The sequence below is a fragment of the Acartia tonsa genome, chromosome 7 (assembly GCF_053477335.1).
Source record: "Acartia tonsa isolate MP-2025a chromosome 7, ASM5347733v1, whole genome shotgun sequence".
NCBI lineage: Eukaryota > Metazoa > Arthropoda > Copepoda > Calanoida > Acartiidae > Acartia > Acartia tonsa.
Window position 1 is genome coordinate 37594243 of NC_137266.1, and position 72089 is coordinate 37666331.

The 72089-nt window shown below is 32.1% G+C and overlaps 2 protein-coding genes across 6 annotated transcripts in view; both read right to left on the reverse strand.

Moving 5' to 3' along the window:
- Positions 1–3957: 3957 nt before the first annotated feature.
- LOC145323702 (uncharacterized) lies at positions 3958–43503 on the reverse strand. 5 transcript variants are annotated; one of them, XR_013881066.1, is made up of 30 exons: positions 42974–43503; positions 42441–42562; positions 35985–36067; positions 35458–35581; positions 34779–34850; positions 30421–30478; positions 29504–29559; positions 28869–28914; positions 27231–27317; positions 26676–26728; positions 24586–24701; positions 24094–24180; positions 23348–23408; positions 22461–22571; positions 22032–22082; positions 21339–21417; positions 20649–20768; positions 19006–19087; positions 18448–18523; positions 17826–17911; positions 17154–17251; positions 13351–13452; positions 12826–12941; positions 11504–11631; positions 9136–9250; positions 8138–8223; positions 6888–6992; positions 6264–6306; positions 4808–5784; positions 3958–4409 (listed from the first exon to the last, which is right to left on the reverse strand). XR_013881066.1 is itself a non-coding variant. In XM_080166165.1 (29 exons), exons 1-29 carry the CDS (start codon positions 43020–43022, stop codon positions 5653–5655), a joined length of 2544 nt encoding a protein of 847 aa, XP_080022291.1. In that variant the 5' UTR covers positions 43023–43503; the 3' UTR covers positions 4701–5652. The 5 variants fall into 5 exon arrangements, 3 of the variants coding, with proteins under 3 accessions (XP_080022291.1, XP_080022290.1, XP_080022292.1); XR_013881067.1 differs by lacking the exon at positions 3958–4409 and having other exon boundaries at positions 4701–5025; positions 5400–5784; XM_080166165.1 differs by lacking the exon at positions 3958–4409 and having other exon boundaries at positions 4701–5784; positions 6264–6312; positions 6894–6992.
- A 10010-nt stretch (positions 43504–53513) lies between these two features.
- The window catches only part of LOC145323711 (uncharacterized), a 45231-nt gene continuing 26655 nt past the window's right edge, over positions 53514–72089 (reverse strand). The window contains exons 6-10 of the mRNA XM_080166179.1: positions 60888–61048; positions 60467–60622; positions 60025–60184; positions 55579–55758; positions 53514–55331 (exon numbers count right to left, since the gene is read on the reverse strand). Of these exons, the coding sequence (XP_080022305.1) occupies positions 54222–55331; positions 55579–55758; positions 60025–60184; positions 60467–60622; positions 60888–61048 (1767 nt within the window). The 3' untranslated portion in view covers positions 53514–54221. The remainder of the gene's footprint in view (positions 55332–55578; positions 55759–60024; positions 60185–60466; positions 60623–60887; positions 61049–72089) is intronic.

Consider the following 72089-nt stretch of genomic DNA (forward strand, 5'->3'; position numbering starts at 1 on the left):
AAATCCCCTTGTACGTATTCTTATCCTTAATTCAGCTGTGCTTCGCTACTTATGGATGTTGTCATCTTTTGTAGGTATGTTTTTAAAGAAGTGGCAATTTTACAATTAAAATCTAAAAGTTACATTGATGGGTTTTTGTATAGTTGTGAAAGAATTGTCCAATTATATTGAAACTTACTCAAATGTACACTAAGAGTTTAGTTATTTCAAAAGGTCTTTGATTATGAGTTTCTATAAAAGTTAAGAATCAAAAAATGATTAACAGTTAGATGTTTGAACAAAGGGCGTGCGGAAGGGGGGGAAAGTTATGGAAGCCTTTTTTCTCATTTTCGTCACCACCTCAAGGTTTAAAACCCTGTGCATGCACGCTGGACTATAATTTTTAGTGATGATTCTTATAAACAGTAACAAGCCCTTTCCACTCCACAGGGGGAGCATAGGCCGCTGACAATTTGTCAGTGTTTCTGTAACAATGTGGCTTTCTTATGGATATGGGATAGGGTTGTCAGCCCTAAGCCCTATGATTGCGGTGTAATGCATCCATTTGCCCATCAGACAACCAACCCTTTGATTGCACGACCTTTGTCTGAGAAGTCCTAACTGTGCATGGTAGTGAGTTGCGCCTGATTTGGGCCAAGGCATTCCCCCTACTCTTACTATTTATGTCGCGCACCTGACATAGCAGCAGTAGGAACCATTTTTAACGTCTTTACCTTTGGGGACTTTTAATGAATTTTGATAGGTTGGTTCATTAAGTTAATAGCTTAAACATTTTAATCACCTACTGTAATCTACAGAAGGGGTAATTTTGTGTATCATTATTGGGGATGTACATGATTTCATCGGCTATTGTCTTATACCTTTAAATCCCTGGGTAAAATGCATTTGAGAGGCCGGTAGTAGGGCACACAATTCCTATGGATATTTGATACAATAATATCACAGGTTAGAAACAGCATATGGTATCTACTACTGTTCTGTAACACAACGGTAACAGGTAGACTAAATGACTGCTGCTCTTCCAAGGGGCTGTTGTTACATGGATGGATAAATGGAAATACCGTACACGCACAAACTTGTAAGGTTTGGGTACTAAAAAGTTGATTGCTTACTCATTGGGTACCTGCATAAAACCTGTAATACCCATCAAACAACCTGTTCTTGTGTTGAAGGATCTGAGCAACGAATTTTTAAAAGTAGATGACTAATAAAAATTGCAGGCAGATAGAAGTCTCAAGAAGTTACTTCGATTTAAACGATCATATGTTGGATCTTCAAACATTAAGTCGTTTTTGAGTCAGATCAAATCATAGAGAGGGGACATTGGATTTTAAATACCAAATTATTAGGTCATCTTTTGATTACTTGCAAAAAAAACAGGACGTTCATTAAGTCTTGATTGGGTTGTGTTACAATTATAAACTTTTAACCTATAAATTCGATCATCATTATTGAAAGTTTAATTTTAAACTGATATGATAAATAGTCAGGTTAGAAAATTTAAGGACTCTGATGAAGCTGAAGGCATGAAATGTCACCTCAATGCATTTATCTTGAACCTAAAAATTAATATTTTAAGAGCCAGGTTTCTGTACTATGCGATTATCCAATCTTAAGGTTCTCTAATGTTTTAGATACATAATTTTAAAAAAAATAGTGCCTTATACTTCTAAGTCCAAAATAATCAACTTCTTTCTGTTAAAAATCGTCAGTCAATGATTCTACATGTGCATCAGTAAGACCAGATAGCATTGTTATATACGCAACCTCATAATATTTTATCCTTGTCCCCTCTTACATTTTCCTGTCCCAGGCCCCTTGGATTCTCCAGGCGGTTCGTTTACTCCTCAAGTTAAAGAATATAACAGTATATAAGTGAAGTATCTTAGGCTGAAATCTTAATGTGATGTTAAGGCATGGAATAACAGAGGACCTTAGTTGCTCTGGATTTTGCGTTTTTCTCTCTCATCCCTTTCTCCGGATTAATCTTGTTACAAATTTCAGGGGCTCAAGAGTTATTTTTTTTGCATTAATTATTTAAGCTTGTAAATTTAGACTTTTTATCGTTGTTTAAGCTAATTTCAGACCTATTCTACCTATTTATATCGAACAACTGACATAGCAGTAGCAAGAACCAGTTTATAAGTCTATAGTTATGACGAGGTGTCGGGAAGAGATTCGACCCCAAGCAGATGCGCTACGTGTTACGCCACAGATGGCTGGTGTCCGCCTTAGAGAAATAGAGCTAAGTAGGACTAAGCTAATTAAAGAGGAAAAAAATCGTCTAGTTAGAGGGGAATCTTCGTTATTAATATATCTAAAAATTTATTAACTAGGTACCTAAAATCGCATTTGAAAATATTGAAACTTTTCAAAAAAAACATGTTAGGTTTAAAACAATGTTTGGTCCCTGGAAGTGCATAAGTTTGAAATTTAGGGTGCAGTCGCACCACCCACCCCCTATTCTCTTGCCACCCCCTTGGCACCCTAGTTTCTCTATTTTTTAAAAGTGTGTGCACGTCTTTTAACAGATTTTTCCGGTTATAAAAATTGCAATTTGAAACATTACTGTATAAGAATAATAATTTTTTTAACTGTGAGAAATGAGAATAGAGACTATACATTTATGTATATCCCCAATGATGATATACAAAATTACACCTTCCGTATATTACAATTAGTGGATGAAACATTTGGACACTCTACCTAATGAACCAACCAATCAAAATTCAAGAAAAGTTCCCAAAGTTTATAAGCTAACGAATAAGATAAGTTTAATATAAAAACTTTGGGGACTAGTGTGATAAGCAGCCCAATGTCCGTCCCCTCCCTCCCTGGAAAATACAGAAACTGCGATCTTTAAAGCACAAAAAAAAGGAAATTTTAGCAGTTATTGGCTACTAATGTTTAAAGTAGAAAGTCTTGATTTAAAAACATGCAAATTTTGCGTATTTTCTAGCAAAAATTTTGAGCATTTTTGGGTGAACATTTTGGCAGAGTTGACCTGGTAACAGAGGATGCATTTGTGGGCCTCAAGGTCGTGCACACACACACACACACACACACTAACCAACTTTCAATCTATCTATCTATTCTCTAGGTACTTTATCTATCTATTTTCACCCTCCTCTAAAGCTGTATCTATCTATCTATCTGTTTCACCTCATGGATTTAATGAAAGGTATGTTGACAACGTCCTAAAAACCAAAGCTATTAAGTAAATGGGGGCATGAGCCATACAGGGTTGGAACCCTATCCCGATTTTGAATTGGTTCTTTAAAGTTAGCTAATAGCTTCTATAAACATATTAATTATATTAACTCTACAGCACAAATCTTAATTATAGTACAGCTTTTCATTTTTGGTAGCGAAGCTACTCTATAATTGGAAATGTCGAGTGCAGATCGCGGTAAAATGTTCCTGGTAAGGATTATCTCCAAAAAGCTGTGCATCATTGGATCTATAGGCCTACTTATCACGGTGTTCGGGCATGACATGGACAATGTACGTTCAGCAGTTTGGCAGCCTTTAAAGTACAAAAATATTTTGAGGTAATCGTTACCAGGAACATATTACCGTAAGCTGCAATAGATCCGTTTGGCTATATCTCAAGAATAAGGTATAACCAATAAGCGAAATAAATCTAAAATAATGTTTGGGGGGCAAATGGAGAGGTCGTCAATTTTACGATGTGTTGCCCCCAACTACAGCTGAAAAACAAGTATAGGTTTCGTGTTTTTTATCCGAATTAAATTCGTTATTGGTATGGGCTGGCTAGATCTCCTTTACAGATACCTACCTATTCTTTTACCTGTGTAGTTTCCTCCCCCCCCAACTGCCCACTGCACTTTTCCCCTTTCTAATAATACTTCTAACAAAAGCCCCAAACTTTTCGACAAATTTTCAGAAATTCTTCTTTGAAAATTCAAAACTAATAAGCGATCTATCCAATTAAAACTTTATTTTTTTGCGTATCAAGATGTTTGTGTGTGTACAGTAATATCTCATAAACAGCTTGACTGGTAAATCTCCAAATTTAGGATAGCTTTGTAATGATCTGTTATAATTACAATAATGTTTCAGATTGAAAAATCTTGATTTTAGAGGCACATTTTAAAAAGGCTTACCTAACTTTAAAAATACACAATTTACATAGTAATTTTATTAGGTCTTTTTGTTTTATTATACATATTACTTATTATATACAAATCATACAGTTTTAAAATATAAAATGGGAATGTTTAAAGTATTAAGAATACATTTAAAATACTGCTAAATTTAGTATATCAAAATGTCTTTTTAAAATTATAAAATTATTTAACTTTATTTAAATGTCTAATTAAAACTGGCAAAATTTGAAAGGGAGGGGTTATTTTGGTTGATATATCGTAATTAAGATATAAGATTTACTTTGAAACATTAAGAAAGCTTAACAATCCTTATAATACCTCATTGAAACGATATTATGAGGCCTTGATGAAAAAAGATAACTTAATTTTCCCCTAAAAAAACTATTTAATAATAGATTTAAAATATACGTGGGTATTATGACAGGGGGAAAATTGTAGTCAATTTAGGTTACTAACATGGAACTCAATTATTGGTCAGTTCGCTAATCCAGTAGGAGGGCAGGTGATGGAGAAAATTAGGTGGAAAATTTTAGCCCTCTGCGAGTTTGACTATATTAGAGAACATGAAAATATGATGTAAGTATTTATTAAGACCTAAGTATTAATATATACATTCATTTAAATAGATCTGTTGCATTTTTTTAGCTTTCTTTGATATTTCTAAGTGACCATCATACCTTGGTTTCATCACCCCCCTCTAAATAATGAAATCTAAGATTAATTTTAAAATACATTATAATACAAAAATTAGAGAATAAAATAAGAATCACAGTTAAAGGGATCACAAAAAAAAGCAAGCGAAAAATGACATTTTAAAAACATATGGATAGAAGCTTTTTCATTAATGACAAAAGTTAACAAATGGAATGTTAGAACTGGTTTATCTTCTAATTACCTATAGCAAGACATTTTAGGGGAGGGAGTGGTTAGCAGAATATTGTTTTTTTCCACCATTCATTAATATTTTAAAGTTTTAAACAAAGCCCTCAAAAAAAATTGAATGGGGAAGAGAGTGGCATAAAAAATATGTATTATTTTTGTTTATTTGTTAGTTGTACCAGAATCACATATAAAGTGATTTATAAAAAATTTAACAAATTATATTATATCATTACTAAAATGCATTTTAAATATAAAAAAATAGAAAATGAAAATATACGCAGTTGGAAAACAAAAAAAATGTTAAAATATTCTAAACACGTATTTTAAAGATTTTAAAAGAAAAAGATGTAATATATCTTATCTAAATAAAAAACTGTCTATAGATACCTAAAAGGGTCAAATAAAAGTTTCAAAGAATTGTCATTTACCTAACAGTTTTAAATAAGTATGATAGGTTAGTAACTATCAAATGCGCTTCTAAGGTCCAACAAACATAATTTAAAACATTTTATATGAAAGCAATTTTTTCTTCTTTTTCTGACATCAGCTAAACCAAAGCAATTATACGTCTTTTTAAATTTTTCATCAATAATATAATTATATAAAAAAATGTAACAACTTTTTCCTTCTTTTATCACTATTAAGCAAGGAAAACCGAAGAAGTTTCATACAAATAATCATTTGTTTGACTTTTTGCTGTTGAATTACCATCGCCAGTACTATTATTTTTATTCTTGCTGGTAGATTTATTTTTCTCTTGCTCTTCTGTGCCCTGCTTTCATAAATTAAAGGATAAATAAAAGTTAATATTTTGGAAGATTTTTTTAGCCTATAGTGTACCTACTGAAATTTTCAGCCTCTTATTTAAAAAAAAATTAAATACAGAGGAGATAATATATTTTCCTCTGCGTAACTCTTACCGAGTGTCCTTCAAGACCTATTGCGTGCCATGACACTACAGGATTACCCAATATAACCTAACCTAATCCGACCTAAAGCAAAAACAACGTCTTTCAACCCTAATTCTTTATTTTAGAATAAGGGGGGGGGGATAACAATTTATTAAAATATAACCATTATTTTATGGGGATTCATCGACCCAAATGCAGATTTATACCCCCTTGTAAAACCCTATGCAAGCCACATGACTATATTCGTGTGTAAACCATCATTCCGTTAGAAACAAATACATAAAAAATATGCTTTACAACTTTGCTTTCATATTATAGTTATCCGTTTTTATGATCCTGCCTCATTTTCTGTTGGAGGGTCAAACTCTAATTGGTCCAACGCGTCCTTTTTTTCATAGAATAATCAATATTAGAATGCAAATTTATAAGAGTAACGGTTATTAGCTGCTTCATTTTCTTTTTAACGCTCACATTAATTTCGAAAAAGGACATTTACATCCAATTAGTATCTAAGGAAGTACATAGAGAGATAGATAGATAGATAGAGATAGAAAGTGTTATCTATATTGCAGAAAACCCTTATATGAAAGTAACAGGATATCTGTTTGTATTGTATGTATGTACCGAAAGATCTCGCTAATCGATACGGTCCTCCTGCACAATGAAGCTTCTCATGGGTCCTGGGAAGGTTTACAACTATTTATGAGGAGGGTATAGTATCACCACCATCCAAAGAAGACAACCATAGAAAAAAAATTATCGCCCCTTCCCCCAAAAAATGTTTTTTCCTTTTTCTTTTACAGAAATTATAAATGGGGTTAGCGGTCGACTTCCCCTCCTCTAGGTGCCTCCAGGGGCTTAGCCACAAGTATAATATAAACAAAAAATGTTGAAGGTAGAGATAGAGAGAAAAAAGATAACTAATTCACAGAAAATTATGATATTCTAATAATGATTATTCTGTTCCTTAATCTCATTGACGAACAATTTTTCCAGGAGAGACTGCACATTTCTGGCTGCCTTGTGCAGGTGGAATCTTATGGCAGTTTCTTTAGAGTAGTTCTGGTACCTTAAATTAAATATGGTTTTAATTTTGTTTCAATATTAGAGTAAAACACTAGAAGGAGAAAGGGTTCAATAACTGTATCTACCCATCGCAAATGCCTTGTGCAACCTTTCTATGGGGTCATTGAAAATCAACCAATGGTGTCGCTTATTTTAACACAACCATGTAACAGAAAATAATTTCAAAGCAGACGAAAGAGGTCTTAGAAAAGGGAAGGAAGGTAGTTGTCTGTTTATACATCTATACCATAGATCTGTTGTTTCAATATATTAAGAATTGGTTAAATATTTGTTGTTATTTGACTTAAAAACTTCTTCAAGACTAATTTTTACCATAAGTTACCATATTATTTTGTAATTAGACGTTTTAAATGGCTAAAAAGTCGTGCATTTTTGCTTCATCTTACATATATAGATAGATCATTGGTCTAAGGAATATTCATTTAATCAAACTGTGCTGTTAATAGATTATTACCTTAAATGGACTTTCGGACACTTTAATTCGTCTAACTTAAAAGCTATTTCTAGCAGATAAACATTTTTAATTTTTTTTTTATTTATTATTCTTTCGAATATTATTGGTGACGAAATTTTGGACGAAACTTTATCCTATGCAATTTAATAATGGATATAGAATACATAGAAAGTGGGATTGAGATTCTCACGTGTGTACACTCATGATATGCTACTTCCAGATGGCTAATATCCATCCTCTTCAACCAATCCCTTCCCCTCATCTCATAATGGAGGAATAAACTGACCAATAAATGAGGCATATGTAGCAACTAACCTAACAACAAATTTCTCCAGTTAGATTATCTATGTATGCTATCCATACATGAAAGTATCAGGAGCAGTGTCTGTGTGTACCTAAAGATCTCGCTTATTTTAAAGGAATATACTCCTACACCCCCCCTCAAAAAAATTTCACCCTAAATTTTTTTTTCTTTTTCTTTGTAAACTAAAAAAATGGAGGGTGTTGAATTCCATCCAAGTACTTCAAGTACCACCTAGAGGCCTCTAGGGGCATAGCTGCTACTATCCTTAAATTCAACTATTTCTAGAAGGTTCCTCCACTAACCGCTGCGCAAGTTCCTCCAGCTGAGTGGCTACAAACTGCAGGTTGTCAGATCTATCTATCTATCTAACCTCTGTGCTAGTTCCTCAAGCTGAGTGGCTACAAACTGAAGGTTGTCGTGGTCCGGGTCCTCGTAATCTGTGTCAAGTTCGTCATTCTGGAAAAACATAGATGACAACATCCATAAAAGCGAAGATCTAAAATCAGAAGGAAGGACAAACGAACAATAAATCTTGTAGAAGCAGAAAATTAATTTTTAAGTCTAATCAAAATTGTACATAAATTTTTAAATACAAGATACAGTAAAAGGCCATGCTTTCATTTGTAGAATAGATTATAGAGGTGTCTCGCTTATCAGATTTAACTTGTTGTCCTAAGAATCCTTATTCCAAAAATGAATAGAATGATTATATCTTACAAAAATTCTACATGTTATTTCTTTAATGGACCCCTCAGTCCAATGGAATTATATTTACGAATCAAAATAAATAGAGTTAACTTCTATTTACAATTTCAAAGATAATTTCGTTAAGACAATACATTTTATTACGGCCAAGAACCGGTTTTTATACATTGGCAGGGGCTATGATTCAGCCAATTAATTTCATTTGAAATAGCCGAAAATTAAATATATATTCTGAAATAAGATTGTGGTCCACTAAGAATGGTTTTCCTATTCCCTGATCTATTGGTCATTAACTTGCAACTATCTTATCAAAGAGGGGGGGGGGAGGAGTAGTTTGTGCTAAAATTCCGTAAAGGTGTGAGTTTAAAGGCTTAAAAACAGTAGTAGAACGATAATTTTCACTAAATATGTGTATTTCTTATTGAAAAGAACTATAGACAAATATATTTTGTTTCAAATTTTATCGTTCTACTACTGTTTTAATCCTTAAAACTCACACTCTTACGGAATTTTAGCACAACCTGCCTCCCCCTTGTTTAATAACATAGTTGCACCTATCTCCTCCTTTTTACTCTTGTTTTAAATTTTTAAATTCGGCAATTAAACAAGAAGGTACAATAAATTGTTGCAGTCTTATTGAAGCTGCTATGAAACAAATATTACCTCAATGATGGATTGTTCAGCCGAGTCGGGTTTATCTTTACCCCTGGTGGGCTTGCTGCCTAACCCAAGCCCCATCTCATTGATTTTGGCCTCTAGGGTTGTCTCCAAAGATCCTCTAAAATAAAAAGATATTATAATAATTCTAAAAATGCATTTTTCATTGGAGGATTTTTTTATCTCAATATTTTTTAAAGCATTGAATTTATTGGAAAATTTTTAATTCGAAGATTTTTTTGAAGATTAAAATAATTAAAATCTAAAAACATTGAAAATAAATTAAAAACCTAATCTTCATGGGAATCGCTATAACTTACTAGTGATTGTAAAAATGTTAGGATTGGAAACAGTATCTACTTTTTTCAAATAAAACTATTTATTCTCAAATCTGCCAAATTTACTTTTTGACTGTCAAAATGTTTACTGAGGTACAATGGGCTGTTAGTGTTCATTACAATAGTTCTCAAAATTTTATATTAACGTTTTATTATTTTTTGGCCTAAACAACTTTGGGGTATTTTGATTTGTTGGTTAATTAAGTTAAGTGTTCAAACGTTTCAACCACTATTTCTAAGCGGTAATTTTGTGTACCATCATTAGGGATGTAGATTTATATATCGACCGTTGTCTTATCCCTTTAGATCCCTTATATTTACAATTCTTAAAAAATATTTTTACTGATTGTTGCTGTGGTACTTATGGGTTTAAATATAATTAATTTGTTTAAAATTATAAAGAAATATTAATATTAATTTAATCATGTCAAATTAAAATTCCAAATAAAAACGAAATTATTAAAAATGTATTGTAACAATACACAATAGAAATTATTTCATTGTCAAAAAATATTTTTGCAGAAAAAACAAGTACGATTATGTACAAACAGTAGCATAGCTTTGTTTATGAAAGCTATAACATTCATATAATGCATATTTTTGGGTTTAGGTTTTTTTATAAAACACGTATAACATTTTCTTTAAAATTCAGTTTATCTTATTAATTGATTGTAATTATTGATTTTTCTTAATTTTTTAAGCGGCGAAGCCCCTACAGGTCTATAGGAGCACCTGCTAGAAGGGGGGAGGGAGAGATTGACCATCCAATGAGGCGGGTGGTATTTTTACAGGAGCGATTTCGTTTTATAAAGGTTATGTACACTCATAACAATAGTTATAAATAAACCTTTCCAGAAAAAGCTTCACTGAAAAGGAGAACCACAGCGGTTTTGAGGTTAACATGATATTTGTTTCTGATTCATATTTTGCAATATGATAAGTAGTTATTTGAAGAATAGCTTCACTCCTAAAAACTTTTTTTGAACAGATTTAAGGTCACTGAGAGAGAAAATAATATGATTTGATAAAAAAAATAAAAATGCATTTTTTTAGTTGTGAAGCTACTCTTGGATTCAAATATAAGTTTGTCTGCCGTACAAAGAAACGACATTTATGAAAAGTTGTTTTCTCAGGGATTTTAAGAAATTGGAAAATGAACGATGATATTAATTAAGATAAACAAAATTACCCCTTATCTAGATGAACATTATATGTGGTAAAGTTTGAACATAAGTTCTTTATCTAACAAATTATAAATCACTTTAAATCTACAAAGTTTAGGGCAAACTGAAAGTTAGTAAAATTTACAACCCAATGTCCCCTCCCACCCTGCATTAACATATCCTTGTATTATAGGGAAATCAAATATTTGGATATAGAATAAAAGAAACAGGGTCAAACATATATTGTTAATTATATAAAAGGATACTTTATTTGAGATTAGTGCCTGCACCCCTTGCATTCCAGCACACTGTATTCGAAGGTAAGGTTAGAAAAAGAGCCTAAAACCAATCCCAAGACATAAATCTAAAAATTAAAGTAGCCTTAATTTTAGGACCTATGTGAAGTTACTCTTTAATGGAGAACTCAATCGGTTCAGCCTTTATTAAATTCTTAAGAATCAGAGAATAAAAACTTTACTAATTTATAAAACAGGATTATAAAAGTTATCATGAAAATGATTGATAATTTAAGCTACAAAAAACATGAGATATTATTGTTTCAAAGACTGGTTTATAGAAATAAAATAGTCTAAAATAACTCATACACAAGCTTTATATAATTGTTATATGAACAGCCACAATCGATTTAGGGAGTATTTTCTATCAACAAGCCAAAAGGGGGGAGGGGGAGGGGTAGCTGACAGCAGGGATACTAAACCTCTTCAGTTATTAGGTATAGAACCCCCCCTCCTTATTTTAAGATATTTAGAAAATAAGGGGAGAGGGGGTTAAGGCTCGACAGGCACTTTGTAAAGCCAGATGGAATCTTTCTAAATGTAGAAAACCTACGCTCTTAGGAATAGAAATATTAACCTGTCAAAAGAATATTCTAGAATAAAAATCTCGAGGACGAAAGCAGTGAAGATGTTGAGGATAATGATGACGGCAAACAGATGGAAGCTGAGGAAATATATACGGGTCCACTTAGAATCCACTGCAAGCTGAAAAACATTATTGGTCAGAACGTGTACACATTTCAATACAAATATAAGTCATATATGTATAGACTGCAGATGGACAGTCAGGGAAACGATATATAATTACTTGGATGTTGCACCAGATTTTGATGTGCTCTAATCCTTATACTGAAGTAACAGGATGTTTGTTTGTCTGTGTGTCTGTCTGTGTGTCTGTACCGAAGGATATCGCTAACCGCTGAACCGATCGGGTTCTGCTTAACAGGGTAGATTCTCATAGGTCCCAGGAAGGTTTATAACTATTTTCTTGGGGGGTGGGATACCCCCAACCCCCCCAAAATGAAAAATACCCCCCCCACCAAAAAAAAAAATAATTTAAATTTTTTAACTAAAATTAAAAATGATTGGGGGGTGGGGGCGGCACCCCCCCCCCCACAAAAAAAAATTCTTTTAAATTCGACGTCCCCCTCCTCAAGTGGCCCTAGAGGCCTCTAGGGGCGTAGCCGCTAGTAAAGTGATAAAATAACAATACCCCCAATTCATCCACCCCTTTATATTAGCCCTTCCCCTCTTACTGGATGAAGGAACTGACCAATAATAAGGTTCATATTTTCATTCTCAATTGGCGAAAAATTTTCCCCTGACAATATATCCACATATTCTATATCCATTGAAAAAACAGACAAAGAAAAATATTCTATATCTATTGGAAAAACAGATGTTCAAGGCAGAAAAAGAAACGGACAGACAATGTGAATTATAGAGTAGCTTCACTATCATAAAACCAATTGCTGACACAAAAAAATTAAGCTTCCAGAAAATATAGTTTAAGCAAGGATGAAAACATCCATGAAAGCGAAGCTCTAAGATTAGAAGGAAGGATAAACGAACAATAATTAATGTTTAAACAAAATTGTTTTAAAAATTTTATTACAGTATTGTACCTTGTTGTCCTAGGAATCATCACTTTATATATCAGATGAAAAGAATAATTATATACCTATTACAAAAAGTTGTAGTCAAAAAGTAAAAAATCGCAATGTTTTAAATGGACGTACTTTCTGGTAACGATTATAGTGTTGCTACGCTTACAAAATAGGTTATATACTGCAAAGTTTGAAATCATAGGACAATTCTAACATTACTAAACTAACGAAAAAAGATAATCGTTACGTACCGACCCTAATTATAGGAAGCTTCGCTTTCAAAATGTTTTACCTGGAACCCTTCGGCAATAACATGCCACTGATTGACCACCAGAAGTTCAAATAACGTGACAAATGCGCGCAGAATATTGTTGAAATTGTTCGCACAATACTGCAGAGAGTAAAATTCTGAAGAAATAGCAAATATATTATTAATTACTGGCTGTTGTCCAAAAATATTACAACAGCCCAAACTAATTAAAGTAAGTAGTTTCTTTATCCACCCACCCCCCTCTCTCCGCGTGATATAAACCCTCAAATTATGGTAGGGTAATGAAATGACTAATTGAAAATCTATTAAAGTAAAAGAATAGTGGGGACATGAGCTATATGTTACTCTTCCACAAAGCTTGGACCCTGCCTTTGTTTTATAATGGGTCTTTGAAATTAGGTAATATTTTTAGAAATATAAACACAGCTGAGACCCTACAAAAGAACAGGAACAAATTTGCTTGTAGACGAAAAGGGTTCCCACCATTTGGGGCAGATGGTTGTCTGAATTAAACATATGTACTTGTATATGTATTAAAAATGTAACCTGAATCCATAAGATTAGGATTTCCACAATACAATTGTTCAACAGATAGCAAGGTCTCATTATAACCATAGAACACTATCTTCTCTTTAAATGATTCTATACCTGAAATAATTTAGCAGTGTTTTAACAAAGATGACAACATCCATAAAAGAAATCTGGACTAACGAACAATAACTACTGTAGAGTGATAGAACTTAATAAGCAGAAAAGAAAACTTAATTCTAAAAAGTTAAAATGTTTTCAGAAGTTTGAATTCCTTATTCCTTAAATCGCATTTAATTGATTATCATAAATCTAAATCTTTGTCTGTCCTACAACTTCATAGCACTATTTTCCTTTTTTTATGAAATTGCATTCTAAACTTTCCTTACTTTGGCCTTATTTTGCATCTATCAAGTTTACACAGGATAGTTTGGGGTAAGTTCAGTCAGTTTCCCTCAAAGCTTAGTCGTGCACAGTATCCCCCACTTTCTTTTTAAAGTATTTAAAATAAGGAGTGAGGAGGCATTTTTTTATATTTATTCTTAAACCCTTCGGAAAGCTCTACCACTTTGTGACATATACACGCTGTGCCTAAACCCTGTGGGGCTATATGTAGCATATACCACATAAAACCTAACATAACCTGACTAGAAAGTGATTTCTTTGCTTGATTAGGCACTCAAAGGGAAACCGCTTATATTACCTATATGAAAAAACTAACCCCATAATTCCCTACCAAAAGTTAAGAGTGATTGAAAATAATGCACAGTATTTCTAGTTTAACATTCTGTCTGTCTGTCTGTCTGTCTGTTAAATAAGAAAAGCACTCCTTTGAAAAATATTCTATTAAAAATCCAAAATAATAACTTTCAATCATCATTAAATTTCTGACTTTTTTTCAGATGATTTTTTTTACTCCTTCTCTACTAATAGATTTATTACTACTTGGTTCTTACACCGAATCATCATGAACTCTGATAAAGTTAAACTTGTAACCGGCTAAAATAACAACACCCCACCCCCCCATACCCCCTTTACCCCATCCCCTCCCCTCCTACTGGATTAACTAACTGACCAATAAATGACGTCCAGGTTATGCAACATAAAATGACGACAATTTTTCCCCTTGCCATAATATCCACGTATATTTTACATCCACTTGACATAATAATCCATATTTAAAAAAAAAATTTCTTGAATAATTTGAACCTTACCTATAATAGCAAAGAAATAGAAGAAAACAAAGAGAACACTAGCATAGGTCAACATTGATAGTATGATATTGAATCTTACCTAAGATAGCAAAGAAATAGAAGAAAACAAAGAGGACACTAGCATAGGTCAACATGGATGGTAGGATATTGAATCTTACCTATGATAGCAAAGAAATAGAAGAAAACAAAGAGAACACTAGCATAGGTCAACATTGATAGTATGATATTGAATCTTACCTAAGATAGCAAAGAAATAGAAGAAAACAAAGAGGACACTAGCATAGGTCAACATGGATGGTAGGATATTGAATCTTACCTATGATAGCAAAGAAATAGAAGAAAACAAAGAGAACACTAGCATAGGTCAACATTGATAGTATGATATTGAATCTTACCTAAGATAGCAAAGAAATAGAAGAAAACAAAGAGGACACTAGCATAGGTCAACATGGATGGTAGGATATTGAATCTTACCTAAGATAGCAAAGAAATAGAAGAAAACAAAGAGAACACTAGCATAGGTCAACATTGATAGTATGATATTGAATCTTACCTAAGATAGCAAAGAAATAGAAGAAAACAAAGAGGACACTAGCATAGGTCAACATGGATGGTAGGATATTGAATCTTACCTATGATAGCAAAGAAATAGAAGAAAACAAAGAGAACACTAGCATAGGTCAACATTGATAGTATGATATTGAATCTTACCTAAGATAGCAAAGAAATAGAAGAAAACAAAGAGGACACTAGCATAGGTCAACATGGATGGTAGGATATTGAATCTTACCTAAGATAGCAAAGAAATAGAAGAAAACAAAGAGAACACTAGCATAGGTCAACATTGATAGTATGATATTGAATCTTACCTAAGATAGCAAAGAAATAGAAGAAAACAAAGAGGACACTAGCATAGGTCAACATGGATGGTAGGATATTGAATCTTACCTATGATAGCAAAGAAATAGAAGAAAACAAAGAGAACACTAGCATAGGTCAACATTGATAGTATGATATTGAATCTTACCTAAGATAGCAAAGAAATAGAAGAAAACAAAGAGGACACTAGCATAGGTCAACATGGATGGTAGGATATTGAATCTTACCTATGATAGCAAAGAAATAGAAGAAAACAAAGAGAACACTAGCATAGGTCAGCATGGATGGTAGGATATTGAATCTTACCTATGATAGCAAAGAAATAGAAGAAAACAAAGAGAACACTAGCATAGGTCAGCATGGATGGTAGGATATTGAATCTTACCTATGATAGCAAAGAAATAGAAGAAAACAAAGAGGACACTAGCATAGGTCAACATGGATGGTAGGATATTGAATCTTACCTATGATAGCAAAGAAATAGAAGAAAACAAAGAGGACACTAGCATAGGTCAACATTGATAGTATGATATTGAATCTTACCTAAGATAGCAAAGAAATAGAAGAAAACAAAGAGGACACTAGCATAGGTCAACATGGATGGTAGGATATTGAATCTTACCTATGATAGCAAAGAAATAGAAGAAAACAAAGAGAACACTAGCATAGGTCAACATTGATAGTATGATATTGAATCTTACCTAAGATAGCAAAGAAATAGAAGAAAACAAAGAGGACACTAGCATAGGTCAACATGGATGGTAGGATATTGAATCTTACCTATGATAGCAAAGAAATAGAAGAAAACAAAGAGAACACTAGCATAGGTCAGCATGGATGGTAGGATATTGAATCTTACCTATGATAGCAAAGAAATAGAAGAAAACAAAGAGGACACTAGCATAGGTCAACATGGATGGTAGGATATTGAATCTTACCTATGATAGCAAAGAAATAGAAGAAAACAAAGAGAACACTAGCATAGGTCAACATTGATAGTATGATATTGAATCTTACCTAAGATAGCAAAGAAATAGAAGAAAACAAAGAGGACACTAGCATAGGTCAACATGGATGGTAGGATATTGAATCTTACCTATGATAGCAAAGAAATAGAAGAAAACAAAGAGAACACTAGCATAGGTCAGCATGGATGGTAGGATATTGAATCTTACCTATGATAGCAAAGAAATAGAAGAAAACAAAGAGGACACTAGCATAGGTCAACATGGATGGTAGGATATTGAATCTTACCTAAGATAGCAAAGAAATAGAAGAAAACAAAGAGGACACTAGCATAGGTCAACATTGATAGTATGATATTGAATCTTACCTAAGATAGCAAAGAAATAGAAGAAAACAAAGAGGACACTAGCATAGGTCAACATGGATGGTAGGATATTGAATCTTACCTATGATAGCAAAGAAATAGAAGAAAACAAAGAGAACACTAGCATAGGTCAGCATGGATGGTAGGATATTGAATCTTACCTATGATAGCAAAGAAATAGAAGAAAACAAAGAGGACACTAGCATAGGTCAACATGGATGGTAGGATATTGAATCTTACCTAAGATAGCAAAGAAATAGAAGAAAACAAAGAGAACACTAGCATAGGTCAACATGGATGGTAGGATATTGAATCTTACCTATGATAGCAAAGAAATAGAAGAAAACAAAAAGTACACTAGCATAGGTCAGCATGGATGGTAGGATATTGAATCTTACCTATTATAGCAAAGAAATAGAAGAAAACAAAGAGAACACTAGCATAGGTCAACATAGATGGTAGGATATGCATTATGGTATTCAATATTGTCTTGAACCTAAAACAAAATATGGATCATGGAAAGAAAACGAAGTAGCGGGTTACGTCGTTTTTCACAGTAGCTTTTGATTTAAGTTTTTGGTTAAGTTAGGTTAGGTAAATGGTAATGATTGCCCAGCAGGGGCTAGAAATAGGATAAAAATACTGTGAAAATACGACAAAAACCGCTAATTCGTTTTCTTTCCATGATCCCAGAATATTAAGATCATCATTAATATGTAATTGTATAACAAAAAAATTCTTATATGGACATACTGACATTTTAGGACTATAGGATTATAGAGATGCTTCGCTTATAACATTGTACTTGGAATCAGCATTCCAAAAATCAGATGAATAGGATAAATATATCACAAGAAAGGTTGTTGTCAAAAAAGTTAAAAATCAACGTTTTAAATTGACGTACTGACTTTTTGGGAATTATATATATAGAGTTGCTACGCTTCCAAAATCGTACCTAACTGTTATAGGAATACTGATGCAAAGTTTGAAATCGATAGGACAATTCTAACATATAAAAATATTAACGAAAACAGCTAACCGTGACGGACGTACGGACGGATTTAATTTACCTTTCAAAGCTGTGAAAAATCTTTACAATTCTTAAAACTCTGAGAACCAAAGTAATATCCAAAACAATCTCACTGTCGAATTCGTCCTAAAATAATAAAAAAGTAATCAACAAGGATAACATCAACAACATCTTAAATAAGCGAGAAAAACATCAATTTGCATCAATTGTTATGCTTATAATATCACAAAATTGGGTGTAAATAGATTTCAAATAGACAAATTGCCTTTTGTCCTATTACAGAGTGGGCTTAGTTTTCAAAAAAAAAATTATATTCAAACATAAAAAAAATTTAGAAAATTATTTGAAGAATAACTGCTTTGTTTTTACCACCAGTCAAAACAAATATTTTTGAGGCAAAATTATTAGTTTTCAGTTTGTTATCAACAAAGAAAATAATCAATGTCAAAGTCTTTTCAAGCATGGGCGACAGACATACGGAAGAAACAATATATAGACTAGATGCGAATAAGTCCTAGGAATCTTCAATGAAAATTTAGGCTGGCTTTCTTTAATAGCAGACGAGAAAATCACATTTCCCCCCACAACGTTACGTACTGACTGTCGGACGGAAAGATTTGTGAATTAAGAGTAGCTTCGCTACTTAAAAGTTTTTTTTTTACCTGTCTGATAACCTCAGCTATGGAGATAAAAAATGCAGATCCAATAACAATCACATCAAAAACATTCCACATTTTTCTGGTTAAATTGAAATGGTCAATTTTTAACCAGAGATAATTATGTCAATATTAAACGCAGAAACAAGATATAGAAAAGAGTTATGAAGTAAAATACCATTGAAATAAGTAGCATTAGCGTAAATGATAGTGTGGAGATGTCGGGTTCCAGTCTTGTTCACATGCAATGGGTCATACTAAAGATGTCAAAATTAGTACATACAAGCTGCTATGTCTGGCACGTGACGCTCATAAACATAGTAAGAGGAATGCCTTGACCAATAAACAAGCGCAGCCCATAACATTTATATTTAGGACCTTCTTACACAGGCCATGCAATCAAAGTGTTGGTTGTCTGTTGGATGTAAATAAACCTAATATCCCAGTGGGCGTTAGAGTATCGCATTACATAACAATGAGATAATTTTCTGGCTTCTCTAGATTATTACTTATAATTAAAATAATGTTAATATATTAAAAGAATTAAAAAGACCATTCCAGTTCCTTATAAACATGTAGAATCCAAAAGCATAAATTTTGAGTAAAATTTCAATAATAAAAAGGGATAAAAATCCCCATTCCACTCCCTATAGTATTTTTCATTAGATTAGTTAGAAGATTTTTTTAATAAACCGTTTTTTAAACAAGGTCGATTACATCAGAGAGTAGATACATTTTTATAGGGTGTCCCATAGTGTAGTGGTTAGCGCACTACGCTGTGGTTGGGAGAAACCGAGTTCAAGTCCCCACATAGACTTTGCACTTGGTTGACAAATGCTGTCGCAATTTGTCAGATTATGATCACGCAACCTTCCCTAAGATGCCCTAGGGTTGTAAGGGGGGAGATTTGTAGGAAGTTAGGATTCTACAAATCAAGCAGCTCTAACCATGCTTTCCCTCATCCATGCTCCTCGCATGAGAGTGCCATTAATTAGGGTGGCTTAATATGGAACACCTGCCAAAACTCTAGGCCAAGGTGATGTAATAATTGAGTAGCTTCCACGAGAATTGCGAGTCAGCTTGTAATGTAACATAGAATACAATCAGCTGTGCGCGAAGCTTACCAATCTAAGATTGGCCAAAGGATTCTCACTTCCAGTCTCCGTGTGCATCTGAGTCCTAACTTCAGAGAATCATGGCTACAACAACAACAACAACAGTAGATACATTTTGGAAAGCATCTTTCGGAAGTTTGTGTTGCAATTTTTTTTGGTCAAATGCTACACTTTTTTCGCACATCCATCTAGAACGCCAAGAAGAAAATAAAGGTTGAGATAAAATATAGATATAATCGTTCTTTTATTTCTATTAGGGAGGGAGGGGACATTGGACTGTAAATTTTACTGGTACCCAAAGTTAAATAAACATTATATTTCACTTGTTGGCTTTAAATCTTCTTTGGGTACTTTTCTTCTTGATTGGTCGGTACAAACCCACAGTGTCCCAACTTTTCTACCAATAATGTTAATCTTAAGAATGGGTAATTTATCGTCCGTTGTCTTATCCCATTAGATCCTTGATAAATATGATTTATTTCAACTAAAGGGAACTACCCACGAACGAGAGCAAGTGAAACTAAGCATCTTCCAGCATTGATCCATAGTATTTTTTTAGTGAATATACTAGGTTTATGTTTATTTGGTTAATCAACTAAAAAGTTGGGTTTTATCATGGTTTATATGAAAAAAACTTTGAAATGTAAATCGTTTTTTGATGCAATATCATCAAAAGCTTTGTTGAGTTCAAAGGACAAAATAAAATAACACGGCAGAAAAGCATCAAATGCTATAAATTGCAAAAGTACTTTAATTAAACTGTTTAATATTACAAGTTACCAACCCTTTTTCTAAAAATACATTTTTAATCAAAATAATTTACTTTTGTGTCAAAGCTTTTGAAAAAACAGTTTGAACTCATCAAAACATTTGACGATATTGCACCAAAAATTGCTTTACTTTTCAAAGTTTTTTCATATAAAACTATGGTGAAACCTAACCTCTTAGTCGATAAACCAAATATTAAACATAAACCTAGTATATTCACTAAAAAAATACTATGGATCAATGCTGGAAGGTGCTTAGTATTACTTGCTCTCGTTCATGGATAGTTCCCTTTGAAAAACAATTTTAAAACTAATCTAATGATTTCCTTGATATCAAAGAGAATAAAGAATGCATTGATGATAATGATAGCATCAAAGATATACCGGAACATTTTATTTCTAACAAACGACTTCACCAGTTTAGAAACTTTGGAGTTGTAAAAATCTGAATTTTGTGTTTATATATGTACAATACAGCTCTAATTAAGATAATTCCAGTACTTTCCTACAAATTTCCTGTTGAGCACTGAACTCCATTCCCTTATTTTCTAATTGACAACAAGGAAGATAGTTACTTATTTTCATATTACTGTAAGACAGGTTAGGTTAGATTATATAAAGCATCCTCGCAGGGTTGGGGCACCGCTGAAGATATATTGGTTAAGCAGCATTAGAAATCTTAAAATGTATAAATCAACTCATATAGACGACAACCAACTTTTTTAGTATAAAGGCCTCTGAAACCCCTGCCTGGCTCCATCTCTTTAATTTAAAATTGAATTGAAAATAAGGGGGGCGCGTGTAGTTTTCCATTTGTTTGTTTATTACTTTAGATTGGTTAGATTAGGTTATATTGGGTACTTAGCAGGGTAAGATAGGTTTTAAGTTCTCAATAGGCACTTTTGGGGTAAAGCTCCGTTTTATTTTTTAGATAAATCTCACTGACAAACTTACAAAGTTAAACACAGAGTAGCTACATAACTTATGGAAGCTGTATTGTATATTATATAAAAACCTGGAATATATTTATGGAAAATATTTGGTAAAACTTCTAGAACTGGAATGTTTAATAGATCACAGATACAGATAAACTCCTGAAGAAAAAAAAATTCATAAATATGGATGCATAATTTATTCGACTACCTGGATCCAGTGGATGGGACCTTTTTAGTCAGCTAGCAAATTGCTTTCTGCTCTTTAATATGGCTGTGTTAATATTTACGACGCTATTGGCTGATATTTAAAGACCCAATTGAAAGTCGGCCCAGGGTCAACGAGGTGGGGACATACAGTTATTTAACCCATTAACCATCTATTCTTTTACTTTAATTTGTGATGTGAATCTCATATCTAAAGAGCAAAAAAATGGTCTAATATTAATCAGATAGCAAGTAGCTCATGACATTTGCTCTACCTTTGATTGTATAATATCCCTAGATGCATCTGAATCAGTGGAGGAACTCATATATCACACTAGTTTCCAAATTGTTTAAGTAACATTTTCTTATTTATTGACTTAACAACTTTGGGGACTTTATTGAATTTTTATTGGTTGGTTCATTAAGTCAAATGTCCAAACGTTTCAATCATTAATTGTAAAACTACAAAAGGGGTAATTTTCTGTATAATCATTGGGAATGTACATCAATTTATCGACCATTGTCTTATCCCTTTAGATCTCTGGAAGCAACTACTGAATCATGTTTACCTGTTTATCAATGTATCCACTCTGATCAGCATCTAGTACACACCAAACAATCTAAAATAGAAACTCTTGTTTTTTTTCGAGAAAAAATAAGGAAATGTTTTATGGTTTAATGGATAGAAAATATGAATATTGTGAGAATACATTCTCGCAGCTGGCTAATACAACTCTACCTCCCCGTTATGACATCACCCAATCCCCTCCTCTAACGTATTGACCTATATCGGGGGACAATATTAACAACCTGAATTATCTACATAAATTCCCCTATCGCAATTTCAACAATCAACTATCTAGTACCAAATATAACCTGACCTACGTAATAAACAAACCCAACCCCATACTTATTTTTATTTTTTTTTTTAAAAAGAGTAAGAGGGGGGGGGGAGGTTCTATTCCTACAAGGCACTATGAGGGAAAGCATTAAAATACCTTATGGTACTGTTCACTTTTGGCAGGTATAGTTGCTTTTAACAGAAGGTGAAATGTTTCTTTTTTGACAACATCTTTTCCATCAACCTCGCTTCGTACCAGATCAAATACCTAAATAATAAACATTATTTTAAGTTTTACAAAAAATAAGTTTACTTAGGAAAGCATCTCTATATACAGATATTTTACTTTTTGGGTGTGCCAATTCATCCGTTTGTCTGTAACAGATAGCTTCGATTGTAAATTTTTAGTAGCGAAGCTGCTCTAAAATTCATTTTGTCTGTCTGTCAGTAAGTCAATCTGTAACGCTATTGGAGAAATGTGATTATGTCAGCTGCTATTCATAAACAAACATAAACATAAACATATTTATTTGGGCATAAAAATTAAACATAGTAATAAAATAAAAAAAAATATAAAAAACAATTCAAATTACTATAACAATAAACAACCTAAATCCTAATCAGTTCTGCCCGGGTGACCATGAATAGATCAAGATAGAAGACTATTTTTTTGTGAAGAATACATATACCAATGAGCATTCAGTATGTAATTTGCATTGTCCGTTGGTCTGTCAGTCATACTATAGTCTATGATTTTTTGTGCTTCGCTACTTATGGATGTAGTCATCCTTGTTTAAAGTAAAAATCATTCTAATAGAGATATACTGAATATATCAGTTTCAAATTTTCTACCTTAATTCACACTTCCCTTTAGTTTATTATCAAATTCATGTTCATTCTGACAATTAGCAGAATTTTTCAGTTTTAAATATAACCAAATTCATAAAGGCCCTGCCATAAACCTTTAATATTTTTACAATTCTAAAAGTTTATTTGTTTATGGATCATAAATCTAAAGACTAAATTCTGTAAAAATTTACTTACTGTATTTAATAATCTTCTTTTTCTTCTAATAGCTTCATGGACTTCATTCTTTAAATTTGTTCTAGGTTCAGAAATGAGATTATTTATAATTGTAAAACTTCTAAACAATTTACTTTGTTCTTCAAGGTGTGAATAACTAATTTAGGACCTAACATAATATAAAACTCTTTATATTCAAATTAAAATCCTTTCTGCTTGAATATTTTTTCTTAAAACTTTTAAAGTTTTTGCCAAATTATAACAGGAATTTATACTTTTTAAAAATTTAGAATTACGAAAAATATGCTTGAAAAACAACTTTTATTTCATTGCTTGGTTATAAGGTAATATTGGGAACAGGTTAGCCCCGGAGGGTTAGCCCCGGAGGGTTAGTACCCTGCAAGGGCTAGACATGGGGAAAAAAACCATAATTTCCTTGAACTATGAGGCAAGCAAGATTTGAATGATCTTTGTTAATGACATTTGTATAGGAATTACTTTTAAGATTCTTAGTTTCCATAAGAAAAAAAAGGAATAGTAGCTTACGCAATATTCCCTAAAATTGTGAGAAAACTTTCAGTCAAATGTGCTTATTAAGTCAAAGTGTTCTTAATGTTGACCAAACGCATAGTATAATTAAACGCACATTTAAAAACAGTTTGACCTAATAATTGAATTTGACTGGAATCTTACAACTTTACAGAATTTTGTGAAAGCTACAATTCCTTATCTTAATATAAAATCCACCAAATTAAAAAAATCTCTTCCTGTAATTGTTGTAAACAACAGCCAGAAAAATTGACATGAAGATGTAGAGGCAGATCACCAAGAATATTATAAAGAACAATGCAAACCTAAAATAAAATTTTCATGGAAATATTTTACTTTTGAATGATTATTGAAGCTTGTGATTTATGTACATATATCAATTTAATTCTCAAGTCTAAGCATTTTGTCATTTATAAAGGAACTAGTTTGTCACATTTAGATGTCTTGTATTTTAAATTTTGTAGAATTGTTGGAAGTCTGTATTCGAAAAGGTATAAATCGAAGAGCAGTAAAATATCTTAAACCCATTCCAAGTTCTACATCAAAAGATCAAATAGCCTATAATCAAACCAGGCCATAAGCGAAGCTTCCCTAAAACGGAGAACTCTACCGGATCAGTACAAATCTAATCTAATCTTTAATCTTTAGCTGCAGACAAAAAATCATTACTACTTTATACAATAGGATATAGGGATTAATAATGAGCTTACCAAGGTTCTTCATTATATGCAGGCATCATAATATCCGGATTATTAGCAGTTGTCACCAAAACATACAGGTCCCAGTAACTGTCACCAAAATTTCCAAAATATGGTGTTCCATGTATCTAAAAATATGATAATCATCATCATATAATAGACAGCTGTCCGCGGATATTAAAATATACAATTAAAGATTAAAACTAGTTTTGTTGGACCCGGGGTATTCAAAATGCTTTTAAGTGCTACAACTGGCGTAAGTGGTAGGAGGGATGGATTATTGCTCGACAAGCACTTTGAGGGAATGCACCCAGTAACTTTTTTTCTTTCCCACAATTCAGATTTATATTAGTTTCAAAATACTTACTAAAAGCCAAAAACATGAATTAATATTATCAACAACAATAATTTGGATAGGTTTACAAACAAAAAGACATACAGACAGACATTAAGAATTTTAAAGTAGCTTCACCACTCCAGAAATTGGGTAACAAAACCTTACAGAATTAAAAGTTGTTGAAAAATTGGCAAAATTAGCAAAGTGCAACTTTTGAAACGTTAATTTATGACACTAGAGAGGTGATATAATTTAATTATCCTATTATCCCTGAGATGGTTGAACAACATATAGGAGTTAATGTACGACACTATAGAGGTGATAGAATTTAATTATCCTATTATCCCTGAGATGGTTGTACATATAGGAGTTAATGTATGACACTAGAGAGGTGATAGAATTTAATTATCCTATTATTCCTGAGATGGTTGAACATATAGGGGTTAATGTATGACACTAGAGAGGTGATATAATTTAATTATCCTATTATCCCTGAGATGGTTTAACAACATATAGGGGTTAATGTATGACACTAGAGAGGTGATAGAATTTAATTATCCTATTATTCCTGAGATGGTTGAACATATGGGAGTTTATGTATGACACTAGAGAGGTGATAGAATTTAATTATCCTATTATCCCTGAGATGGTTGAACAACATATAGGGGTTAATGTATGACACTAGAGAGGTGATAGAATTTAATTATCCTATTATCCCTGAGATGGTTGAACATATAGGGGTTAATGTATGACACTAGAGAGGTGATAGAATTGCATCCTTTTCAACTTTCAATTTGCAATCTCTATTCTCAAACATTCTATTAAATCTGTAGTTAAGGCTGTGGCTACAAAATCACCAAAGTTTTTTTTCTTTGAGCTGCAAAGCTTTTTCGTAGGAAAGTTGATTGGTCTGTCTTGGTACTGTTATTAAAATTCCAGGATTTTGGAAAGAAAATGGGTTTTTATTGACTATTAACTTTATCTCTAGATGATCAAAAGCTAAATACTTCAGCTAATTGTGTTAAATTCATTTTTTGAAACCAATAAAGTAAAGCATAGAGGATAAAATTGCAATAGCTGAGTTTTTTCTTACTATTAAAGATTTGTTTTATTTTATATGGAATAAGCATAGCAGACTTAAAAGTTACCAGGCTTTCTATTACAATGCAAAAGTACTATCCTTCCCTGGACCTTTAAGGAGATTCTCTGTAAAAGATAACTATATCGGTTTAGCGGTTAGCAAGATCCTTCGCTACACAAAAAGAAAGACAGACATCCTGTTACTTTTTATAAGGATGTAAAAAAACATCTCATGGCTTGGTCGTTTTATTCTTTTTTGTTTAATAGAAAAATCACCAATATTTTAAACAATAGAAACATTAGAGAATCTAAATTAATTAAAATCGCTGTTAAATTATATTCTATTCTTCCTACTCCATGTTTATGTATTTCTGTGTATGTATGTGTTTGTTTTTGGATGGTACTAGAAATTGATTAAAAATCCATGAAGGAAGCTTCAAAGTGCAATTTATCCAATGTATTGCACAAAAGCACACAAACACACACACACACCCACAATCACACTCACACACATAATCACACACACGCACACACACACACACATGCTGCAAAGTGTTTCAATTTTAGGTCACCAAATTTGAATATGGGAGGGATGGCAACATCAACAAGTAGCGTAGCAAAGTCATGGCAAAAGTCATGCAATCAAAGTGTTATTTGTCAGAATTTTAAGTAAATTAGATCATACCTTTTTCCATCCTCTGGCAGAAAATATCTTGAAAGCCATCAATGCAAAGATTCCTGAGAACAAGATTGGTTTAAATGAAAACATCGACATTTAAATGAATTAGTAACATTGAAAGATTCTCTGAAAAGCATAGATAACCCAAAAAGAAAATGACTTCCTTTTTTTGACTACTTCCTTGTAAATGCAAAATATACCCCCCACCCCCCTTCCTACCCAATTTCATGAAAACAAATCAGTAGCAATATTTAATAAAATGAAGAAATAAATGAAACACTGTGTATCAATAGTCTCTAACTTACCTCTAACTTATTTCTTGACCCCTAAACATCCCCTTATTTTCAATTTAAAACAGACTCTTATTTCTAGACTCTGCGGAGTCCCCTCTCTGTAGACTATTATCCTAGCAGGGCTTTTCTAACCATTATTTCAACTAACCTTACATAAACATTGAAAATACTTTTGTTTGTAGTTCAAAACACACTATTTGGAAAATTGAAAACAAATAAATAGAAGTTTAATCTTAGAATAACTTGGCTAATAATAAAAGAAACAAACCTAATATAAGTGCAAAAAGAATAAGCACAGAACCAATTTCTGGCAAAGTACGCCGGATGTTTCGAAATGCTCTTCGCACTTGTCGACCTATAAAACACAAAACAAATTATGGGGAAAAAATTAAAATGTATTTTAGTTTTTTTCTATTTGTTCATAATAAAAGAGTTTGAAATAAAAATCTCAAACCCTTCAGTTTAATTGACCTTTTTAAACCTATGTAGGTCTCTTTGAATAACGTACCCTGTGTGTTGTTACCAGACGAACGGACAGCCCCCAGTAATTTAGATTGTCACAAAAGTACTTTCAAATTTAATTAAAGTGTGGCTACACAACAATATCCACAAATCTACTGTAGATAAAAAGAAACTACAATGTGGCTATTATAAACCTGTGGGTGCGAATGGGGCGTTTGTCCAAATTTAGGTATGGAGACCGCTCTTCTATGAGTACTACTAAAAACCTACTTTTACTGCAATACACATAGACATTCTCATCGTCGGTTCGTTTGTTTAGAATGCTTAACCCTCTATTCCCACAAGTATAATACGAATTTGGTTGAGCTGGTGGAAGCTCAACAAAAGACCCACGCGAAGTATTATGTTGCTTTAATCTAAGAATAAATGGTTGGTTTTGATATTCGATCAGAATTATATAAGTATATTAAGTATTAAGGAAGGAAAATGTTTTTATAAAGTGTATTTATATTACAAGTGCATAAGTTAAGTATGAAAATATTTACAGGATAAGTGTTAAAATCATAAGTAGAGTAGGACAGAAATGTGCCCTAAGTCCCAAGCAGTGAATTGTGCTAAGTGTTAGAATTCTAACATAGGGCCTAAGCTCAATTCATGCTAAGTACTAAGGGGCCTAAATTTAAACTACAATGCATGCCAAACAACTAAGTCATTACCTTTTAGAGCCAGAAAGAGAAGTTGATGGTAGGAGAGTCAATAAATAACTAACAAAATTTGAGAGGTACATGCTATAACATTAGCTTTGGACCAGGATCTTAGTGTTTGTCTGTGCAATTAAATGTCTGTATGTTAATATGTGACGTAAATCAGGCATGGTTGTAGGCATACATATTTGTACTGATTGTTTACATGGTTACTTTAACAATAAACATAATATCTTTAATAAACATATACTATTAGCAAATCACATACAAATTACCATGAATAGGCTAGCGTTACCCATATATGGTGTCATATAGGTAGAGATAGGCCTATGAATGCATAAAATAATACAAATAATGCCTTGGACCTAGCTAAAGTAATTGTGTCTTGCGCCTGATTGCTACTGGATAATTGCGGGGCACACATCAATCAAATATTCATAATCTGCTCTATAAAGTGTTAACTTTATATCAAGCATAGATAGATAGTTTTGGATGCGAAGCATTTCTGTAAAAGTCTTATATGTACGTTCAAAGAATTTGAAAATTGAGGATCGCATCTCCAAACCATAATCACAGGTGGACGTATAGACTCTTATATTAATATAGCTTCGCTGCTATTAATATTCTCCTTTAAAAATATTTACAATAACAAATGTTCTAATTGATTTTGGCATAAATGTAATAATAAACTGATTAAAGGACATACTGATGTATATAGCTGCGCTACTAATAAAGCTTACCCTCTGGTATATTTACAATTACAAAGGGTCTAAGTGCTCTTGTCAACCTAGAATCATTTTCAACAACTTATTATTGAGAACAAGAGGAATAATATACACGAAAGGGAAGCTGATCAAATTAGACAAATGGATAAACTGAGTTGTGATTGTAGAGAGTTTACGCTCGTATCATCAAGCTGGCCTTACTTGAATGGTCATAGAATATACGTGGATATATTGACAGGGGAAAATTTGTCGTCAATTTAGGTTGCTAATATGGACCCCAATTATTGGTCAGTTCGTTCAAACAGTGAGAGGAGAGGGACTGAGATAAAGGGGGTGGATAGGGGGAATATTTTTTTTAGCAAGCTGGGAGCATCACTTTATTATAGTACGTAAAAAATCTGGTTGATACTAACATGACAAAATTTGGCGTTAAAATAGTTAAACTGTATCTACTTTCAATTTCAATGAATTCAATATACGTTTTCTACATTATACCCTATGGTGTAAGGAACCTTGAGTCCCGTCTAACACAAGCATGTAGAATGTAGAAAATCATCGCTTATAGAAATATAATAGAATATTAATAGAATCCCATTAAATGTGTGAAGATATAAAACTAAAATATTATTAATTAAATAAATTGTTGAATTCCTAATGTAGGGAAGTTTATTTTCTTCTAAACCAGTGCATACACAAATGTCAATAACTGTAATCATTCACATTTATTCATTTTATTAACTAAGGATATGATTATCATTTACATTTGTTGCGCTACAAAAACATCCTCAAAGTTTGATTTAATTAAAAAACTCGACGTTTTTCCTCAGAGGAACATAATGAGCAATACAAATTGGAATTATTAAATAGGTTAAAATAGTTTTTTTTGTTTATTATATTTAGGTCAGTTTAGGTAATGTTACTTTGGGTACTAAGTAGACAGACAAACAGAAACACAGACAACATGTTACTTTTAAATAAGGATTTCAAAGAATTACTAAAAAAGGTTTCATTGTTAAATTGTTTTTAATTGTTAGTCAAATGCTTTATTTAGGTCTAAAGTGTAATTTACTATATTTATACTTTAGAAACGCATTTGACTTAAGCAAAGTGTATCTTTACCAGCAAAGCTTTTCTACGATTAGGGTCTGTCCGTAAGTACGTTCTTAACGGATAGCTCTTATCGTTAATTTAGGCATGTAGAACTTGCCGTGGTGATGCCTGTAGCATTTAGAAGGCCATTTTTCTCCTTCATGACAACAATTTTTATGTAATATAATTATCCTATCCACCTGATTTTTTGAATACTGATTCCTATTACAACTAGGTACATTATTATAAGCGAAGCATCTCTAAAATCAAGTCTTAAAAGGAATTTCTTTAAACAGAATGTTATATTTAAGCAGTTAGACTTGTACATGTTTTGTTTAGACTTGTACATTATATTCTGCTTGTTAATGACACTCGACCATGTTTGTTTGTCCTGCTGTTTCATAGCTTCGCTTTTATTGATGTTGTCATTCTTGTTTTTATTATAAATAGATGTCTATGACTGAATGAATAAATGTTCCTGAAAGAAAAATAATAACAAGTAGAACTATATGCTTCCCATCTTTCCAAAACAGTTCCTAGATAGATAGATAGAAAGAAAAATAATAACAAGTAGAACTGTATGCTTCCCATCTTTCCAAAACAATTCCTAGATAGATAGATAGATAGAAAGAAAAATAATAACAAGTAGAACTATATGCTTCCCATCTTTCCAAAACAGTTCCTAGATAGATAGATAGATAGAAAAATAATAACAAGTAGAACTATATGCTTCCCATCTTTCCAAAACAGTTCCTAGATAAATAGATAGATAGATAGAAAAATAATAACAAGTAGAACTATATGCTTCCCATCTTTCCAAAACAGTTCCTAGATAGATAGATAGATAGATAGAAAAATAATAACAAGTAGAACTATATGCTTCCCATCTTTCCAAAACAGTTCCTAGATAGATAGATAGAAAAATAATAACAAGTAGAACTATATGCTTCCCATCTTTCCAAAACAGTTCCTAGATAGATAGATAGATAGATAGAAAAATAATAACAAGTAGAACTATATGCTTCCCATCTTTCCAAAACAGTTCCTAGATAGATAGATAGATAGATAGATAGAAAAATAATAACAAGTAGAACTATATGCTTCCCATCTTTCCAAAACAATTCCTAGATAGATAGATAGATAGAAAGAAAAATAATAACAAGTAGAACTATATGCTTCCCATCTTTCCAAAACAGTTCCTAGATAGATAGATAGATAGAAAAATAATAACAAGTAGAACTATATGCTTCCCATCTTTCCAAAACAGTTCCTAGATAAATAGATAGATAGATAGAAAAATAATAACAAGTAGAACTATATGCTTCCCATCTTTCCAAAACAGTTCCTAGATAGATAGATAGATAGATAGAAAAATAATAACAAGTAGAACTATATGCTTCCCATCTTTCCAAAACAGTTCCTAGATAGATAGATAGAAAAATAATAACAAGTAGAACTATATGCTTCCCATCTTTCCAAAACAGTTCCTAGATAGATAGATAGATAGATAGAAAAATAATAACAAGTAGAACTATATGCTTCCCATCTTTCCAAAACAGTTCCTAGATAGATAGATAGATAGATAGATAGAAAAATAATAACAAGTAGAACTATATGCTTCCCATCTTTCCAAAACAGTTCCTAGATAGATAGATAGATAGAAAAATAATAACAAGTAGAACTATATGCTTCCCATCTTTCCAAAACAATTCCTAGATAGATAGATAGATAGAAAGAAAAATAATAACAAGTAGAACTATATGCTTCCCATCTTTCCAAAACAGTTCCTAGATAGATAGATAGATAGAAAAATAATAACAAGTAGAACTATATGCTTCCCATCTTTCCAAAACAGTTCCTAGATAAATAGATAGATAGATAGAAAAATAATAACAAGTAGAACTATATGCTTCCCATCTTTCCAAAACAGTTCCTAGATAGATAGATAGATAGATAGAAAAATAATAACAAGTAGAACTATATGCTTCCCATCTTTCCAAAACAGTTCCTAGATAGATAGATAGAAAAATAATAACAAGTAGAACTATATGCTTCCCATCTTTCCAAAACAGTTCCTAGATAGATAGATAGATAGATAGAAAAATAATAACAAGTAGAACTATATGCTTCCCATCTTTCCAAAACAGTTCCTAGATAGATAGATAGATAGATAGATAGAAAAATAATAACAAGTAGAACTATATGCTTCCCATCTTTCCAAAACAGTTCCTAGATAGATAGATAGATAGAAAAATAATAACAAGTAGAACTATATGCTTCCCATCTTTCCAAAACAGTTCCTAGATAGATAGATAGATAGATAGAAAAATAATAACAAGTAGAACTATATGCTTCCCATCTTTCCAAAACAGTTCCTAGATAGATAGATAGAAAAATAATAACAAGTAGAACTATATGCTTCCCATTTCCAAAACAATTCCTAGATAGATAGATAGAAAAATAATAACAAGTAGAACTATATGCTTCCCATTTCCAAAACAATTCCTAGATAGATAGATAGAAAAATAATAACAAGTAGAACTATATGCTTTCCATCTTTCCAAAACAGTTCCTAGATAAATAGATAGAAAGAAAAATAATAACAAGTAGAACTATATGCTTCCCATTTCCAAAACAGTTCCTAGATAGATAGATAGATAGATATAAAAATAATAACAAGTAGAACTATATGCTTCCCATCTTTCCAAAACAGTTCCTAGATAGATAGATAGATAGAAAAATAATAACAAGTAGAACTATATGCTTCCCATCTTTCCAAAACAGTTCCTAGATAGATAGATAGATATATAGAAAAATAATAACAAGTAGAACTATATGCTTCCCATTTCCAAAACAGTTCCTAGATAGATAGATAGATAGATATAAAAATAATAACAAGTAGAACTATATGCTTCCCATCTTTCCAAAACAGTTCCTAGATAGATAGATAGATATATAGAAAAATAATAACAAGTAGAACTATATGCTTCCCATTTCCAAAACAGTTCCTAGATAGATAGATAGATAGATAGAAAAATAATAACAAGTAGAACTATATGCTTCCCATCTTTCCAAAACAATTCCTAGATAGATAGATAGATAGATAGATAGAAAAATAATAACAGTTCCTAGATAGATAGATAGATAGAAAAATAATTACAAGTAGAACTATATGCTTCCCATCTTTCCAAAACAGTTCCTAGATAGATAGATAGAAAAATAATAACAAGTATAACCATATGCTTCCCATTTCCAAAACAGTTCCTAGATAGATAGATAGATAGATAGATAGATAGATAGATAGATAGATAGAAAAATAATAACAAGTAGAACTATATGCTTCTCATCTTTCCAAAACAGTTCCTAGATAGATAGATAGAAAAATAATAACAAGTAGAACTATATGCTTCCCATCTTTTCAAAACAATTCCTGAAATACAGTGTGTTTTTTTTTATGAGCCCTTTTTTGAAAGCAATTTTACCCCACTTATAGTTATCAGAATTTAATGATTAATGGCTTATTTTCTTCGTTTTTTAAGGGAAATTATGAAACAACAAAAAAAATTACAGTTTTTGTTGAAAAAGTACAGCAAAGTTGAAAATTAAAAACTTAGGTGTTAACATATAAAAATGGTTTTAGCGCATTTTTCTTTAAAAAAATGGATTTTCTGTAGTCGACTTTGGGGGGCCAGTACTCCCTCCCTGGTTGAGATATGACCTTCAAACTTTGATATGTTCTAGTACATGTCCCTAATAGTATCTGTATACATTTTTAGCTCTATATCTCAACTTTGAAGTGTTTAGCAGCCATTCTTGCAAAAGGTTGATTATTTAAGCATAAGAAAAATGCGCTAAAACCATTTTTAGATGTTGACACCTAAGTTTTTAATTTTCAACTTTACTGTACTTTTTCAACAAAAACTGTAATTTTTTTTGTTGTTTCATAATTTCCCTTAAAAAACGAAGAAAATAAGCCATTAATCATTAAATTCTGATAACTATAAGTGGGGTAAAATTGCTTTCAAAAAAGGGCTCATAAAAAAAAAACACTGTATAACATTAAAAACATGAATAAAAACATTTAAATTGATATACGGGAATATTTATTTATCTCATCGTATTATAGACAGCTTTCCGAAGATATTCAAATGAAAAATTAAAAGATTTAAACCAGTTTTATTAGACCCGAAGGCACGGACTAACAGAACTGATATAAAGGGGGGGGGGGGGGGGGCGAAAGTGACACTTTTTGAAACCAAAACTAAAAGTCAAAGGAACTCAACTAAAAAAAAGAGTTACAGGTCTGACATTTTGCATGGCAGTTGCTTTAAAGGGGTACAATATGGAACTGTGAAGAAACGGCGGCGCAACCGCCGAAAACCGCCGAGAAAAGGCAAAAACCGCCGTTTCTTCACAGTTCCATATTGTACCCCTATAAAGCAACTGCCATGCAAAATCTCAGACCTGTAACTCTTTTTTTAGTTGAGTTCCTTTGTTGACTTTTAGTTTTGGTTTCAAAAAGTGTCACTTTCGCCCCCCCTTTAATATTCGTGTAAAATTGTCTGTAATATGATGCTATTAATATTTTTCCCATGAGGCTGAGAACTGGTTCTAATCAAGCAGATATTAATCGGTTTAGAGATGTACTGGTAAAATGCGTAGAATATTTTTTAGTTCCTTTTCCCTAACCAGCATTCTGACTACCTGGTTTTAGGCTTTTTTATTTCCAGACTAAAGTCTTGGGATAGTTTAAGCCATTTGCTGTCCTTTCCTACCATTTTGAATAGCCCCTACATGCTATGGACGCAACCGCTAGTTGATAATAAAAAATGTTACCTTTTTACTAAATAAATATTCATGTCCCAGTCGAAATAGAAGAAACATAAGGCATATTAGTTCAATAATAATCTAAAATAATAAAAAAATCTATTAATGATCATATTAATTTTGAATATTTTATTTTCATAATTAAAGATATTAGTTATTTGGGATTTTATCCAAGAAGAGTGGTTAGTCTACAAAGTTAATTGAAACAAAATTACTTTTTTAATCGAAGTAATTTCTTTAGGAAAAATTAGTATAAAACCTTCAGAAGATTCTTGGAAATTTTCCAAACCCTTTGCTGTTTAAGAGATGTAGCTGGATAAAGCGACATGTACATCATTTAAAGTAATCCTGTTATAAATGTTTGTTCCGTAATATCTTGCAAATAATAAGTTCAATGGTGTAAAATGATAGTAATACTAACCAGTAACCACGGATCAACAGGGATAAGACAATGTACTAGAAATTGATGTACATCCCCAATATTGTCAAACAAAATTACCCCTTCTGTAGATTACAATTAGTGGTTGAAACGTATGGACACTCAACTAATTAAACCAAACAATGAAAATTCGATAAGATTCCCTAAGGTTGTTTTAACAACGAATAAGAAAACGTTATTATAAGATTTTGAGGACTTGTGTAATAAACAGCCCAATGTCCCCCCCCCCCCTCCTTCCTGAATACTTACGGTGGCGTACAGCGGAAGGCTAAGTCCCGGGACCGCGGGTTCCTCAAACAAGACCAGCGACAGGTAAGCGGTCAAACACAGGTACAGTGACACCTCTAGCGGCAAACTTTTGAACTTTGTATACCTAAAACATCAGGAAGGCTTATTTAACACGGATGAAAATGGATAAGACAATGGCCGATAAATTAATGTACATCCCCAATGATGATACACAAAATGACCCCTTCCATAGATTACAATTAGTCGTTTAAAGGTTTGGACAATCAACTTAATGAATCAACCAATCAAAATTTTATAGTCCCCAAAGTTGATAAGTCAACAAATAAGAAAATGTTATCATAAAACTTTGGGGACTAGTGTAATAAACCGCCAAATGTCCCTTCCACTCTGCTTATTTATTAAAATATTTCTGAGAGCCAAAAATAGTCATGCTTTACACAAAGTGAATTGATTTGACATGTTAATGCTGTTAAAACGAAAATTATTTTTTTTCTATTTTTTTTAAAACTTAAGCTATTTGTACTTACAATTTGACGGATGATTCTGTAGGTTCAAACTCCATGTGGTTTCCATGACACGCGTCTGACAAATAAGCTGCTGCCAGCAAGATCTAAAACAGTAGTAATTGTAGAGCAGTTGTGTTTCTGTCTGTAACTTGATATCTTTCAGGTTGTTATACTTTTTTTCATACAAAACTTTCCTTCTTAAAACTGTTCCTTGATTAAAATTCCAAAATGTACTTGTACTTAAATGCATGTCTGTTCTGTTCTACTAAATATTTGGGATCTTGTACAAAATGGATCTATTTTAGATCTGTTGCATTTCACGGTAAATTTCCCAGGAATCGATTATTTCCAAAATTCTAAGAACTTTAAAGGCTGTGCATACATGTTATGCCTACATATAGTTTTAAGCGTCATAAGAAATGCTCTAAAAAATCTGGAATAGTCAAGATAAAATAATGCACATGTTAAACTTAACTCAATAAAATACGAGTAAAATTAGTCATTTTGCGCATTTATGTGCGCTGCGAGGTAACTGCATTACTGATGAATAACTATTTGTAGGCCATCTTTTGTCGGTTAACATTTTGTGCGAACATTTTGGCTGCTAGCTGCCTTTTAATTAGGTTCATAGATTTTTGGAGATTATCGATCCCAGGAACATTTTACCGCGAACGCACCTGATCCAATGTTTTTTATCAGTTAACTATTCTCTGTCCAGTTAACAACCGATAACATTTGTCTGGAGAAAGTAAAAAAAATAAGAAATTAACAATTATTTGATTAACCACAATTTACTGGGTGATAACAATACTTTAACAAGGAATATATTTTTCATAAGAAGCACAACAAGGTATTGTTTTACGACAGGGAGGGAAGGGACATTGGCAAATCTATTACACCAGTCCCTCAAGTCTTATAACAACGTTTCATTATTCGTTGGTCTAACAAACTTTGAGACTTTTACTGAAATTTGATTGGTTGGTTTATCTAGTTTAGTGTCCAAACGTTTCAACCACTAATTGTAATCTACTCAACAGTAATTTTGAGCATCATCATTAGGGATGTAGAGCAATTTATCGACTATTGTCTTATTCCTTTAGATCCCTGGTTTTATGGACAATTATGTCCCATTCTAAATTGAGTCTCCTCAAGTTTTTCACCCCAGAGGAAACCCTGTACACGCCACTTTATACAGGGATCTGAAGGGATAAGACAATGGCCGATAAATTGTTGTAGATCCAAGACTCAATGACAATACCCCTTCTGTAGATTACAATTAGTGGTTGAAACGTTTGAACACTCAACTTAATGATCCTACCAATGAAAATTCAATATAGTCCCTAAAGTTGACGAGCCAACGTATAAGATTACGTTATTAGAAAACTTTGGGGACTAGTGTAATTAACAGTCCTATGTCACCTCTCTCTGTAAAAAAAGTAAGTCTCTAAAACATCTAAAATTTAGTTAACTTGCTTCTAGTTAATTTCTTCTAATGTAGCTGCGCTTCTCGAGATAATTATTTATTTGCTTTTACATAACATATTTAAGAATTAAATAACATTAAAGAAAATTAGGTAAGACTAAACATATCGTCATAAGACAACTAGAGTTGGCTCGATATAATTATCTCCCTATTGGCTAGTTTTCTATATGCATATCTATTTCTCAATAAATTTATTTTCCTCACCCGGCATTACTAAAAGAAAGTAAATATTTAATAATTTAAATGATTTTTAAAAGATTTTTTTAAATTATATTTTTTTCTTTACATTACCATCACCAAAGGGTTAATGATGATGATTACAATTTTAGTTTAATATTTGAACACACAAAATGTCGCCACAATCGAATTCTTTTAAAACATAGTTTTCTTAAATTTATCATATTATAAATTTAAATTTTCTTTTTTATGATTAGAAATTAAATACATCAATATAAGGTAAATAGCAACATGAAATGAAAAAAATGAATTTATTTTTAATAAAGTAAAATAATGGGTCTTATCGTTCTGGGCAATGAGAGTTTATTATGGATTATTGGAGCACTATGAGTTTTAATCATATATTCCTTGGAAAACTTGAGCTCGTTTATAGACATTTATTTCCTATATAGATCTAACATGGATCTTGAAGCAATTAAGCAGGCCGTTTTGTACATGTTAAAAATTGGAAGATTTCATTAAATAAAAGTAATCGCAAATATACTTAGTAAATAACACGTTAAGTTTAAAAAAAAGTATCCTCAATGATAAATTTGCTAATTCTATAATGATATATAATTAAGGGGGGAGAATTATTAAATGCAACCATCTCGTAATCAATCCTGAATCCGAATTCCGTTATGAAACTTGGCATGTGTAATAGGTCTATTTTCCTAAATTGAACAAAAAGTTGGAAAAGTGACAGAGGATTAGCTGTTTAGCCGTTTTTCGGCTATTTTCCCATAGAAATGTGACAAGCCCTATTTACACATCATACTCTTGGCCCCTCCTAGTCGCTTATAGCGGGAACAAGAAATTGAAAAAAATGGTAACTTATTATTTAACATGAAATAAAGCAAAAATATGTATGAAAAAGTTGATTCCTTTAATAATGGATTTTCCCGGAAATTTGGAAAATAGCAAAAAAAACCGGCCAAGCCGCCAGTCGTTACTTTTTGTTCAATTTAAGGAAAATAGACCTACCAAGGATTAATCATGCCATGTTTCATATTACTCAATTTGGATTCGATGTAGGTGACATTTGAGCATTGATTATGAGATGGTTGCATTAACTCCCCCCCTTCCTCCCACCCTTCATGTAAAAATTAGAAGATCTTTTGGTGTATATCCGTATGTAAGGGATATATACTATATGTACTATCAATATTTTAATTGCAATACAATAAATACAACTATATATTTTCTTTAATTAATAGGTACCCAGATTAGTTGATAGGCTAAACTCATTAACTTAATCTATATGCCATAACATTCAAATGATTAAAGGCCCTTTATCTGAAATAAATTTCTGAATGAGTTCTGTGCCTAGGAAAGTTGTTATCCTTGTTTTTAAGTCTTTAATCTTTGCAATTTAACCACAAAATTGCCATCAAGGTGAAAGCTATAAATAGACATAAAAATTTATTCCTAACAACGAAGCATTTCTACATATAGGAAAGTTCATTAGATTTTAAACGTTGTACTAGTATTCCTGTGCCAATAAGGTATAATATGCTACCAGAAAGTCCATCTTTAATGTTAAACACGTTTTACCCCACCCCCACCAGTATTTTTAAAAAAAATTTAAAAAGAGGGGGCGGTTCATCTTGCATTTTTTTAACTTTGCATATCCTCTTGCATGTCTGTCTGTACCAAATGATCTCGCTAACCGCTGAACCGATATGGTTCCTTTTTCCAGTGTAGTTTCTAATAGGCCCCAGAAAGATATCTGGTATCTTTTTTAAGGAACTGTATCACAACCCCAAAAAAAATTCTCAACCTCCCACTACCTCTAGTGACCCTAGGGGCGAATCCGCCAGTTAACAATTGATGAAGAGCTGATACTATGACGTCATATAAATGCATATAATTGTTCTTGTGAAACTATGTAAATTTTGACTAAGTACATTCAATACAAAAGAAAGAAGAAAAGGAATAATAATCTAATAAAAAATTAATGCAACAAGAACACGTAGGTACTAAAACTAGTTTGACAAAAAAAATTTTATGGTGCACTAGCGGCTGCGCCCCTATTACCCAGCTTATATGTTAATAAAGGATTGAAGAAAGTTAGACTAAAACCATACCCAGACCCTTTTTTTTTATAAAAAAGTATGTTAGCCTAAAACCATCCTAGGACCTATAAAAAAATTTACTGAAGAGGAGGACCATATCAGTTCAACTGTTAGAGAGATCCTTCGCTACAGACAAAAATAGCTTACTACTTTATAAAATCGGATAAAAACTGGTGCTTCCACTCAAAGTGCCATTCACGCAATTAATCCTGCCACTTATATAAAAAAAACTTAAGATAAGGGGGAAAGGCCTAACTATGATTGTCCTATACATTCGGTGCCTTAAAATAAGGTTTTGGTCTCTTTGCTCGACTATGCAATTTTAGGGAAAACGCAGGAAATGCTAGTGCAGTAAGGTTACGCCTTTTTCTAGGCCAAGGCATTACCCATATCATAACAATAAATATGACGCGTCTGACATAGTGGCAGTATAGAAAACCATTAAAGCTATTTCTATATAATTTGCGTGTTATTTTATTGCGAATATCTTTTGCATGTTAATGATGACATATATGTATAATAATATTATCCTCTCTCTCTCTAATTATAAAGATAATACTCTCATACTAGATTAGGATAATCTGTGTCATACATAAGGGATGGTTTTTCTTTTCATTTACATCTCATATTTCGCGCATATTTTACAAGCTGTCGCCCATATTCCAATATTTTTTTGACGCTTTCCCTCAAAATGCCTAGCGAGCACAGACCCCAGCTCCCACTATTTTTGAAATTATTCTAAAAGGTGTGGTTTCACGAAATGCATGTGAACTTAATTTAGTGACCCGCATATTTTTGGCTAATTAATGGGTTAAACTATATTTATATGGCATATATTTGAAAGAATTTCAACTTTCTACCACGTAGCTTTTAAAATATTAAGACTTGAAAATCGTTTTTTTAAATTGCATATATCACAAAAAGACGATTTTAAAGTCTTAATATTTTAAAAGCTACGTGGTAGAAAGTTGAAATTCTTGTAAATATATGCCATAAAAATTTAGTTTAAACAATTAAACAGGAAAAAATATACGGTTCACTAATCTAAGTTCAAATGCATTTCGTGAAACTACCCCTTTGAAAGAAACCCACAGTATTTTTAGGGGAATAAGTGCAAAAAATTTCAGAGATAGTTTAGTTTTGGTTTAGTACAGGTTTAAGTATATTTGGTTCAGGGAGTAAGTGGGTTATCCCTTATCCCTTCTCCCCGTCTGCAATATTCAAAACATACATAACGAGTAGCGGCATTTCATGCGCAAGTACCCAAACTCAGTCAGAAACTGCTAAATTCTTGCACATTCCCTTTAAGCCAGTACCCAAAGTCTGAGACTCTTAAAAATTGAATATTCGATCCATTGTCCCCTCCCTTACTCCCTGGATAATCACCCTTACCACTAGAGGCAATCAAGGGAAGAAGTCACTAATACAATTAATATTCCTCCGCACCAATCCCTTGAATCTTGAATCCCAAAGAAATTCTGGCAAAAGTTTGCAAAAATATGACAAAGGATTATTCATTTCTTTACAATTTCAACTTTAGCAGTAGCGTAACTACTTTAAAACAAGAATTTGGCATTCCGTCCAGGGATGAATTTCATTAACTGAGAACACACTACTATCAAAGCTACTCTATAACTAAGAAGGATATCAATAATTTTCTCTAAAAGCCTTTGGATTTTTATATAAAGATTAAGTATTCACCGGAACCCCAAAGGGGTAAAGTAACCCAATAAATTTTTATGGGGCAAGTAAAAAGTTTACCCCGTAATAGGGGGTAGGGGAGGAGTAATATCAACATATAGCTTTAACCTTTATTAAACTAGTGGGTATATTCACTGAAAAGCAGTACCTCAACGATTCAGCGTTTAAAGAGATCTTAAGAAATCTATTGTAATCTATTCTATTTTTATTAATATAGTTATTTAGCTTATCATTGCTGGGCTATCTATGGTTACAATTGTCCTTGGATTTGTAAAAGAAATGAAAATACAACTGTCGAACTAATCCAGACATCTCTTATATTAAAGATACATATATTATTTATTGGTTTGTTAGAGCCGTCCTCTCAATATTAAACCACTACGACAAAGAGTATTGATGTTGGAAGCGTGTCAACTATTTGGAAGAACCTAGTTTACTCTTTAATTTTAAAACATAACTTCAGAAGACTCGCACAATAGCTGTGCAAATAAAATAAAAGAATATGTGGTGTATAAAATGATAAATATTTCTGGATTATCCTAGATTTTTTTTCATTTTAATAGTTAAAAGTACATTTATATAATCATATAAAAACGGGGAGTATCAACAATTCAGGGGTATAAAGGGATAAGTCAATGGCCGATAAATTAATGTACATCCCAAATGATGATTCACAAAATTACCACTTTTGTATATTACAATTAGTTGTTGAAACTTTTGGAGACTCAACTTAATGAATCAACCAATTAAAATTAAACAAAGGTTTCCAAAGTTGTCCAGCCAACAAACAAGAAAACATTATTTTAAAAAACTTTGGGGACTAGTTTGGGCTTAATAGCTTTGGGGACTTAATTTTGATTGGTTACTTTATTAAGTTGAGTGTTTAAACGTTTCAACCACTAATTTTAATCTGCAGAGGGGGTAATTTTGTGTGTCATCATTAGGGATGTACATCAATTTATCGGTCATTGTCTTTTCCCTTGAGATCCCTGGTAATTATACCTTTGGATTTGTTTTCTTGGTTTTATCTGCAGGTTCTGGCTGCTCCAGGTTCTGTGGCTGTTCCAGGTTTGACCTAAGTGATGACCGCTTGGAGGTAGCATCCGGGTCATTACTAACCACATCTAGAACAAAACCAATAATAAAGTACAGAAATCTTTTTATTGTTGGTTATGTTGAAATATCAAGAACAGCCCATTAAATATCATATAAAGCCAAATAATTATCATGACAAAAGAAATTAATGAGAAAGTTAAGTGGTAATATTTTAGAAAATTAACAAGAAATTTTAGAGTTCTATCTATAAGTTTAATTTTATTGTTATAAAATTTTAGTATGATTGGGGAGGGGGGGGGGCTAAGTCGACCCTTCACTTTCATAGCTTAAAAAAGAAGAGTTTAACCTTTTTTCAAGAAGCTTTACTGTAAAGGAAAACCATATCGGATGAGTAGTTAGCAAGATCTTGAGCTACAGACAGATGGAAACGCAGACAAACATCCCTTTTCTTTTATAGAAGGCTATTTTTTATAATTTACCTATTCCCTCCAAATCTCTTTCTGATTCTGTCTCGGATCGTTCACTCATTTTTATTTGTTAAAAAAAGTAAAACAATTTAAAAATAAATATTCATTTTAAATTCATAAATATTATGAATCATTTAACATTCTACTTCTGAAATGTGATAACAAAAATTGTTATTTATCGCATGTATTATGGACAGCTTTCCGCGGATATTAAAATTATAAATTATAAGATTAACAATCATTTTAATTTTCGTGGAAAACTATCTGCAATTCGATGCTATGCATGATTTTTCATTATGGCTGATAACATGTTCTAACCCACCGAATATTAATCGGTTTCGATGCCATGCTGGAAATTTTTTTCTTCTTCTAGTATAAAAATCTCCATTTTTGAAGGCTAGTTTTCTTTGATTACTATCGACAATGTAAAAATACAACTAATCTATTAAGATGTTTGCTTGTCTGTCTGTTTTTTACAAAAAAAAAATACCGTTTTGTACTCTCCTTTTCGATATGTCTTCGGACAAACGCAGGAGTGGACACTTAATCTAGCCTAACCTATTTTAGACCATCTTATAGGTTTTTAAATGCCTAACCCAAGCGGGGTGTTTATTTTTACTTTCATATATTAGCATAACCTAATCTGTACAGAAATACTTAATTAAATTAATATTTTAACACTCCTGCGTTTGTCCACTCCGACGTTTGGGACTCCTGCGTTTGTCCTGGAACCATTATAGGTAGAACTAAATACGAATGCTTTAAAATTTAACATAATGATTATTTCATATTATGAGAATTATTCAATTCATTCAAAAGATCGAAACAAAATATTTTCAGCAATTTGTATTGAGTTTAAATTATTGATCATCAAAATTTAGGGGTGCATAGCATCTCAATAATTACTTTATTCTCACAATCTGTATTGGCTTTATTTACCACCTTCAATCTCGCATCTTTTTTCCTACAAAAGTTAAAGTTGTAGGGGGAGTATTACATACAATTCTAACTAATCTAAAGGATTAAAAATATTTAAAATACAAACTGCAAAGGAAAGATTGTAAAAATCAAATTATAAACTTAGACGTCCAAGGGGATAAGGGATGTTCAACCATCTTAAACCCCTCATTTTGCTCCTCTCAATGTTTTAAAACACATTAGATTAACTCCTCAAACATTTGAAACCCAAATAATAAAAAAGTTTTTAACTTAAGCAGTATTTTATGGTATTTATTTGAAGGGATACAAATAAGAAAATATTTTTACTATTTACAATCATATTTTTGTTCTTGTTTTTAATTCAGCCAAAATTGAAAGTTTCATTCATTTATTTTTCTCTTTATACAGTCTGAATTGATTATAGCACAGATACTCTACAAGTCAATTATGTCAGTTGGTCTGTAAAGCCTCAATGCAAGCAAATGCCATCTCAAAAGTATTGAAACTGTTTCTGTCGTTACAGAGATCTTAATGACCATTCTATTGCACTCACAGACACAAATATAATAAAGTACTTTGGTATAGTATTTGTAATATTATTTCATGATTGAAATAAATGACATCATCCCCATTTTGAAATTTGGGGCCCCTATGAGTGATCATAAAAAATTCAGGAAACAAGGAAAATTTTTATTCTCCCAACATTTTTTTGGGGGAAATTACATATTTTTCCCTACATTAAAAAAAAATCCCCCAAAGGGCGGAACATGACACATCGATTTTTGGGAAAAATAAATCTTACGTCCATTGTCCTATCCCTTTATCCCGTATACCTGATGATTGATGGGAAAACCACCCAAAAATAAATTTCAATAAATTTTTTATGAGTGTTTTATAGTAAAGTTATAGGATGGTTGTCTGTCTGTTTGATTAAATATATATGACTCTTTTGATCTCGTAAACAACTGTTCAGGGAAGTTGGGTATTGGTCCAAGTCAGGTTTAAAAAATGGATGTAGAATATACATAGACATTATGAGAGGGAAAACTGTTTTCTTATTTAGCTTGCTATTTTCTCTGTCATTTATTGGTCAGTTCGTTTATCCTGTAGAAGGGGAGGGGCCTAATGGGATAATTGGGGGGGGGGGGAAACGTTGTTTTAACCAACTGCGTGTTTCATATTATTAGAGAATATTAAAATCTGGTGTAATATCCAAGTAATGATAAATCCAGTGTCAAATGATAGAAGGACATATGTCCTCTAAAATCCCTCTACCATTATTAGAACGTAGCATTCTGTAATTGAAGGTAGTATGTTGATTAATGAGTATATAGTTTACTTATTTGACGGCCATATTGTAAAGAATACCTTTGCCTAATAGCGTATAATAATACTCTACAATTTTGACTGTTTAAATGTTGGACTTTTCCTTCTCCCCTGTAATGTTTTTTTTTACAACATTAAACAACATGAAAAAAGTTTATATGAAGGTGGGGGGAGGGGGGGGGGGTTGAAACACCCCCCCCTAGATTTGATTAGTTTATGGACATAATTTGTTCTTAATCATTGTTAAATATAAAATGTTAAAAAATCTTTTAAATAGTTAAAATCAAGTAAAACTAAAAGAACTATTAATTTTGATATTCACGTATAGAATATTATCACAAAAATAACTTAAAACACTGAAACAACTAAAACTTAACAACACTATTTTGTTTTGATTAATTTTCACTATTTACAGCTGATTTGTATAATAATAGGGAGTTAATTCTGTACATATATATCACAATTTTTGACGGGTTTTAAAGTCTTTAAGTCACATAAATATGACAACACATTAACAAACTAGCATAGTCTGTAATCACATTGTGATACTTTACTTTTAAACATCTATAAACAACTTTATAAATATACGGTGATTCGACGTATAACCTTACAGCTTTTGAAATCAACTGGTGGATTTTTTAGGTGGGGAGGGGGGGATGGGGGAAGCCGCATATACAACGTTCATGCATTAAAGCTAAATTGCCCTCTAGCCAAAAGTGTACGTTTTTAATTTTAGCTTAGTTCTTTAACTATATGTGATGAGTTCAGTAGCTATAAAGAGTTTCCTTATTTCCTTATTTGAAAATTACCCTTCCCGCCCCCCCCCCCGCTTACAAAAAAACCTTAAAACTTAAAAACAACAAATTAAGACATATTTTTGATAATTTTCTAAGACTTTTGAATGGGAGATAAATATTTATTTATTTCTATTGATGACTTTAATTTTAGTAGCATTAATAGTGATTTTTTTGATAATTTGTATAAATACTAAAAATCAAAATTCCTCTCCCTTTCCTATGAACATATAAATTAATATAAATTATTTTTTTAGAAAATAATTTTTAGATTCCTATTATTCATAAAAAAATGATATGTTTTTATTTTTAAAAATATAAGTCTACAAAACTAAAGAATATTTTACCACCCCACTTGAATGGTATACCAATGCACTGCCTAGGTGGGTTTTAAGAAGGCATCTGTAACAGCAAAGAAATAAGGAAAAATACCCTATTAATAAACTGTAATTGTCCTAATTACGGGACTAAAGTCCCCCAACTAGAAAGGTGCGCTGAGCTCCTAAGCTAAAGGAAAATTGTAAATTGCTCGAGGAGAAATTTTAGAAAGATGCGCGCGGCGAAATAAGAAACATGGACATATATCCTTATAATAAAGTAACAGGATATCTGAGTTAATGTCTGTACTTAAAGATCTCACTAACCAATATGGTTTTCCTTTACATGGTAGCTTCTCATGGCTTACTGGGTAGGTTTATAACTGTTTTGGGAGGGAGGGTTTTTCTTTAAGAATAACTAGCGGCACACAACTCTTTTTTTGTTTTTTTGGGGTGGGGGGTGATAATATTTTTAATTTTTCCAGGACCTATGAGAGGCTTTACTGTAAAGGAGATCAACCATATCGGTTCAAAGGTTAGTATTATGCAGACAGACAGAGAATCACATTGACATCCAGTTACTTTTATATAATGATTGTATGTGTCCCTGAAAAGACAAACTTAAATGTACATATGTATATCTAGCTAGCGCGCTTTCAAGAAAAGGCCTCTTTGCTAAATATATATTTTATATATACATACTAGTGGTTTCGCCCCTTTATGTCCCACTCCCAAGAAAATAACTTAAAATCACTACAGGACCAGTAGATATATTCCCCGAAGAGTAGAGCCAAATCGGTTCAGCGGTTACTAAGATCTTAAGCTTTAGACGAACAGACGGACATCGTTTTACTTTGTTTTATAGATATATATCTATAATACAAAGTAGAATGATGTCTGTCCGTCCGTCCGTCCATCTGAAGCTTAAGATCTCGGTAACCACTGGACTGATTGGATTCTACTCTTCAGGGTATAAACCTATTGGTCCTGTGGTGGTTTTAAGCTATTTTCTTGGGTCTTGGATTGGTCTTATATGAAGAAAGTTCTTATTCAAAAAGGTGTTATTGACAGAGGGACAGACATGTTAATTTTGTTCCGGTCTAACAAAACTGGTATTAATTTTATGATTTATATTTCAATATATTATACTACATAATGCCCCAAGAGGTAATTTAAAAAATATTAAGTATTTCTAGTGCTGCCATTTATTTTTAAATTTTTTTGGGGGGTGTGTGGAAATTTTCATTTTTTTTTTTGGGGGGGGGGTTGGGTGTGTCCCACCCCCCAAGAAAATAGCTTAAAACCAACACAGGACATATAGGCATATACGCTGAAAAGTAGAATCCGATCGGTTCAGTGGTTACCGAGATCTTAAGGGACAGACAGACGGACGGACGGACGGACGGACAGACATCATCCTACTTTGTATTATAGATTAATATTAATTTTTATGTGAATTACATGCTACACCCAAAAATAAAGTATTATTGAGTACAGAAAAAAAAGTTGTTCCAAATCTGGTTCTAAACCTGCCTTAAAAGTTTAAGGAATTTGTCTAAGTAAATTAACAAATCATAAAATTTTTAATTTGCCCTTTTGTTATAATGAAGAATTCTAAGAGATAATACAATGGACAATAAATCCCCAATTATGATAAACAATATAATCTTTTATCTTTTCTGTAAATTTAAATTATTGGTCGAAAAGGCTGGCAACTGCTTGTTTGAGCTTAAAAAAAAACAAATCAAACAACTATGCTAGGTTTTATACCAATCAGGCAATTCTATCCTATACAGAGGCATGCAAAAGGGGGTTGTATCCACCAGTGTGCAACTCGCACACCTCTGACAAAACCCTCTATCATATACATAAAACTTTTTTTTTTAAACCAAGAACTTTGGATTCCAAATCTTACAAAATATATTTAAAATCCCAATAATTGATATTTTAGTTTATAACAAGATCGATTATGTTCATAGGTAAAATTAAACGGTGGGGTAAAGGGGTGTTTACCAAGTCACACTGAATAGACCTCATTTATCCCCTCTAATTTTTTTTTTACAAAATACATGTGATTACCCCCTTAAAATATTTAAAACTCTCTCTTCCCCCCTTCAAAATCAAAAGCTAGGACGTCCCTGTACGGAATAGTTATTTTTTTCTCAATGTATTATAGACAGCTTTCCGCGGAAAGTAAATTTATAAATTATAAGATTATTTTTATTATTTGAGGAAAATCGCTAGCCAAATTGGACAGTTTTTTTCGTTGGTTTATTTATTACTTTAAGTTATGTTAGATTAAAATGTGTACTTGGTAGCCCGATGGGTTAGGGCACCGGAGGGTTAGGCATTAGAAAAAGGCTACCCCTGCCGCCCTCTTATTTTCCATTTACTAAAAAAAAACAAGGAGTTGGACTTGGAGATTAGTTCTTGATAGGAACTTTGAGGGGAATAACCATTCAATTCCTTTAACGTATTATAACATAATAAACCAATATATAGAAAGGTTTTGCTTCTTAAATTTTCTCTTTTAAATTTTGATTATATACTGTCATTTCAGTTTGACTTCCCAAAATATAAGGGGGGATAAGTATTATGATAAAAAATAGTAAAACATTAAACTTCAATCAAATGATAAGGATTACAACAAGGACGTTGCTTTTTCATTGGGGGGGGGGGGGGAAGAGGTAAAAAAATGAAAATTAAAATTTGGGAGGGGGGGGGGGGAAGAGGTAAAAATTGAAAATTAAAATTTGGGAGGGGGGGGGGAGTTAATCTTTATATCATAGAGGCAAGGATATTCAAGCCTTATTAATTTTGGGGGGGAAGGGGTAATCACCCCTTCGTCCTCCCCCCATTTAGACGTCCCTGGATGACAACATCCATAAAAGCGTAGCTCTGGAACCGTAGGACAAACGAATATTAACGCTTGTATAATGTCAGAATTTAAAAAGCAGAATATAAATTTATAAGTCTAACTCTAAACTAAATTATTTGTAAATTTGTTGCTTAAATATATATACTTACATTTTTGGGACTTGATTAAAGAGATTCTTCGCATATAACATTGTACATAGTTGTACTTCTGTTAACGATTATAGAGTTGCTACGCTACCTGAATCCTACCAAATTGTTATAAGAATCACTACGTAAAGTTTGAAATCGATTAAACAAATCTAACATTTCTAAAATAAAGAAAATAACTGTTTAATATGGACGGACGGACCGACCCCAATTATAGAAAAGCTTTGATTTTATCAATTCGTTTAATTTGATAGAAGTGTAAATCATATTATCTTATGTACTAAAGTAACAGGATTTCTGATTGTCTGTCTGTTATTCTAGCTTACCGAAAGATATCACTAAATACTTGACTGATATGGCTCTTCCTTATAGTAAAGTTTTTTAGGTCTCGGGATGGTTTCAGGTTATTTTAACTTTAGATTATTGTTGCATCAAAAATCTATCTATACATAATTAGCAGTAAACAGTAAATGGAACTCATTTGTTGGTCAGTTCGTTTATGCAGTAGGAGGGATGGGGTAAGGGGGGAAATCGTCTTTAGTCTGCTGCGAGTTTGTAAGATCCAGGTAATAATATATCCATTAAGAAAGAGCATAATTATAGAGCAGTTGTGATTATCATCTATCTAACACATTAAAATAAACAATTATCTTAAGTCGGATGAGTATATTTAATTGTAATAATTATATTGATAATAATAATATCCGTGTTACATAATTATTTTTCAACCATCTTTATTTCTTTTTTTTCATTACCATACCATAATAATAATAATAATTATCTTCTATACTAGAAATTAGAGGCTTCAATTCATGAATATTTTCAAGTAAAAAGTAAAATTTTAACATTACTTTACATTTGTTATAACTGTTGTTCAACAAATAATGGCCTTAAAAAACCTAAAGACATGTTTTTTATAAATATTTTTTTTTATAAATTGAAACAAGCTCATTAACTAGGACAGTATTTAGCAAAGTTTAGAATATAACAGGGTGGTGTGTTGGTTGTGTCAGGCTAGAAACACAAAAAAATCCACAAAAATCTAGCCATATTTTTTACATTTAATTAACAATTTTGCACTTTTTAAAAATATGGATAAATTGTTGTGGATTTTTTTTACTATCTAAATATTAATGTGATTAAAAAATTGTAGTTTTAACTCTTAACCTTGTTCAAATATCAAATAAAAGCTAAAAGGTTAAGAGAAAAAAAAGATATTTTGACATAATTTTTGTTAATATTTATATATTTGTAGCAGTAAAATGGTAACTAGAAATAATAAAAAAATATTAGTTGTTGATAAAATAATACTTAGTCTTTATACAATTTACTTAATGGATCAAAAATGGCAGTGAAAAATAATAAAATTGCCTTAAAACTTGTAAAATTAAGTAATTTTGATTCAACCTAAAAATATCTAAAAATAAAATTTTTTAGAATGCCCGATTTTTTTGGTTCATCTCCCTGCTTCTTAGTAAAACCATTTATAGCTAATTTTGCTTTTTTTTTTCTTCTTCTATACTTTACTGTATGTCACACTGTAAATAATCTGTTTAACATATTCGAGTGCACACACTGTAATAAAATTATTTTTTTTTGTATACATACACTGTTCAATTCAATTATCACAAAAATTTTCTACACAACAAAAGTCAAAATTTCAAAAGTTAAAACAAAAAAGTTTGCAAAAAATGTGTTGAATAATGTGTTTGTGTGTGTCTGTCTGTGTGTGTGTGTATTTGTTAATAATATAAGCATTGAAATTTTGATTTTTGCTAGGGACCACAGCCGTTTTACAATATAGACATCTATACCATTTTTCATTTTTTATTTATAGACATTTTATGTCCTTGTTAAATTGATAGAATGACAAACAAATAAAAAAAATAATAATATCTTAGTTTTTATAATGACATATAAGGTAGCTTTGATAGAAATCAAAATCATTTTATAAACTTAGGAAGGATCAATGTTAGTTAATTATTACCTATATAAAATTAAATATTAACTGGTAAATATTTTTGAACAATGTCAAATGTAAAAGATGATTTTTAAATGTATCATTAAAAAATTAACGTGAGATTACTGGCAAAAATGATACAAACTTAATCCTTAAATTTTCTTGACACTTTTTAAAAAAGGGGAAAAGGTAACCTTAAAAAACTTTTTAAAAAATTTCCCATCCGCTTATAATTAATCAATTATAATATAATTTGAAAGACATAAAATTGACAGAAGCATGATAACATTTGGATATCAGATAACATCCAGAATTTTTGTTTTGAAAATAATTCATTCCCAGAGTAATAATAATTAAGCAGCTTATAAAATATATAAAAATAGGCCAAAAATGTAAAAATAATATCTCATAATTGTTAGTAAATATCACACATAACCCAAGCTTAAAACTATGCATTAAATTTTTGTTAAAAAAAGGATAAACATTGTAGTGTTATAAAAATTTAAATTGTTATATGATGAAGTAAAAAGTTGTCTTTAAAATAAAGTGAAATTATGTCAAAGTATGAGAACATTTAAAAAAAATATTGATGGATTAAAGATCAAATAAAATGGCAGTAAAAATATCAAATACATATTTCAAAAAAAGGTAATCTTATAGAAGTTGTTATATATACTGTTAAAATCATAAAATATAAAAAATGAGTATTTCATATTATCTCAATGGCAATAATTATGTGTTTATAATTTCATAAATTAAAACATATCAATGTTAGTTTTGATAAATAATTTTGAATTAACAAACCTAGATATTTGTTAGATGATTAAAAGAAATAGGTGGGATTCAAAATATTATTGAATGGCTTAAAATCTCACACATGTCCTGAAGCCATTTAGGTTTAATTGAAAGGAAGTATATTTTTTTTTATAAAATATTTGGTTGTTATTTATATAAGAAATGGATTTAAAACCTAAACTAGCTTGAAGCTAGGTGTGATCTTACATTTTCCAAAAAACAGGGTGTGACAAGTTTTTTTTTCATAGTAGAGAAATTATTATTGATATTTAGTTTCAGCAAATATTTTGATTAAACTTGTTGTGTCATATTGTGGCAACTATTGAGAAATCAAGGTTTTTTTCAATTAGGTCCCCTGAAATTTTACAACTGAAACAAAAAGAAAAAATACAAATAAAAATTCGATAATAAAAATTTAAATTTTTAGTTAAAAAAGCTAAAAACATGTATAAAATTAATAAAAATCAAGTTTAAAACCTCTATCCTTAACCTTTTGAAAATTTTAAAAAAATATTTTCTTTTGCCAGTTGTAAAATAAGGACAGTGTAACAGAAAATAACTGAATGTAAGGCGTGATTGTAGCGTAATGAGCAGACAAGTTACTTCTTTGTAATAATTTGCTTCTGGTAATTAAACATTAGAAAATATTACTTATTTTATGACAAATTGATACAAAAAATTTTTTTTTTCGAACAAAATATTATCCACATAAGTTTTTTGTATATATAAATTTTTCAATTAGCTTTTAATGGGTGTTTGGAAAAGGTTCCTGTTTAAATTTGCAGATTTTGTAGCATAATATCTTGTAAAAACAAATTCTGAAAAATCTACCAAAATAAAAACATAAATCCTTTAATTTTTATATCAATAAGTCAAACTTTGACAAATGTTGTTGAAAAGCACAAAAAAATTAAATTTCATACAAAAATGTGTTAAATATTACTATTTTCAAGTAAAAAAAAGAGGAAATTATGAGCGAAATTTAACTTTGCTTTTTTATATATATGTATGTGTGTCTCTCTCTCCATTAGTTATTATTCAGTTTATAGGTTGTTGTTGCAACTATTTTAGGCATTTTTTCATTATTTCAGTAAAAAATAAAATGGAAAAATACTTTTTTTTGAGAAAATCTAAAAGGAATATTTAAGTATTTAACTATCGCATGTTTAGTTTAACAATTTTTTAAGGTGTGGACCCAAAACCATTATTTTTTAATAAGAAAAAAAACAATATAAAGTTTTATCAATAATTGTGGTTTGTAGTAAAAACTATTAATATTGTTAATGTGAGGCTCTCTATCATACATATTTATATTTTGATTTATTCTCCAATATTAAAGACACCAGGTTTTCTATGTGTTTTTTTTTTATTTTTTTTCACCAGGTAAAATGTTAATATTTTCACTATTTTAGGTCATTTTTCATTTTTTTTCTATAACATATTTTTTTTTATTATTTAGTGTCTTTTAGACAGTTTGCAGTATTAACCAGTTTTTGTTGTTATCACTATGGTTTTTACATATATTGAATTGACCCTGACTATTTATTTGTATTTTAAATACTTTTAATCCATGCATCATTTTAGTTTTTAGGGCCCCGCAGGGTTAAGCTCTCTGTATTTTATACTGTCTACTGCATGGCATATTATTTTTGTAAAAAGGTTGGTTAAAATGGCATAACAAACATTTTTTTTTACATAGAACACTGTCATGCCCAACTTGTTTTTGTTCTCATGATGATTTCTTGTTTGAAACTGTAGGTAAACTGTTATTAATGTGATTGTAAATAATAAGATGTGTTTCTGTGTGTGTGTGTATTTCTCATCCGCGGGCAAAAAATGTAAAACTGTTTAATATTAATATATTGGTAACCAGTGCTGATTTGTTAGGTTTATATTTCATTTTTTTACACCATTTTATGACTATTTTTATGATCACTGAGATTTTTAAAAAAAAGTTCATTTCAAATATAATGTATATATATTTTTATATTTCTATATAACTATCTAGATAATAAGGTATAGGCAGGTTTATATATTCTCTAATCAGAAGTGCACGGTAGATGTGTACAATTCTGTAATGAGCTGTGTACATAGTGTACAGATCTCTAATGAGTTGCGTACATACTGTACACATCCATGCCTCCCATATCCATGGTCCCGTCGGAGAGAATATTCATGCTGGTCGCCATGAAGCCGCGCTCTGAATCATCCCTCCGCGACTCATCACTGTGCTCTTCCTCTCCCCGACTATCATGCAGTGCCCCATAGTCGCCGCGAGACGCACGATGGTGGTACCCCAGGTTGTCATTCAACAGATTGTCCATTTCCATGGGGAAGGAGGGTCCGCCGACCAATCCGTGGGCGGGGGGCGGTCCGGGGCGCTGGTGCAGCCCGCGCGTCGGCTGCGGGTGGGGCAGGTGACTCTGGGACAGGTTCAGCACGTGGTTGTGGGGCAGCTCACGTGCGTTGGCGTTCGGAGGACTCTCCATCATTGGGTCAAATCCGCCGTACTGCACCGGCGGCATGTAGGCGGAGTGCAGGCTGGATGTAGGCCCGCCTCCGGTTGGTCCAAGCGGCAGCATCATGTCGCTGCTGGAGTTAGACGTGCAGCCGGATGGGTATCCGCTGCTGGTAGGGCTGCTGACCCCTCCAGGGCTGCCGCTGTGCCGGTTGCTGCCTGAGGAGGCAGATGAAAGGTGCCTTGCGGACGCGTTGTTATCAATATGCTTGCCATAAGGAGTAAAATCAAATTGTTCCGCATCATACTGCAAATTGTTCTTCTCAAAAAAGTGTTTCAACTTTTTGCGGGACGCAAACTTGACACCACAAGGGGAGTAGATATACACATCCCATCTGCCCGCCTGTTTGCCGTGCTTCCGCTGTTTTAGCTTGCGCTGCCAGCCGTGGGGCAGCGTGTGGTCCTCAAATTTTAAAACTTTTGGCAAATGTGCGGGCCGCCGGCCGATTTTAACATTGCTATGCGACACACCGCCCGCGCCTGCAATTCCCGAAACGGGATCGCCGGTGCCCGGTACAACCATGGGCGGCCGTCCCACATTGGATCTATATGTAGAGTGTGGTCCGGCACCAGAGACGGGGGTCAGCCCACTTCCCAGTACGGTTGATGTGGGGGGCAGTGGGGGCTGGGGGAGGGTTGGTCCCATGCTGGTGGAGGTCAGCACGCCTGTCGTACCACACCGGGAGGGAACGCTCACCTGGAAAGCATATAATTATTAATTTGTACAAAAAAAATAGTATTGAATATTACAGGGATCTAAAGCGATAAGACAATATCGGATAAATTGATGTAGTTTAAAATAGATACAATTTATACGAACAAAGTTATGAAACGGTGACAATAACAATTGGTCATAAGCAACTTATTAGCAAAGGTCGGACAGACGTACTAACCATGGACTTGTGGAATTGCTTTGCTACAAGAAAAATGAAACTTACACCGACCTGAGGGGGGAGGGCGTGGTGGTAGGGCGACATGTAGCTGCTCTCCGAGGAGCGAGGGAGGGGCGGGGCCAGACTGGTCGGGGCAGGGTAGGACAGGTTCACCTTCGCCCGATGGTTGTACTCGTTCGTGGTGGTCCCCCCCGCTGCATCATACAGGCCTGAGGGAAGCTCCTCTTTAACCTAAAACAAATGTCCTCAGTTAATCTTTAGTACTATTATTATTACTAGTGGCTGCGACCCTAGCATATTGGGGCTCTTTTCCAAAAAGTTAAGGGCAGAAAAACAGCCAAAATCATTAGTAGACTTAAAACTTAAAAGACTTACCCCTTTTCCCAGTGGCCCTAAAGGCCCCTAGGGGCACAGGCTTTAATTGCAATTATAAATATATATCCGTTTGATATTTAGGCTAAAAAGCCCCCTTGGACTAAGGGCACTGCCACTAAAAAAACTGGAATAGTTCAAAATATGTTGATTTTTTTCTTGTCAAGAATCTCATTAATTCTTTAGTCTTGATTTTTTAGATAAAATGTTTATTAAAAAACTAGTTTATTTTTCAACATTTTCCTTATGTAAAAATAATTGAATTTTAGTTTCAAATAAACACAAAACCTTAAAAAAACGATCAATTGAATTTTGAAATATTAATTTAACAATTTAACAATTTGGAGCCTTTTATTAAATTTTGATTGGTTGGTTCAGTTGAGTGTTCAAACGTTTTAACCACTAATTTTTGATTATTTTGTGTATAATCATTGAGGATGTATATCAAATTATAGGCCATTGTCTTATCCCTTTAGATCATTGTGCCTATTCATTTAGAGAACTTGAAATTAAGTTATATAAAACAGCTAATATAGGCAAAATAATAATAGAACAGAAGAGCAATAAGTTTTAAAAATATAATTGTCTGCTAGTAAAAACATATAGAATATTATATATTTGTGTTTGAAAAGTTAAAAATATGTTTTTGAATGGATTAAAAGAAAGACATGGAGATATAGCATGAAGCTGACACAAGGACAAATCATTACAAAGCACAAAAATTAAAAAAAAGCCATAAAATTGTAAGTTTTTTTTGTCAGTCGCTTAAGATTTCGATAACTATTGTCTTATAGGTCCCTTGATGGATTTAGGCTATCTAATTTTTATGTCTAAGTTTGGTTTTAGGCTATTTTCCTTCTTTCTTACTCCTTCGAATACAGAGCTCCAAGATACTAGGAGCGCAGCCACTTGTGAATTTTAAATTAGCAGGTTGTGTTTAGGTGGGTCTATAAGATCTTTTAAAAGAATCTAACGCTAAAATTATTAAACCTTTTTATCTTTTATTTTCTATAACATATCCTTAACTTTTTAGATATTGTTTTTTTGGCTATATTCTTAAAATAAGCAATACCAAAACTTTTAAAAAGTTAGGGTTAGAAATGAAAGAAAATTATGAAATTTGGAGACCGGATAGCTATACAAAAGCTTTGCATATAAAAATGCATTAAAAGGAGGATATCGAATAGATGGATAGCTAGATAGAAAGAGAGTATAGGGGGTGCCGATGGATAGAATAAATAAGAGAGAGATTTTAATTATATGGGGTGGATGGAAAGGGTTTGGGTTGAGAGGGGAGGGTTTTCAAAACAGGGAAAATAAATGGAGGGCGATGCATTTAAATTTTGTGTGTGTGTTTGTGTGTGAGGGTGTGTGTGTGTGGGTGCGTTTTTGCATTTCCTTTTAGCAAAGCCTGTTTAGCTTAAATTCAACACACGCACAAACGCAAGCAAAAAGACAGTCAGACAGACAAACAGACACAAAAAATAGTTACACCTTAAAATCTAGATTCCATGTGTTTTCATGTTCAAATTTTGATTTTAAAAATAATTATTAAATAACTTCATATAACATGTAATTAAGAATAATTGAATCATTTAAACAGAAATTTGACAAAATTATATCATGCAAATTGAATAGAACTATAATATCATCAAATTGACATTTTATAGCTTATATCTTTATATTCTATGAAATTTAATTATAGTCATTATTAATTAAATAGCTATTAAAGAGACCAGGGAAGGGGGGGGGGGAGCGGTTATCCACCCACCACCTTAATTTTATTTTCAAATAGAAAAAAAAATATTTTTTAGGGGGTGCCCTCAACCAAACTTTCCCGGGACCTTTAACAAGATAAAACTATATCTGTTCAGCAGTTAGATACATATTTCGGTAAACAAACATCCTGTTACTTTGGTAAATACTATTAATATGTATTATCTAAAGCTTTGATTTTTGGGATGTTATTTTCTTTTTTGGGTCTCAGAAACTTCCTCACTTTTACTTTAATATTTGGCTGTCCTGTTTTAGTAACTGTAAAGCTCTACAAAATGTCCGAAAAAATGAGCCGTGTGACGTCATTAAAATAAGGGATGAAAGGAGAATTGGGAAAGGAAACCCCTTAAAAAGAGATGGATCTGTTGAGCCGTGTGACGTCATTAAAATAAGGGATGAGAGGAGAATTGGAAAAGGAAACCCCTTAAAAGAGATGGATCTATTGAGCCGTGTGACGTCATTAAAATAAGGGATGAGAGGAGAATTGGAAAAGGAAACCCCTTAAAAGAGATGGATCTATTGAGCCGTGTGACGTCATTAAAATAAGGGATGAGAGGAGAATTGGGAAAGGAAACCCCTTAAAAGAGATGGATCTATTGAGCCGTGTGACGTCATTAAAATAAGGGATGAGAGGAGAATTGGGAAAGGAAACCCCTTAAAAAGAGATGGATCTATTGAGCCGTGTGACGTCATTAAAATAAGGGATGAGAGGAGAATTGGGAAAGGAAACCCCTTAAAAAGAGATGGATCTATTGAGCCGTGTGACGTCATTAAAATAAGGGATGAGAGGAGAATTGGGAAAGGAAACCCCTTAAAAGAGATGGATCTATTGAGCCGTGTGACGTCATTAAAATAAGGGATGAGAGGAGAATTGGGAAAGGAAACCCCTTAAAAAGAGATGGATCTGTTGAGCCGTGTGACGTCATTAAAATAAGGGATGAGAGGAGAATTGGGAAAGGAAACCCCTTAAAAGAGATGGATCTATTGATCCGTGTGACGTCATTAAAATAAGGGATGAGAGGAGAATTGGGAAAGGAAACCCCTTAAAAGAGATGGATCTATTAACATGACACGGCTCATTATTTCTGACTACTTTGTAGAGCTTCGTATTTGTGTATAATAAGCTATAAAAATTGGAAAGAATTTTAATGAATATAATAGATTTGAAATCTGCATAAAATTTTAAGGATTTTTTATGAAATTCGTTTTTTATATAATTCATTATTTAAAAGCGAAAATCCAATTTAAGTTAATAAATTTTGACCAATAGGTGGATTGGAAACTACCTGCGCTCTAATTGGTTGAATGATGTACGTCACTCCAGCTTCTCCAATCAGGGCGCAGATAGTTATCAATCCACCAATCACAGATGTCAAAATTATTTAACTTAATTTGTATTTGCGCTTATAGATAAAGAATTATACAAAAAAACGAATTTTATAAAAATTCCTTAAAATTTTATGCAGATTTCAAATCTATTATATTCATTAAAATTCTTTCAAATTTTTATAGCTTAGTGTATAAGAATAATAGTTCCTATTTCTGTATATTAAACAAGTTTAACTTGTTTCAAAAGTTGAACTATGTAGAATAGAGCTAGAATATTGTAGATTAAAGAACGAAATGAATAAAAAAATTATTACACTAGTCCCCAAAGTCTTATAAGAACCTTTTATGTTCGTCGGCTTAACAATTTTGGGGACTTCTATTGAATTTTTATTGGTTTGGTTTATTAAGTTGAGTGTCCAAAAGTTTTAATCACTAATTGTAATCTACAAAAAAGGTAACTGTGTATTATCATTGGGGATGTACATAAATTTATCGGTCTTTGTTTTATCCCTTATGATCCCTGGAATGAACCTCTCTTTTATCAGCTCTATTGCCCCAACAAATATATTGCAAATGTCATAATATTTATATAACTAACTGCTGCGATCCCAAGATCTAGAAGTTTATATTTTAAGAGGTGGCTCGGGGCCTAAAACCAACTCTAGACATATGAGAAGCTTTCCTTTACTTTATATTTCAATCGGCTCAGTAGTCATTAAAGTCTTTACCTCAAGACAAAAAAATCATATAATAGGATAATTTTATTGAATATAGCTGTTTTTATGTGCTATAGAATTATATGACAAATGTTTGAAAATTACTGAAAATGTATTTTTAGCTACTTTGACTTTAGTAACGCAATTAACATTAATAATAATGCCAAAAACGTCATGGTCTTGAATCTTTAAATAAAGATGTCAGCTTTTAAAAAAAAGAGAATCCGAAAAATCACTTGATAGACTGACATACACATTAATAATAGAGAAGCTTCGCTCCTAACAATGGAAACCAACCGCCTACCTGAACTCTTGAGATATCCACATTGGGGGCGGGTCCCGACAGATCATCCGCCCCCCAAATTTTTGTGGGGCCGGGCGTCCCCTCCCGACTTGAGATGGCGGAATTGCATTGACTCTCTCCGGGGGAGGGCTTACTACCCCCGCCTGAGTTGTGTTGGTACCTGCAGAAAAAAATTGTTTGTCATTAAGGGCAAAATAAGCCATAATTAAAAAAACAGTCATATTAGAAATTTGGTCATTAAAACCAAAATTTTCTTATTCGTAGGCTTAACAACTTTGGAAACTTTTAATAAATTTTTATTGGTTGGATCATTAAGTTGAGTGTCCAAACGTTTTAACCACTAATTGTAATCTACAAAAGGAGTATTTTGTGTATCATCATTGGGGATGTACAACAATTTATCGGTCATTGTCTTTTCCCTTTATATCCCTGAATCACTCACCTATTAAAGTCAGCGACTGGTGAAATTGGGTTGTTATTGGGGGCAGCAGCCGCGGGAAGTTTCTGTTGTCCCGCGCCCGACTGAGCAGCTGTGGGTCCACCCTGGGGGCTGGGGTAACTGAACGTGGATGACGGCCGGGTTGTAATCACAGGATACCTAGATAGATATAGATAGATAATTAGATAGATAGAGAGAGTCAGATGGATAGATAAATACATTGATAAAGACATGAAGTATGCATCGAAAAGATAAATCCTTAACTTCTCATAGGTCTTGGTAAGGTTTATAACTTTTTTTTTGTGAAAGGTACCATTAAAATATAAAGTAGAAGAGTCTACTATGAGCATGGCCGCTAGTATTTTATCAAAGTATCTCTAAAAATATCAAACTTCAATTTCCACTCACTGACAATAAGACTTACCTAGCAGGCATACTCGAACTCGAGGTGGGGGAACCCTGTTGTGCTCTCGGCCCTCCCCCTCCTCCCATCCCGGGGGAGTTGGGGTTCTTGGGCTCCTGCTTCACTATGGAGGTGCGGGGGTGGTTGACCGGGGAGGGGTAGCCTGTTGCAGGGGATCCGGGTTCCTACACGTTCAGGTAATCGTCAATTTTGATGGGTATTTAATTCATAAAATTAAATTTTTTTTGTTCTATATTTCAAACCTTTAACATCATGGTGCGTTATTGATATCAAATGATACACAAAATTCCAAAGAAAGAAATACCATTTTTAATGTCAACCATTTTTTTTTTGAAAAACATTGATTTTTTAATAAACGAAAGATAGTAGGTATAATGTAAAGATTAAAATATAGTAAGAAAAATATAAAACTATATCAAGATAATCCCCCCCCCCCCAAAAAAAAAAAAAAAAGTTCCTCTAGAGGCTTCTAGGGGCGTAGTCGCTAGGAAATAAAATAATGATACTAAATTAATCTTTATTGATATATAAAAAAACAATAAAATTGAATAGCTGGTCACAAAACCTTATTTCTATCTATCTATCTATCTAGTAACAGAGACCGATAATATGAAATTTTAATTGATTTAATCATGTATTTTTATAAATATCAAAAAGCCAACACATATCGTAAATAATCATTCTATCCAAGCTTAATAATTGATTCAAATTTATAAATATAATAGCTCTAGATGGTCAATCTAGACATAAAAATCCGTCAAACATAAAAAGGAATTTATAGCAGTCAATTTTCTTTATTTTAGTTTTAGACACTAAATCAATTTTCCCAATATAAAGCTTTATCCAAAATAAAGAACTTTTTTTATAAATAGCTGTCTCATATATCTATAATACAAAGTAGAACGATGTCTGTCCGTCCGTCTGTCTGTCTGTCTGTCTGTCCGTCTGTCTGTCCGTCCGTCTGTCTGTCCGTCTGTCTGTCCGTCTGTCCGTCTGTCCGTCCCTTAAGATCTCGGTGACCACTGAACCGATCGGATTCTACTCTTCAGAGAATATACCTACTGGTCCTGTGGTGGTTTTAGGCTATTTTTTTTTTTTTGGGGGGGGGGGGGTGAGACACCCCCAACCCTCCCCAAAACAAAATAATCTCCCCCATTTTTTTTTTCTTCTTCTTCTGATGATTTCCTTGGTCCTTTTACGAATTTCGCCAAAAATATTTTTTTTATTACCATTTGGGGCAAAGCCCCTAGAGGCTAGGGGCGAAGCCGCTAGTAGTTCATATATTGTGTTATCATTAATCCAATTAATGGATTGATCATCTACACTTTCTATATTCATTATTAAATTAATTGCAGCATATTTATATCGCGTTCGAGTCTAAGTACATTTAGACTTAAACTACGTTCAGAGATAAAGGATTATTAAAAATGTTATAAATTACGGAATTACGGGAGTTGCTTTGGTGTAAAAACAGGCGCAGCTCATCACTGGACACCATTAGGACCCTGAAATAAAGTTTTTGCAATCAAATGGTTGGTTGCCTGTAAGAACTATACATCAATAGTACTAAATTTTATCTTCAAAAACAAATTAATCACACGACTTTTAAAAAGAAACCTTACCCATAGCGCCTGAAATTGTTGCATGTCTCCAACGTATTGGTTTTTATTCCTCTTCCACTCTTCTCTTGCCCTCTCCCTCTCTCCCTTTACCATTTCTATTCAGGGATAAGACAATGGTCGATATTTTGAGGTACATCCCCAATGATGATACACTAGATTACCCCTTCTGTAGATTATGATTTGTGGTTGAAACGTTTAGACACTGAAATAAATGAACCAACCAATCAAAATTCAATAAGAGTTCCCAAGGTTGTTGAGCCAACGAACAACAAAACATTATTGTAAGACTTTGGGGACAAGTGAAATAAATAGCCCAATGTCCCCTCCCTTCCTGTTTTTTATTCCATATTCCTTTTATTAATTTTAGGATTTAATTTCATACTAAAACAGTATAAATTCTGCCTATGCTAGCTTGCTGTTGAATTGTTATACTTATAAAATTGAAAATTTTAGAAATTTTATTTTCATATCAGGTATATTTGATAAAGCATAACAGCTCTGTAGTTAACAAATGGTTTTAGACCATTAATATTATTTTTATGTTTTTTATCTGATATATCTACTATCAAGTTAGATTTTTTGCTAAGGCTAGTTAGTTTAAATTAGTTATCTATTACTTAGCTATAGTTATTCATTCATTCATTAGAAAAAAAACTTTAGTAATAAGACAAGATGAAAATACAAATCTTTAAGCTTTTATAAATGTGCAAACAAAAAAAGGAAAAATCTATGAAATTTTTTTGTACCCCTTGAAAAATCACGAAACCTTTCAACATTAAAATCTTTATATAAAAGTAAAAGGATTTTTGTCTGTGTGTGTGTGTGTGTCTTTCTGTCTGCCTGTGTAAAACAAAGGATCTTGCTAACCGCTGAACCAATATGGTTCTCACTTACAGCTTATAAGCCATGGGAAGGTTAATAACTATTTTGGGTGATAGTACCACCAACCTCCCGAGCTAAAAAATCCCTATAAAATTATTAAACTAAATAGTTGGGTTAAAAATGGGATTAACTGATGGAATTTGTATTAATTTGCTATAAGAAAAGTTTCTAGACTTTGTGTACTTTCAATAATTATACTGCGATTAAAAACAAACTTTTTTATAGTCATACTGTGACTTTAATAATGTGTAAGATTTAAGACAAAAACTTCATTGCCTAAAATTAAAAAAAAAAACATTAGATTTTGATATTTTATACCCAAACGGCGTTTATTCTTATAAGGATAATACAGGTTATCTTTGAAGGTTTTATTAAAAAATTGTAGAGTTAGACTCTCTTTAACTAATAGGCACAAAAACTTTGATTTTCCCAAGAAAAGTCCAGGCCCCTCAATTGAACCCCCTCAAAATACATTAGATTGCCCCTTCAAACCTAAAAAATAAAAAGCTTAGACATCCCAGATTTTACCTAATTTATTGACTATTTTGCTTTTCTCTTTGCCAACCTTTAGATAATGAAGACATTCTGTTGTACAATTAAATCATTTTTATTTGAATCAGTAAAGTTTTAATATGATAATCAACGCCAATGTTTTTTCCTTAAATCTTTCCTTAAACATTCTTTATTGATAAACTAAGGATGATTGCATCCATTAGTTAACTAGCTTTTTAAATATATTTAGTATTTCAGACTATATCTACAAATTGAGGGCGTTAAAAGTGCCATCAATTTAATGAAGTTAGGTGTAAAGGGAGGTCTCAGGGAGGAAGGGGACAACGGGCTATTTATTTCACTAGTCCCTAATGTTTTAAAAAAACGTTTTCTAATTAGTAGGCTTAACAACTTTGGGGATTTTTAATTGAGTTTTGATTGGTTGGTTCATTAATTTGAGTGTTCAAATGTTCAAACCTCTAATTGTAATCTACAGAAGAAGTAATTTTGTGTATCATCATTGGGGATGTACATCAATAACTCAATAGCATATCGCATAGAAATTATTTTATTTTCCGGGGTTAAAAACAACTTATAAAACAAACTTTGTTATATGAGCAAGCTAAAATTTTTCCTCGATCTTTTATTATGTATTTATTTCTTTTTAAAAGAAAGTTTATAGAAAAAAAACAAGAAACGCAAAATTCATATAGACAGACATACATGAATAGTTATATATCGCATTGTATATTATACAGCTTTCTACTGATATTAATGAACAATCATAAGAAAAAAAACCCAGTTTAAGTATTCACGAGGGGCCTGAGGCCAGGGCTAACAAAAATGGCATTAATTTTTGATTTTCATTTTATTTGTAGAAAATTATCTGTAATACGATGCTATATATGATTTTTCAGTATGGCTAAGAACCGGTTCTAATCCAGCGGATAAGGAAGCCAAACTGGAAATTATATATCATAGTGCTTTTAGCCAAAATAAATTTGACATGCAAAATTTAAAAGTGGGACAGACAGACAAACTTTTAAGGGACCATTGTTTTAGAGGTCCTTGAGGCCATAAAAAGGACTAGAAAACATTAGCTTGTGTAAGGAAGTACAAGCAAAAAAATAGAAATGCTTTGCTTAATATAAATTCATGGATAAAAAAAAGAGAGAAATATAAATAGTTAATATCAGAATAAGATCCTATAAATATTGATTTTAAGAAAAAAAAACTAAATTAAAATTATTTATTTATAACTTAAAATAATAAAATATCTGAAAAAAATCGCAATTCATCTCGTACTTTGCAAATATATCAATCTATCTATCTATGGATCTATCTAGCTTTCTATCTATCTATTTCTTTATAAAATTACTACATCTACGCCCCTAGAGGTTTTTAGTGACACTTATCTTTTGTTACTTTTTTTTTCAAGTGGTGTTTTCATTTTAGGAGCTTTAAGGCACCATCCCGTAAGACAGTTTTAAACCTTCACTGGACCTATAGAAAGCTTCTATGTAAAGAAGAATAATATCGATATTTTTTCACTAGATAAATAGACAGAGAGACATCCTGTTACTTTAATATAAAGACTAGCAGTTGCGGTCCTAGCATCTAGGTGCTCTGTATTTGAAAGGGAGAGTGAGAGAGGGGGGGGGGGGTTGAAAAATAGCTTAAAACCATCCATGGAGCTAAAGAAAACTTGCTTAAAATTAGAACGTTCACCGTCACTGGTTAGCGAGATCTTAACGAACAGACAAAAAAACCTTACAATTTTTAATAGGAAATATATCAATATAAATCTATATATAATATATATATCTCTCTCTCTCTCTCTCTCTCTCTCTCTCTCTCTCTCTCTCTCTGAACCATCTGATATCTTACTTTGTACTTTGAAGCCATTTCTCTTTCTATCTTATACATACACACAGACAAACAGACAGACAAACAAACAGGCAAACATACAGACAAACAAACAGACAGGCAAACAGACAGACAGACAGACAAATTCTTAATGCAATTTTTTCGCCCTAATCACAGACAAAGACAGATATTTTAAAACCAATTTTGTAGACCTAATTTTAGTATCTTTCGTAATTTTGTTTATAATCATTGGGGCGAGGATGTACATTCGTGTCTTATCCCTTAAGATCCCTGTTGTACTTCTAATGATATCTTAGAACACTTGTCCCAGATTTGCGCGCAAACACACACGCACATAATAAGGCGCACAAACGCGCAGCCTGTTTTGGCTGCGACTAATTTATCATTAGGACTCTCTTGAGGAAAACAGCAATGTTAATAGAGTTAGGATAGAGTACTACGTGTCCGTTTTTTGTCCAAGAGGTGATAGGTTAGTTTCCAGGTGCCACTGGGTATAATGAAGACGTTAAAATAGTATTACAGTTACAATGTTAGATACGTGACATCAAAATAAATTTATTGATATACCTAATTTCTTCTGTAGGCCATATACAAATGTTAAAAAAAATATATTTTACAATTTATGTGTCTGATAGAAATAGTACTTTAAGATATGATTATTTATAAGGCTGTTTGTCTGTCTATTTGTTTGCATTCGTTTGTGTGTATGTTTTTCTTTATGTAAGGGCCAAAACTTGTTTCGATTTGATACACTATTGAATTAAAATCAAATAATTTTACTTACAAAAATATATATAAAATAAGTCAGATTTGTAATGTTAGGAGTAATTGGCATGCCTTGGTCCATTAACAGGCCCTGCTAACTTTCATGCATATTTGAGACTTTTAGAAAAGGTTGCATCATCAAAAGGTTGGTTACTAACACAAAGACTCTAGCTACTTATAAAAGCGGGAAGTTTGTAAATATTTTACTCAAGACACTAAATCGTTACAATTTTCATGAGAAATACGCATTTTATAAGGCATACAAAACGCTCTAATTTTCGTTCTATTTAACGTAATTTTGTAATTTTTTTTGCTGGTTATTTCATTTTACATATACTTTTATCATTTTATCAAAAAAAAAATTATCTTTTTTCATCATTTTTTGGAGAAATTAATGCTTAAACTAAGGGTATCTTTAAACGCAAAATTGACGCACGTAGAATTAAAAATGCGTATTGAGTACAAAGGGGGGATAATTTCAAGACATGCATGTTCCAAAGATATCTTTTTTTCCATAAAATTTTAATGTTTAGTCCACCGGAGATTACCCTGAAAATCATGTATCAATTTAGGAAGATAATTTTTGTAGAATAGTTACTGAATTTACAACTTTATGTTCTCTAAAAGTAAAGTTAAGATCAAAGGCGTGCAAAAGGTTGGTATAGGGGTTGTTTACACCACCCTTGTAAAATAAAGGGGGATGGATACACCTCCCTAGGTGTCCAATCATGTCCACCCTCTTGACAAGAGCCTACACCCTCAGATACACCCCTCTATAAATTCCAAGGGGGTATAAAGGAAATAAATTTACACCCCATAAAATAAAGTGGGGTTGGGGGTGTTTAAGGAGGGTGTATTTAAGCAAGTCACTGATTCAGATAATTCTATGCTATCTATTTTTAGGTAAATTAATTACCAGACTTTACTAAAAAAATCTTGCAATATTCTGTACAACTGTACTGTACAACTTTTAATTAGTAAATTGAGACATGAGGAAACTCTCATACATATGTAGGGGGGGGGGGGAGTTAATGCAACCATCCCATAATCAATTAATCCAAATTTTGTTATGAAAATTGGCATGTGTAGTCCTTAGTAGGTCTGTTTTTCAAAATTTAACAATAAGTTAAGCTTAAGGGGGGGGGGGGTTAAGGCAACCATCATGTAATCAAAGCACAAATGGCACCTAGAATTCGAATTTCATTACAAAACTTGGCATGAGTAATCCTTGGTAGATCTTTTTTTCCCAAAATGGAACAAAAAATTGGAAAAGTAATGGCTAAGGGCTGTTTGCTCAGCTGTTTAGCCATTTTTGGGCTATTTTCAGGGCAAATCCAGCAATAATTACGTAGGAATCATCCATTAGGGATAGGTTTTAAGGGGTGTTGAGCTGAAAAATACTACCAAAAATAGTGGCAGCTGGGTAATGGCTTATAAGGATATAAAAATTGAATATTTCCATGGAATTAAACTTTTCTTAATTAACATTATAACTTTATGTCATGGACAAGGACATATTACTAAAAACACTTTTTTAATTTCTAGATTTTGCTGTCATAACAGCTGAAAACTGCCAAAAATGGCTGAGAACAGCTGTCAACAGCCAAAAGTATACATTGTAGATTAAATCATCCCACCATGAAAAAATTTTGAAAATTTTTTTGCCCCCAGTAAAAATGTGGTTGATTTAAGCAAAATAATGACCCATGCTAAATATTTTTTTCTGTGATGCAATAATTGTGAACTTACGAGCACTTCATAGTTTTTGAAATCTGCAAAAAGAATGTTTTTTTGGTTCTTTTGTGTGATCTCAATTTTAAAGATTTTTACAAAATTTCAATTCTAGTATGTAAATATAAACCTGAAATTTACCAAAAAAATGGAGCAGTCTCAATAATAACATATGAAGGTGTAGCAAGAAATCTGCAAAGTCAAATTCCATTTTTGCAGTTTTTCTTACCTAACTTAAAAAAAAATTTAATTTTGTTTTTCTTTTAGATGCAGTAACTACTGGACCAGGTAGTTTAAAAATTTTAGCTCAATATATATCAATTTTGCCAACCTTCCAGCACCAAACCCCCCTTTATTGATAAGAAGACCATTAATTTTATTTTATTAATTTTTAAAATACCACAAAAAAATTCATTTGGCAGCTTGCTAATGGCCGCAGCTCAGCTGGGAGCGGCCAAGAGTAGAATGAGTAGATAGGGCTTGTGACGTGTCTCTAGGTAGGTTTTTAACAGTCCCAGCTGCCAAATGGATGGACCCCCACTATTTATAGGAGTATTTTTGAGCTCAGTACCAATTAAAAACCTACCCCTAGACATGTTATAAGCCCTATATACTCTTCATACTCTTAGCCGCTCCCAGCCATTTTCAGCCAGTTCTAGCAGCTGGTACAAGAAATTTTAAAAATGGATATTTAAAGCAAAAATATGTTTCAAAAAGTTGATTCCTATGCAATTAATGATAGTTTCGCCCCGAATATAGCCCAAAAACAGCTAAATGACTGAGCTGCCAGCTGTTAGCTGTCACTTTTGCAACTTTTTGTTCCATTTTGGGAAAATAGATGTACCAAGGATTACTCATGCCAAGTTTTGTAACAAAATTCGAATTCTAAGTGCAATTTGTGCATTGATTACGAGATGGTTGCATTAAGCCCCCCCCCCCCCCCCTCAAACTTGAGTTAATTCCTTTAATGATCTTGATAGATATATGTTTATAACTTTTAATATATTTTACAATAGTTTTTAAAGTTAATGTTGGGAGGGAGATATATCCCAATCCTCTTTTTATAAAAAAAATTTTAAAATGTAATAAATTTCTTATGTAAAGTAGGTTTGGTTAGATACTAATAAAATCACCCTTGATTTTAGTTAAAGGGGGCTGTTAAAAGTCATAAGTGGGGTGTCAAAAAATTTAGTTGTTAATAAATTAATGGAATATAACCTGATATTATAAATTTGAAACATATTTTTGATGTACAAAGAGAATAAAGGAACATGTATTACACTTTTCTTCATAGAAGAAATTGAATCATTTTTTATTTGTTTTTTTCAACACAAGGTTATTTGTGTATCTCTTGGTACAAGATACCACCATATTATTAGTTAAATCTAATTTTTTATAAATTAAGTGAATAAGTCTGTTAGACCAAGGGTAGAAACTAAGTAGATAGACAGACAGACGGGCAAGAAGAATTTTCAAAGTTTTACTAAAATAGACAATTAATTAGATAAAATCCAATAGAGAACCTGTGAATGATCAGACAGACAGAGGTACAGACAGACAGACAGAGGGACAGGTAAATAGTAACAGAGAGTCTTTGAGGCATTAACAAATTACAATTAGGCTATGCTAGATGATTCATTGAAATCCAAAAGAGAGGCAGTTAGACAGATAGACAGACAAGTGGTGGGACAGACAGACAAAAGGACAGACAGACAGAGGGACAGACAGACAAATGGGTATTGCCTAAAATAGTTTGGCTGCTATATGAATCATTAAAACCCACCGTAGAAAAGAAATTTACATTAGTTTCTTATTTCGATACTCAACGCCCCCCCCCCCTCCCCCACTCAAAGGGGTTTATTATTTCTTAATATCAATAAGTGACTTTTCAGCTTAATAAAATTGAATGTACTTTTTATTTCATCAATTTATCTTAAATAGAACGAAAGTTATAATCATTTTATTGTCTACAAGATATATGCTTTGAGTAAAAATCAACATAATTGTCAGTAAAAACGTCATATTTATGCATATTTACACAGTAAATAAATTTTAAAATTGTATTTTACTGTAATGAATAACTTAAGAGGGTTGTATGAAATATCAAAAACCTAAAAAAAACCTAATTTGGTTAAATTAGTCCAAGTAATGATTGAATTTGTACAGTACGTATGAATAAGTTGTCAATTTCCTACCAGAGTCCTTGTGCTAATTATTAAACAACATTTTTTAAACAATATTTTTTAAAACTAGTAATAAAAAAAGTAGAAACTTGAAATGAATAAATAAAAGGAGAAGGATGATAACTTCCATAGAGGCGAATCCCAACTTTATACATAATATTATATATAAGGGAAAACGACCATTAGCAGTTAACTAGTCGCAAGCAAGTATTCAAATGGGCCTGACTTACTGATACATAATTACAACCTAAATACAGACAACCACTAAATGTAAAAAGCTTCACTATTAAAAAAATGAAATTTGATAAATTATATTTCCAAATCAAAGGCCTCTAAATTGGTCCTTACTAACAATGCATTTTTGTAGCGTAGCTACTCTTTTATAGAACTTGGTCTGTACGTCTTTTGTTTTTGATTTATAAGCCTTTTTTTTTTTGAAAATTATAAATATTTTAAGGGAGGGAGGAGACATTGGGATGTTTATTACAATAGTCATCAAAGTTTTATAAAACGTGTTCTTATTATTTTGCTCAATAAATTTGAATTTTAATTGGTAGGTTCATTTTGTTGAGTATCTAAACGTTTCAACCACTAAATCTAATATACAGAAGGGATAATTTCATACTTCATCATTGGATAATGGGTAAGTTGATCAATTTATTAGCCATTGTCTTATCCCTTTAGATCGGTGAATATTTATATCTGATGTAAAGTTTTACTGCTATATAGTTTACAGAGGTTTCTAATTCTATGTCAATTTATTCATAGAGAAAAGCCAAATTTATTTTTATATTAAAAATTAAAATCATTGCTGTGCTACCTATAAACATTGTCTTATTTCACCGTGACCATTGCAGAAAATAAATGTACTTTCCCTCCTTCTGGCTATGTGTACTTTTATAAAGGGTTCGTTTAGACCATGATTTGGTAATTTTTAGAAAGGGAGGGGAAATTGGAATAAAAAGTATTATGGTATCCTAAGTTATAAAAAAGTATATCTAATTCGATAGCCGAAAACTTTGGGCTATTTTTTATTCGGTTTGGACCAAATTAGCAGATTCCACTGCCAATAAGTTAACTAACAGAAGGGTTAGTTTTATTTACATATATTTATCGTTCATTGTCTTATCCTTTAAGATTCTTAAGAACTTGAACTGACTTTTCCCATAGTCGGATATAAAGTCGTCCCTTAATTCTTTATCTATCTTGTTCTTTACTTTACAGGGGAATGTTTGACCGTCAGACTGAACGTCATAGCTGATGGCATTGTATAAAATAGGCCTTCTGTATTTTTGTGTTTATTGCCCTAAACCTATGAGCTTTTTAGAGAATTATATTGATACTATTTTTACCACCTTTTTTAAAGGATATATATATATAAAAAATATGTTTTATCCTCGTTATTGTTGCGCTATTTATGGACATAAATGTCTTTGATTATTAGAATAAGGTTCCCTGTATATAGTTAATAAGATAAACAAATATTAGGTCCAAAATCAACTCCAAAATTTAATTAAAATGTTTCCATAAAAATGAATAAAAAACTGCAAAAAGCAAAAAATATAAATGAATAATTTTAACAATTAAGTTCCAGAAAAAAATCAAAAACATAAAAACTTGAACTTTGCAAAAAAAATTTA

Bases quoted from the DNA above. Each gene is read 5' to 3' on its own strand.
- LOC145323702 (XM_080166165.1), bottom strand. From the start codon at position 43,022: ATGAGTGAACGATCCGAGACAGAATCAGAAAGAGATTTGGAGGGAATA. The intron at 17,912-18,447 runs GTAAAAAAAAAA...TTATTATTTTAG, and splicing joins TAGCTGAGGTTATCAGACAG to GACGAATTCGACAGTGAGAT. The intron at 9,251-11,503 runs GTTAATATTTCT...TTTTTATTTTAG, and splicing joins CTAGAATATTCTTTTGACAG to AGGATCTTTGGAGACAACCC.